Source organism: Hetaerina americana, unplaced genomic scaffold (assembly GCF_022747635.1).
Source record: "Hetaerina americana unplaced genomic scaffold, ioHetAmer1.1.p SCAF_31, whole genome shotgun sequence".
Taxonomy (NCBI): Eukaryota; Metazoa; Arthropoda; class Insecta; order Odonata; family Calopterygidae; genus Hetaerina; species Hetaerina americana.
The window spans coordinates 4,074,975-4,135,922 of NW_027286886.1; the positions used below are offsets into that span (position 1 = coordinate 4,074,975).

The 60,948-nt window shown below is 39.3% G+C and overlaps 1 protein-coding gene across 1 annotated transcript; it reads left to right on the top strand.

The window, feature by feature from the left end:
- The first annotated feature begins 18,863 nt into the window (after positions 1-18,863).
- Positions 18,864-57,708, top strand: LOC139691235 (myb-like protein X). The gene is made up of 2 exons (XM_071588980.1): positions 18,864-18,972; positions 51,479-57,708. The coding sequence occupies exon 2, from the start codon at positions 51,484-51,486 to the stop codon at positions 56,959-56,961; it is 5,478 nt and encodes a 1,825-aa protein (XP_071445081.1). The 5' UTR covers positions 18,864-18,972; positions 51,479-51,483; the 3' UTR covers positions 56,962-57,708.
- Positions 57,709-60,948: the final 3,240 nt, after the last annotated feature.

Consider the following 60,948-nt stretch of genomic DNA (forward strand, 5'->3'; position numbering starts at 1 on the left):
AAAGAGGATAGTCCATGCATTCTCTCTGATTTTTTTCAAAACATTTGAGGCCATTATTTGTAAGCATATTGACTTTTGAGTCAAAGATCAAATGAGTGGATTATAATATAGACTTAGATCGAACCAGACTCCTGCTACTTCATTGTGTTAAAAACTACCGGCATGTATAACCACTCTCCACTGCCCGTCAAAGCTGAGGATCTCATTCTCTGCTGCCAAATTCTCCACTGCTTTTGTCGTTTTGGAGGTGAGGAAGAATGTCCTGGCAGATGAGTAACTCAAATGTGCAGTACACTCAGTTCACTTCATGTAGGCTTAAAGTCCATGTTACTGAGACATTTTTCCAGTTGATTGATAATTACATACCATGAGGACACTGCTTAGCAATTTATAACTTGGTTATAGTTTTAGGGGAGGTGACCAACAGCTAAGTAATTAATAACTTAAAATACAAAGATACTACCTTGATCAAAACGTTCCCGGAATAACCACCGTGTGGCGCTCCCATCGTTCCGATTTGAGTTCTGTTTTTTTTGTTAAATTGGTACATCTGTTGTTGATATTCCCTTTAAATCTTAGTGTCATAACTTGACATTTGCAAAAGTTACGGTCGGTTTTCGGTATGTCCATCAGTGATTCCTGCGATTTTTCCATTACTTCCTCTCGGCTGCTAAAACGCGTTCCCCGTAATGGTTTTTTAACTCGATTGAACAGAAAGAAGTCACAGGGAGCCAAATCAGGTGAATTCGGTGGCTGTTGGATGGTATTTGTTGCATTTTTCGTCAAAAAATTACGAATAATGATAGCACTGTGCGACGGTGCGTTATCATGGTGCAAGATCGACGAGTTTTCTGCCTACATTTCTGGTCTCTTTCGGCGAATTGCTTCACGCAAACGTCTCATAACGCCCAAATAATACTCTTTGTTTACTGTCTGGCCTTCTGGCAAAAATTCATGATGCATTACACCGTTGTAATCCATGAAAACCGTCAGCATTGCCTTCTTTTTTGACTGAAAACGACGTGGTTTTTTTGGTCTCGGCTCATTTGGTGAACGCCATTCACTTGCCTGATGTCTGGATTGCGTGTCGTACTCATAAACCCACGTCTCGTCTCCAGTAATGATCCTTTTGATGAATGTGGGATCGGATTCAGCCTCGCAAATCATGTCTTTTGCGACGTCAACACGGTCTCTTTTTTGCATGAAATTGAGGTCTTTTGGCACCAACTTTGCTGCTACACGACGGAAACCCAAATCATTAACCACAATGTGTTGGGCGGATCCATAGGCAATGTTCAAGTCCTCCGCTATTTCTCTGATGGTTAATTTGCGGTTATTGACCAACATTTCTTTTACTTTATCAATTTTTTCACCGACTTTCGATGTCGATGGTCTGCCACTGCGTTCATCATCTTCGATTGACTCACGACCACTTCTGAACCGCTCGTGCCACTGGTAAACGACCGTTTTTTTAGAGAATCGTTGCCGAAACACTTTTCCAACATTTCCAACGTCCGTGCGCCACTAAATCCGTTTTTTACGCAAAATTTAATACAAGTTCGTTGTTGCAAATTTAAATCCATTTCTGAAATTGTAAAAAATCGCCAACACACACAGAGATAGATGTACTCTTGGCTACGTAACTTTTGCAAATGTCAAGTTATGACACTAAGATTTAAAGGGAATATCAACAACAGATGTACCAATTTAACAAAAAAAACAGAACTCAAATCGGAACGATGGGAGCGGCACACGGTGGTTATTCCGGGAACTTTTTGATCAAGGTAGTATGTGTACAATAGGTTAATAGAATTGGAATGAATATCTTGAATGACAAAATAATGCACATATTTGTCAGTTTTGATTCCTTTGCATATTGATGAAGTGTGCGTAGATGGTACAGTTAGTCTAATATCAGCATTTTAAACTAGGTATGAGAAATAGTGGTTATTATTCAGAAGATTTATGAATTTAATTATGGGATCAAGGATGCATTGAAGAAAAACTGAGAAATTTACTGACTAGCTTGATAAACTGTTGAAACTCCTGTCCAAACAGTATGGACCAATGTAGAGGAAAACCTACAAGACATAGCTCATTAACAGTGTAACACCATTGAAGCTGAACAAGAAATATCTATGCATATAATATTTATGTTTATAACTAGCTATGACTGTAATGTTTGTTATAAGTAATGTGACTGCATAATGATAACCTATAAATTCTGCAGTATTAACCTCAAATGTCTATGGTAAAAATGAAAAAAATCATATTCTACTCTGAGAAACACACCTAACAATCATGATTTTTCTGCAATTGTCCTGAGCATATGGTCACCATATTAGGAATTTTCTCATCTACACAGGTTTCACACAGTTAGTAAATAAACCCACTAGAGGAAGAAATGGGCTTGATGTTTTTCTTTTAAGGCCCAATAACGGAGATGTTACCACCGAGATTATACCCGGGCTGAGCGATCACTCCGCGTTATCAATGGAGCTAGAGTGGTCACCACCAAAACCAAAGAGAATCGCAAAAAAGTATGTGTGGCTTTATAAAAAGGGAAACGCGAATGGGTTCAAAACTATGTTGACTGAAAATTTTCCAAGGTGGGCAGGGCAAGGTTCGAATTTGAACCAAATATGGAATTCATTTAAAAGTATTTTACATGAGGGATTGGAGAACTTTGTCCCTAAAAAAATGATAAACCACAATAGTGACCCAGAATATTATAATGGATCAATACGAAGATTAAAAAGGAATGTAAGGATATCATATAAACGTAGGAATACAACCTCTCAAAACTTAATTAAATACAAAAAGTTGATTATGGATTTAAATTTTGAAAAACGTAACGCCCAAGAAAAGTTCTTAGTTAATATATTAGATAAGAAAAATACAAACAAATTCCACAAATATCTTAGAAGGAAAAAGGATAACCGGAAAGACATAGTCATGATTGTAAAGGAAGACGGAACTAGGATTTTAGATGATCTGGGAAAAGCGGAAGAACTAAATAAGTGATATTCTAGACCCTATAAGGAAAGTAATGAAAACAGTAAGGTGGACGGGCCCATTAACAAGGACAACAGGATGTTAACGAACTGCGCTTCGAACGATGCAGAGTATATAAATGTCACTGATATAGAAATCTCCAGACTAATACGCCATCAAAGAAAAAATAAATCAGTTGGGCCTGACAATGTATCCATCGATGCTTTAAAATTTGGAGCAGAGGCTATAGTTCTATACATTAGATCACTTTTCTATGCCACCGTTAACAACAGTAAATTACCTTCAGACTGGAAAAAAGCAAGTGTTATACCAATCTTTAAAGGAGGTGATAAAACGAAGGTTGAGAATTACAGACCTATAAGTCTGACCTCAGTAGTCTGTAAATTAGTCGAAAAAATAATAGTTAGATACATGCGCAACTATTGGGATAAAAATAACTGGTTGGTTAGGTACCAACATGGGTTTAGGGAAGGTTATTCCTGCGAAACACAATTACTAGGTCTATGCCAAGATATAACTGAGGTAATAGATGATGGAGGAGAAATAGACGCAGTGGTAATTGACTTTAAAAAAGCATTTGACACGGTCCCACATGATCTGTTACTAAATAAAGTACGACAGATGAACATTGACACAAGAGTTAAGTCCTGGTTAAAAGAGTTTCTCAGGGAGAGAACCCAAAGGGTCAGGGTAGGAGAAGAATATTCTCAAGAATCAACGGTGACGATGGGCGTCCCCCAAGGTAGTGTACTGGGCCCGATACTGTTCCTATCCTATATCAATGACATAGGTAAGGAAGCAGAATGTAACATTCGTCTCTTTGCAGATGACTGTATAATATATAGAAAAATAAAAGACAACAGGGATAGTGATATCTTACAGGATGATCTAAACAGAGTATCGGAATGGATTACTAATAATAAAATGGGTTTCAACACAAAAAAGTGTAAACTAATAATATTTAGTAGGAAAAGGAGAAGGGAAAATAGAGAATATAACTTGCTAGGTGAAAATCTAGTAAGAAGTGAGAAATGTAAATATTTAGGTGTCTATCTCACAGCTAACTTAGAATGGGGACATCATATAGATAAGGTGGCAGGTAAGGCTTTTAAAACTCTGCACTGGGTCATGAGGAACCTTAAGAGGAGCAACAAATCCACCAAAGAATTAGCATACACTTCAGTTGTAAGACCAATAATGGAGTATGCAACAACAATATGGGACCCTATGGTAAAGGTGCATATAAATAAGCTTGAGAAAGTACAGAGAAAGGCAGCTAGGTACACTCTAGGAAGACATAACAGGACAGATAGTGTGACAGAAATGTTAGAGTCACTAGGATGTACACCGCTCCGATTCAGAAGGAAGCTGAACAGGCTATGTGGGATGTTCAAGATAGTAAATAAAGAGAAGGGGTGGGAGGAGCTCTCAGAAAGAATAGACAAACCTAATTACATTGGGCGGAAGGACCATCAGTTCAAAATAAAACATAGAGGGCACAAAACAAACTTAAAAAAAACTCCGTCCTCAATCGTGGAATAAAAGAATGGAATGAGTTACCTGAGGATATCTTTAAGTCCTTCCCTTTTTCATTAAATAAATTTAAAACGAGGTGTATGCTCTCCTTAAAATTCCTTGTATGTTTTAATGTGTAATGAATGGATTAAGTGGTTTATGACTCGTAATCAAGAACATTACCACCAGGCTATCGCCTACTTGTAATGCTGGTTGTTAAATAAATAAATAAATCTACAGCAAACCCTTGTTAATCACAAACTCACAATAGAAACTGCATCAACCGCATATTTCAGGATAATTTAAATTGAATCAATGCCTCATAAATGAATGATCCATTAGAACATTTGCTCACCAAACATTTTCCTGCCAGAAATATTTTAATTACTAGTTTTCTCATATTTATGATATAAAGATTATACCGTTACCAATTTGTCATTCCCTCTTTTCTATAGCCCCTAGTCCAAACATTAATTCTACTATTTAGTAATGTTAACAGACAGTTTGGCACTTCTCTGTTAGAAATTCGTAACTGTCGATAAAAACAAGCGATTAATTTACAAACAAAAATAAGGGGTGAAACCTTTTTCAAAATTTGATTTCATGAATCTTAACATTCAACGTAACGTCATATTTGTACATCCTTTAGGTGTTTGTATTTTCAGTGTGGTTTGGATTCAAAATATGATAAAAAACTTGATTTTGTTTGCCAATGGCAAACAAATATCAACATTCTCCTAGTTTGCGAGATATTTTCCTTCAAGTTAGTCATTGAAGGAGATCCGATCGTCCCATATAACCCTCGCTTATCTAATAAATACCGTAATTTACGTTTCGGAATTCTTATGTCACCTTAGAATAACATGAGAATCCCGGATCCTAAATTAATCACCTCTACCCACTCCACCTTCCTCACGTGAGAGGACTGGAAGCCTCCGCCGGTGACTTCAATGCGCGACGGAATTATTGGATTAAATAGTTGCTTTATCACTTCACATCGAATGATTAACGCTCTTAACATGAATCGTGATCGATATCTCTTAAATGTCCCATATTTGGGAGTTTTTCTTCATTTCTACGCTCAATGATTTCGGATCAATGGGCAGAATATATATTTACCATGCTTTTTGTTATTTTGCCATAACTTCCATTAAATTTATACCATCTCCGTTCGACCCCAGACCGCATCCTTACTCGGGATCTAATTGACCTTTAGCGACCCCATGACCGGCGGAGTTAACGCGATTTTACCTCGAGCTGCCCCTTTAGTTCTTACATGTGCGTCGAGATATTGTGCCTTTATCTGGAGTTGGTGCCCGAAGGGTTGAACGCCGTTCTCGGGTGAACGCGCCCGTTCCGTGGAAGCGGCCACTGGGGAAGGCGCGTATTGTCTCTCTTTTCCTGGCAAAGCCGAACAGTGAGAACGCATGAAGTTAATTCACCCAGCTGAGTTCTGAAATATCTAATTTGTGGCTATATGTTTTTTAGGTAGAACTTAAAAATACTATATTGCTTTTTCCACTCAAGAAAATGGATTGAAACTCACGAGAGCTAGTGATTCACACCTCCACGATAACATAAGATTTGAATCTCAAGAATGGAGCTGATCATCTTATTGTCACGGGAATAAAGGGGACTAATAATGTCTGTCTGATCAATGCATAATGGTTCTCTTTTATCTTGTCTTTGACGAATTTGTGTTTTTTTCCAATAATTTCGTTAAAATTCCTATCGTAAACTTTTAGCTATCACTAAAAATAATCAAAATAAAAAATTAATTTTTATTTGTTATTTTTAATAATTTTCTACCTAGTTACTATCTAGAGTAATACATTTCTCCCAGTGTTTCTTGATCTTTCAAAATCCCGCATTTTAGAATTGAGCAGATTGTGTCCATAATCATTATTCCGGCTCATGTACTTTGTCATTTGTGTGGTCAAATCGGCGACCCCGCAACGGTTTTTTGAGTTCTGGGACTAAGAAGTCCATTAGGACGACATCGGGAGAAAGGGACAGAGGTGGCAAAATGTAAAACCCACATCACTCAGATTTCTCAACCGCATCTCTTGATGAGTCAGCAGGTGCATTGTCGGCAATAAACAAGATGCCTTTGGTGATCATACCGCGCCGTTTATTTTTCAGAGCATCACGCAGTTTATGTAGCAAGGTGCAGTAATAGGCACCAATGATGGCTCACCATTCTCCAAATAGTCTACAAAGATGACTTCATGACAATCCCAAAAACCAGAAACCTTAATCTTCCCTGCAGACTTCTGCAACTTAACCTTCTTGGGGGGGGGGGGGTGTCGCTGTGTTTTCACGCCTAGCTCATCACTTCGTTCTTTAGATCATATTCGTGAATCCAAGATTCATCCATTGATACCAGGCGACCAAAAGTATCCTTTTCGTCTTACTCCAAAACATTCAGCATCCCCGTCGACAGGTCGCCCCTTGTTCCCTTCTGAAAAGGAATCAGAAGACCTAGAACCCAGCGTGCTGACATGAGTCCAGCTTGAAAATTCCCTTTCCACCTAGCAAATATGTCATATGACAGATTATAATTTTCATAAACAGCCATCATTTCATCGTAGATTTCCCGGAAAGTGCAATATTTTAAACGAAGGAACTTTATGTCACTGCGGGCCTCTATCTTCTCCATACTGTGAGTTACTTCAATCCAAGGCTCCCTGAAACAAAACAAATCAACATCAATAGATAAAATTTACAAAAATATGTACATAATGATCAATTAATTTGCCATAAAACTTGTATCCAGATGTATCGCTATTGTCTTTATAATAATTCTTTAAAAACGATAGCCCCAGGTATGCCCTTTTGAGGTTTACTCCCACAAGAATCCGTAAAGCATTTGCTTATTACCTCCCAGGATAAAAGTACCTAAAACAGTTTTTGCACAGCTTCCTTCTCAACGACCACTAAACAACTGCTAGATTGATTACATTTGAAATGACGTTATCCAAAACATTGCTAGGGATTGGATTTTTATTTTACTGTAGAGGACAATAATGACGGTAAATAGTTGACAATAAGTGATAAAAGTAGTCCGAGATCTACGAAGGCGATTTGAAAAGTAATGTCTCCTATTTTTTTCATGAAAAATCAAATTTTTTCCCAACTTTGTGTGCATCGTGGGAATGGCTAATCATTTATCTATTTTTCTACATAGTTGCCTTGTCGGTCAATCACTTTTTGCATCCTTGTAAGCAGCTTTTCAATACCGGCGTCGTACCTTTCTCCCGCCGCGTCACGAAGCAAACTGACGACTGCTTCTTGCACTTCCTCGTCTGACTTTAATTTCTGTCCTCCAAGGTGTTTTTTGAGAGCGGGAAACAAGTGGTAGTCGCTGGGGGCAACATCCGGGCTTAAAGGAGGGTGGTCGATGATATCCCAGCCGAATTCATTGAGTAGAGTGGTTGTTTGATGTGACACGTGGACGTACATTGTCATGATGCAAACACACCCCTTTGGTGAGACACATTGGTGTAACTGAGGACCTCCGACACAATATTCTACACGGATAAGTAGCCATTCCCTTCATTAAGGCCTTCCTTTATCTCATGAAGGGTAATTCTCCGGTTATTGCGCACCATCTCGTCAATTGGAGCCACCGTTGATTACGGCAAACTCGGTCGCCCCGACCGCTGCTCATCGTGGGCGTTTTTCCGGCCATCAAAAAACTTCCTGCCCCACATCCGAACGTTTGTTTGTTGATTTCCATGCACTTTTCACCGTACTTTTACTCAAAATAGCGATGAATTTATATCGGAGAAGCAGTCGTCAGTTGGCTTCGTGACGCGGCGGGAGAAAGGTACGACGACGGTATTAAAAACCTACTTACAAGGATGCAAAACGTGATTGATCGTCAAGGCGGCTATGTAGAAAAATAGCTAAATGCTCAGCCTTTCTTTCGACGTACACAAAGTTGGGAATAAATTTGATTTTTCATGAAAAAAATAGAGGACCTTACTTTTCGAATCGCCCTCGTATATGTATTCCAGTTCCACATAAAGTACAGAATTTGAATAAAATTATAAAGAATTATCTGTCACTTCATCATTCCTGTGACAAAGCCTTCCTCGGCAGTATCGTATCGCAACTTTTCTTGAGGGCCCACAATGGATATATAAAAAAAAACAGAGTAGGTAATTATCATTACCTATGGTCAACACAAGGAATGACTTCTTCCACTTAAACAAACTCTGCACAATAAAAGGGAAAGTTCGAAAAAAAGAAAATTGGTAGGTATGCTGTTCAACTTTACAAATAGAATGGGAATCAGATCCAAATAAAGATATATTTGAGTGAATAATTGTCAGAATTTTCAGAAGAAAGAAAGATAAAGTCAAGAGTATCAAAGGATACTTTATTAGAATTTAGTAAAAAACCAGGAAACACGCCAGAGATATTCTAAAATAACCTGGAATTTTTAGCCAATACTTTCACTGTGCATTTAAAAATCTGGGAAAGAACAGCAATATAAAATTACTAAAAAATTGGGGAATATTATTCAAAGGCTAAGAGTAAACGGCAAAAACTAGAGCAGAACAGTTTACGTATCTCGGAAGTGTTATGGACCAACACGGTCAAAGTAGTAGGGACGTAAGGAGAAGAATTGCGCTAGGCAAAGAGGCTTTCACAAGGAGGAGGGAGTTGATGACAGGGAAGTTGAATAAGGATGTTAAGAATAGACTCGTAAAAACTCTGATATGGAGCGTAGCTATGCACGGCGCGGAAACGTGGTCATTGAAGCAGGAGGATAGACGTAGATTGGAGGATTTTGAAATATGGGTGTGGAGAAGGTGAAATGGACTAAGAAGAAAATAAATGAGGAAGTACTTGTTATGGTTGGCGAAGAGAGGGGTTTGTTGGGAGAAATACTATTGAGGCAGGACAAATGGATGAAGGGCGTATTGATCGGCAGTGGGATGTTGAAGACTGTAATAGGGGGGAGAATGTTAGGCAAACGAGGAAAGGACAGGAACAGGATAAGGATGTTGGACAGGATGAAGGGAGGAAGGAAGTACTCAGAGATGAAGAGGGAACTGATGTAAAGTAGGTTGCTGGATTGAGTTTTGTTTTGTTAGGAGTCACAAAATATTTATTTTGTAGTTGTGTCCATCCAAAAACCTACCTTAACCGTTAGATTAACTTATAATAAGAGTAAACGATGTATGTACTGGCGGTTAATTCAGAGAGAAGACACCTAAAGAAGTGGTCATAAACTTCAAAACTAAACTTCACATGTGACTTAGGGTGAAGCGGATAGCTGCCACGCTCTTGGTACATTTGATTGGCAGGTGTTTAGCGGTGTCTCTATAACGAGAGATGAGCTCCAGACATCATTTAATATTGCAACGCCACCGGCAATGGCACTTCAGGGTATCAGTTGATGACCAGTCGCGTTGAAAAGGCCGCATGGAAACTTTTGGTAATATTGTAAACAAAAACTGCACACTGACTGATTTCCCTTAGATCTCCCGAGAGTGGTATCACCATCTTTTGGCTTCAAAATTTTAGTTGCAGGCACACAAAGAGTCGTCTGGAATTTTTTCTTTACTTCTATATAACAAAATCTGATATTCTTAAAAACGATCTTAAAATGAAATCATATGCATAGTTGCCAAGCTTGCCCTTACAACCAATAAATAATTGAACTTCCCCAAGCAAAACAATTAACAAAAATTTGCCGTGCATCAAGAAGATAAAATTCATCAAATGTAATTGGTGGTTCAGGAATCTCTTTCTGACCAACTGCCAATCAGAAAGTTTTTCTAATCTTTTTCGGTTGAATGTTATTAATAGAATTGATAAATGATGAAAATAAAGTAATTGAGAGTTCAAGGAAAAATGATTCAGATTTTGATCTCAAATGCAACTTATAAGTTAAATATTAATTGGCAACGCATTCGCATTAAAAAATAATGCTAAACACTCTAGAGTGCACGTAATTCTACAAAAATATTCTGCGCCCTGACAGATGTTCACCTTCACTAGCGAATTAATATTTCAATAGAGCATATATTTGGCATTTAATAATTAGTCATAATTAAAGCCATTTACATCGAACATAACATCCATTCTAAGGGGATCATTCATAAATAATTGGGAATATTGTAATTTCATTTTTTAAATTTTCCAAGTTTTCCATTAAATGTCACTTTTCCCTCTCCTTAAAAACCACCATTATTTGTCACAAAAATGGCGAATCATAATAATCTTTCAGCAATTAAGGAATGTATTTCCTATAAATGCGTACTAATTTGAAGGAAATATGGCGTTTCAATCTTGGTGCCAAGCAGGTTCCATCTGCTGGGCTTATACAAGATAAATATTTGACGCGACGGATTTCGCCAGCCATGAAACATTTCAAACTTCGGCACATTCTTCATGTGTACAATACCCTCCAAACTGCAACATGAGGCATGTGGATGGGTAGCTAGGTGATCCGTCATTCCATGAATTATAATGGAATACAGAAAACACTCAGGTTAGACTTTACTTTGGGGTAGCTCTAATAGTTCAGCACATATCTTTATCATTACGAATGTTATGAAGAGAAAAAGAATCATATACGGTTATTTATATTCAATACGGTATATATAGTCAATACTTTCCACTTCTCCTCGTGATTTCTCCACCTTAATGGAGGTTTAAGGGCTTTTCCCTTAATTTTAATAAGAATTGATGAAGTAAGCATAAAATATGCATTAATTCCGAAAGCTAAAGTTGAGCAAAAAATATTTGTGGCTGTGCCGGATTTTCCAATTTCTTTTCATCATTTAAGTAATGATTCGACTTCATTTTAACAACTTAATGAATCGGCAGTTTTCCTTTGCATTTTATTCAATCAATTAGATAAAATATCTCCGTGCTGAGTTCAAAATTTTCAAAGCGCAGCCGAGATGCAGTTCAACAAAATACAACTAATACCTCTATAGATTTTTCATTTTTGTATTTATTTACTAACCATTTAATTGAATTATTCCAATTTTATTTAAACTGCACAGATATGTTGAGTGTTGCATGCTACTTTCGTAAAATTAGCAATAATTCCGCTACTTATTACCTTAGCTTGTCGTTAACGTACGAGTATATTCGTATATTCCCATTTGGTAGTTGGAAAGGCTGTCTCCGCAAATGGTCATTTGATTTTTAGGATATTTAAAGGATAATATCGATACTGAATCTCACATTTCGTTTATTATTTCCGATATAAATCTATTTAGTGTTTGAATTAAGAAAAAATCACGATTTTTTTATTGAGTTATGTGATGTTAAGTGGCTAGTCGTCTGCCACAACACTTCATTGGCACTTTTTCACCAGTGCTCATATCAGCTCATTTGCTTTTCTTGCTTTGGTGGTTAATTTTTAATTTAAGTAATATGGTAAGATATATTTTGCAATTTGAGGTTAGTTCTATTGTGTCCTAATTGTATTTTATGTTCACGTATTTTCCTTTTCTATACTTCTTCTACGTTTCACTCTACTTCCTACCTTTTAGGGTCTAACGTAAAACGTTTAACATGTACTTTCTACAAACCTAAATACTTCTGCCGTGTGGTTAACATACAAATGCATGGAAAACTCCGCACAATTCTGGAACCGCCAACAAAATCTATTAATGCTTCCCGCTAGTCCTCGGAAGAAGTCGAGAACCCCCAATTAAGACCCTCCACTCCACTCCAAACCAGAGGATCGCAGTTAGTCCGAGGCAAGTGTTGCCTAACACAGGCCATCGACCGCAATTTCGCGAGAAGTTCGGATCATGGAGTCGATGTTCCGTGCGGAATACAATATATCCTCTATCCCGCACTCACACGCGGTATTTTGTGCCAATGTGTGGTATCAGGCTCTTACTCGATAGATTTTGACCACTGCCAGTTCCATATCAGCCACCACTGAAATACTGCACTAGGTATACATCAATACAACCGAAATTCCACTTCTTCGTTCCCCCATTGACACCGAAGCTACCGCAAGCCACATTTTGGGTTTTCCTCTCCACTACGATTTCTTCTCTTAATCCCAAACTGAAAGAAAATGTGGGATTCATTGGATAAGAGAAGTAAATGGATCAGCCTCTCCCTCATACTGAAAACTTTGTCTCGCACCAGCACCTTCAACCCTTCCGATCCCTGCAAGTGATCCACCTTCACACGGGCAGTTTCAGCCGCGGCCACCCTCACCGAAGGCACAAACGGCGTTAGAAAGCAAAATTGAGCTGTTTCTTGGAGATTTTGGATGACAAAGGAAAGCTCCCGTAGAGCAAAAAATTTTCGAAAATTCCTTTCAAATAATATTTATAACGGAATCCCCATCCATATGATTCCACTTCGTAAATTAATTTTAGAGGAATCAATCTAAATCCTTGACCGCTCCTTCGGAAAAAAATATGGATGACACGTAAGTATAAGAATCAGAAAGCAAGATTTGCCATTCAATAAAATTATTTAATCAACATATTTTTTCCAGATAGTAACATTATGAAGTTTTGAAGCCTCTAATGAATAAAACGTGAGTGTACTGCCAAGTAAAGCTCGGCATCACGAACAGTGAATGAATCTATTAAGTGTGAGCGAGGGAACTCTTATCAGGAAGTCAAGGACATGAAAGAAAAAGAAAGCAAGGGCACGAAAGGAAAAGATGAAGTCGCTGTCCATCTTCTTGTTCCCATTTGCCACCATCCGTCTTCGGCCGTATTGCAAGTGGCAAGTTATCCTGTGTGTTATGCAACAATTTAATCTTAGATGTGTGCCGGTATATCGTACTTCCCGGGGGAGATGAACGTACATCGTAGGGCAGGTACCGGGGCTGAAAAACAAATTGCGTGCGTGGGGAAATATCCTGGCCCCCGATAGAGCGGAAAAGATGGACGGAAACCGTTCCAAATTGGTGGGGTCAAGTAATATTTAGCGAATGTACATCTTGTGCGTATGTACAAGTTGTGATGCGTGGACTTCTGTTCACTTTTTGTTTCGAAAGGTTTCATTTAGGTTACATCTATGGCGAATTCTATTTTAAATGCTGCATGCTTTCCTTCAGGCATTGCGAGTCAAGAGCGCTTCAAACTATTATTTTTTAAACATATTTTTTCCTTCAATACATTGCACGGCCTACTGAAGTGCGTAGAATGTGCGTGCTCGTTTATATGGTCCCTTACCAAGAATGTGAGCAAGACTATTTCTAGTGACGAAACCTCGCGGAAAACAAGTTAACGCGCCCATTCCACCAATGCGAAGCTGCCGAGGCATTCCAATTGACATCAGCGGCAATGTCGGTGGCCTGGATGCCGGCAATTGTTGGCGAGATCGTGGAGGTGCGACGGTGGCCGGCCTCACACTCTCTTAGTCTTGCCGGTGGTGATTGGATGAAGACTGAGACTCCACGTCTGGCCTAGCGACAGTAAAAGAGCTTACTTTTAATTCATTGAGCATTATCGCTATATTAGTATTTATTGTCATTTTAAAGTAATATAGCAAATTTAAATAGATCTAATACTCTGGGACGTTGAAATGTGTTGTGATAACTTGAATTGTTTTATGGTGTATAGAGAGCTAATTACTTAAATAAATATAGCTCTGATCCTTTCTGGGTTTTCCTAGTAATAGAATATTTATTTTTTCTTCGTAGTGACCATGTTATTCACGTAAAGAGAAAAAACCTGTGAATATCATGAGAATGGAAAACATTTCTAAAACATTTCGCCTTGGTTCCGCGACTTCGGATACAATTATGCCACTAAATTAAAAAAAAATTAAGCTAAACCTTTACTATTCCTCCACGTAAAATGCTTTCGACGATAGTTTCATTTATTAATTATAAAATAGGTTTTCTTCGATCCGAACCGATGCATATGGTAACGATAATCCGTAAATAAATAAATTAAATTAATGAAAGTGCCATTTCCTTGTTTCATTTATTAGAATTACACGTGCGTTGAAATTTTCTCGTTGCTGTTGATTCGCGTTCACTTATAATTTCATATTTTTTTCTTCAATTCCCAATTTTTTTCACATCATCTCTCTACATTCTGCTTTGCCAAAGGAGGAAATAATAAAACTTAAGACACGGCATTTATACTTTCAATTTCTCAAACTATATTGATTAAGATGAGTAATCACTAACTTTTAGTTTTTAATCGCGAACGTATTCCTCCTGCATAAATTCCTCTTCTCACAGGAATATTCCAGAAATATTGGTCCTTAGGTGAGTCAATTACGAAGTTCACAATCCTTTTGTTTCTCCTCTAAGTAATGCTTTTAAACAGTTGCTTAATTCAGACCGCCTGTCAAGTGGTAAACACCTATTTAATCGTATCTATAAATATATAGTGACAAGCTGACGGACTAATTGACACACATTCGTGGGCATATTTACTACTCGTGCAACAAGAGTCTTGACATCTTCACGGCGTGTTCTTCCAGTGAGAGTAAAGAGTACATCGAAATTCATTAAAAAGGGCCCCGAGAACAGACCAAGAAAATATTTGAATTTCAATGGATATATCTTAGAGAAAAACGAAAGTTTTCCGTTTTGAATTTTTTTCCTTCCATTAAAATGCAAAATAAGAGTGCCCCGCTTCACAAAGGTATTGAATAAAAATCCAGGTAAAAAGGAAAACCTTCATATTATCGTCATAGTTTTCATCACTAACTCGAGAAATCGAAGATATCCGTTACAATCGCCATTTAAATACTATTTATCGCCATTGTTTTACGTCATTATTTCTATAGATGGCCGCGGCGTTATAAGTGCCAGCGTGTTTGTCCGTGTTCAGGTGGTAAAGTCGAAAGTGGAACGAAATAGTGCCTTGATAAATGCGTTTGGTAACACTTTGCAAAATATTATTTCATTCATGAAATTTCCGAAATTTTTTATATTGGGACATTTTATATGTATGGAGCAGATAATAGCGTTTGAAAATATTCTTGATTTGAAAATAAAATTAAAACATTGGAAGATGAAGAGTATCTCAAATGACAATGTTCTGAAATTATCATCATCTCACGTTTAACTTACATGTTAGCTCTGGTATAATTTTTTACAAGGCACATCGTGCGACGATACTTACTCGTACTACATTTTAAGGTGAATATTTTACGGTAAATACGCATATGAAGGCGACAGAATAACGACGGAACGCCTTGTGTATTCCAATAAAAGTATTTGAATAGTAATAACCTCATTTATTTAATCATCACGATTTTCCACAAATAAGAGTCTGCACCGTAAGTAAAATACCCATAATTATCGTATTTCCGACTGATATAAAACGTGATTCCTCGCTTTTCAACAAGTTCATGTCTGCTCTATGGCTTTTTACTTAACTTTGTTTCGTGGGAATGGCATTTAATAGTTTAGCGAGATATCTATTTATGCATTTTTTTTAATATTCGAGTTTTTCTCAATATTGATTGGCATAGACAACTTGAGTTTCCCGGCTGTAAGATTATTATATTCCACTGGAAGTAGGTGAAATAAGTTGTACGTATTAACGCATTCAAAAGTATTTCCTCTGCTCTTGGGAATGAGTGTGCGTGCGTGTAGGTAGTGGAATAAGCCTTAATGGACGGGAGGGGCTGAAAAAGAATCTTAATATTGAACAAACGACAACGAGCCACTTACACGACCTCCTGAGATGATTATGAAAGATGAGCTACTATTAGTGGGAATAACATTCGAGCGAATGAGCATTAAAGTCTATTTTTCGTCCATTCAGGCGAATATCATGATAAGTCCATAGTGTGGGACTCGAATAAGGTTTATTAAAACGATAAAAAAGTGCAACGAAAGGCAGCCATATATTCACTCGGAAGGTACAGAAGCTCAGATAGCGTAACGGGTACGTTGGGTATTCTGAAATGGGAGAGTTCGCAAAGCAGAAGAGAGAGAAGTAGGTTAGGTGTGACGTGTGGAATATTTAAAAATGACGAAGAGTGGGAAGATTTAAGGAAGGAAATAGATAAGTCAAGTTTTAAGGGAAAAACGATCACAATTTAAAATAAAAATAAGAACACACAGAACAAATAGAAAAAAGTTTAAATTTTTAAATAGAAGTATTGTTGAATGGAACCAGCTGCCTGGAGAGTTATTTGGGTCCTTTCCATCAAACGTTAGGAGTTTTAAAAATATAGCAGTAGTATAGGGCAGCCACTGGATAAAGAACCGAGAGATAAACTTCGCAAAGCCTGTATGTGACATTAGTGTGCATGTGATGTGAACGGTGTGAGAAGTTGGACTGTGATAGTGAGTGATATTTGACGGTGAGTGATTTTAGACAATGTTGTTGATGTTGGACAAAACGTGAAATCAATTGTGATTCTAGGGATTTGTATGCCACCCGACAATGTCTATACAAGTATGCTCAGGTATTTGTAAGTCCGTACCGCACTTGGGTATAAGGACCGCTACATGTTTAAAAACATTGTACAAATTGACGTAATCGTCATTATCAATGCATATTTCCATTATCTCTAACTGACTTATGGTATGCCACCATTGTTGCCACCCACGTGTTTTATTGTAATATTAAACTTTCGTACAAGCGGTGTGTAATTCAAGTGCAATATAGAAAAGCATGGATCATTATGCATTAAAATTTACCTCATATTACAAGCATGTTAACAAAAATTTTTTTTATTTTGGTTATCCTGTTCCCCTATTTTAACGGAGGTAAGAAATCAAGTGGTCTTAGGTGCCTCCTTAATACTCTCATTGTCCTATTTGTAATGTCTCCTTTATGTAAACTTTCTTCCCTCATCTCGACCGTAGATCAACAGCTGGGGAACATCAAACCGATGTTGATATTACAGTTCACCGCTAAAAATATACTCACTTATTTGGCAACAGTCACGAGGTGTCACTATATTAAAATCGCCCCAAATTTATTTTAAAATTACCAAATGAAAAACTTAACAGCCGTTTTTGTTGCAAAATGAAAGACGTGCTTTACCAATACAATGATTTCAAAGCAGACCTAAAGGAATACGTCCAATTTGCTTCTCTAATCTGTCTCTGGTAAAAAGTGATAAACGAAAGAATGTTCTGCGGAAAAGTACGCCTACTTATTTACTACCATCATGTCTATTTGTACTATAATGCATTTGCAATTAGCAACCACATTATTCAAAGCCTCGATCCTTTTTTTCTTTCTAACAAAGGAAATCGTAAACAATAGCCATACTAGGTGTCTCAAAACCAATTTAAATTGAATAGTTACATTCTAATTTATTTACTTTCGCAATATTTAACGGTTAGATCACGGGTTTCGATGAAATGGGAATGTTTGGGACCTGATTGGGAATCGGAATAGGGAAGGATAGATGGTATCCCGCGCACAGGAATTATAAGAGGAATGTATGCATCATGTGTGTACCCTCCGGCACCTACAATTACGCTATTAAATTGTACACGCACACGGAAGGAGTGGTTCACTGGGAAAAATCGGTCAAAAAATTTTTTCCATCATAAATTAAAATGCGCTTTGCAACGTCGTTCAGCGATATATCACCATCGGAACTTCGCGACTAAAGCCCTCTGCATTTTAAAGTTCCTTTTCTACTTGATTTTAAGTCTGCAAAGCCTTTGTACGCTCCCTATGATATTCCATTCCGTCGGAATCTTAAAGCGCGCTCTTTATCCGCAGTCCACCTCCCTGAAGCGAAGGGTGAAACTCCCTAAGGAGCCCAATTCTCGTGAAAAGTGTCTCACACATTGTTACGTCAGTTGGGAGTTAAAAATAGTGGGCGCGTGTTTCGTTGATGACGCAAAGTGGCAGGGGAGTTCGTAAAAACAGACCACGGTAGTCAGGTCAGTAACAGAGCTGTCAGGCGATGAAAATATCGTTCGAAGCCCTCTTCAGGCATCGATGCAGTGTTTGCTCCAGAACTAATTGCTTAGGTGCGATATGACCTTAGCCCTTGGTGAACCCAAGAACAGACTCTCATTATTAAGTCGTAAAAAAATTACAATAGCATTACTTACGAGTGTCAGATTTTTTTTGAGTCTCTAATAAGCGATGTACCTGCGAGGTCATTACGATAGCTTTCAAAAGGAAGTAGATGAACATTGATTATTTCCATGCGCCCGCCTCATGGGAAATGGGATAAATGCCCTTTGGGTATAAAAAAAGTACGAGGGATAATAAATTGTTTTCCTTGGACAGAGAAGGTGGTGGGAGTTAGGGCGTACAAGGTGGGGAGGTTGGGGGAGAGACGAGATAGCGTATTCTTGGCCAAGTGGGATGCATCCCAAAACGTCACAATGGACGCTTCTTCTCGGGGAGCCTTCGGACGTCAGAGAATCGATCAGACTCCTTGGCGATAGACGCAGACTTTAGTCGCCTACGCCCCCGGTCCATGCGCATAGAGGAACTACCAACGGACATCAACGGCAGGAAATACGGAAAGCAACCAATAAAGGTGAGTTCCGTGTATTAAAAAGTGAGTGAATAATTTTTCCCAACAGTCACGGCGAAGACACGAAGAAAAATATATCTTTCCCATTCACATTCCCGCGCTAAAAACATAGTTATCCGTCATTCTATGTTCATTCTGTGCCCTAAGTATTAATAAGTCTTCAACTTTTTAAGAATTTTTTTAAGAAAAAAGCTATTTATTTGAGCCAGGACTCATTCATTGCAAAACTCGAGTCGAATAATACCAAGACTCCAATTGCGTGTATTTATTTACGTACTCCGCTACGATCACCGAGGAAAGGTTTTCGATGGGATAAAATTCCACGGGGGGTGCGGGACTTGGGGAAACCCCGCAACACGCGTCGTCGGAGGAAGGCATTTGTGGTCGACGCGAGGGAGGAGTTTGATGGGACTTCCGGCCGTTGCTCGACGGCCGGGTCGTCGGTTGGTGTGCCCGGCGAGCGCCTGCGGGCCGCGTCGTTGGGGAGGGAGGGTGAGGAAAGGGGGGCCTGGCCTCGCGAGGGCGCCAGTGCTCGCCGGCGGTTGGAGAGCGCGGTCCTTGGCGGGGTGCGCGTGCAGCTGTTAGGGACATTAACGTGTTGCTGTGGAGTGCAGGAGTGACGTGCCCTCATCCTCACGCTCTCCCGCAAGCCTCCATATGAGTGGGCGATGTTTTAGGTGGTAGCCACGAGAAAAGGAAAGAATAAGTATGTGCATGGGAAATGCGTTTCAATCGAATACTGTTTATCTCTTTTATTGTTATTGCCGCGAATTTTGCGATGGAAATACGACTCTTTTGCCCTATGTATTTCCGGTGGTTCATGTGTCGGTATCTTTCAGCTGTCTCACCGACGTAGAAGTGCTGCGGGGATAGAGCGATTAACTCAACTTCGGAAGTATTTGATCCTGCGATTGATACCCCATCAAGAGGTTTGATTTAGTGTTGAGCCTCCCTATTTGAAGAGGTCCCCAAAACAGGTTTTATACCCTTTGCGTGTGGTTTTGTGTCCTTTCTTAGTGGTTTGCGCGTACCGAGAGTTTTTATCTGCCCATTGTTCTGACAAAATGGACGAGATGGCAGTACATGACTCGAACTACGCCAAGCACTTATAAAGGGCCACTCACGTCTTCAACCATTCGTGGGGGACTCTCGCTGGTAGGCATTCCCGTCAGATGAATTGTTGAAAAATGACAAATGGAGGTGAGGTAATGTTTTAAGTTTGTCCAATCGCGTTCAGAGTACGCGGGGAATATTTGGAATCCGTTGGTGGAAGTATTAATTTTGGAATTAAATCAAATTCAATGAGGATATGCCAAAAAATTCTGGCGGAAAATATTTAACAGTTCAAGTGTAAACAGATGTATGAGTATTCTTAGGTGGGTGTCCCTTCAGCCCCGTTATGAGGAAAATTACTGCCACGGATAGAGCTAGACAGACGATTCCCCCTCGCCAATATCACGATCGTAGCGAAACCAAGATTGAAAAATTGAAGATTCATAATAGAAGCTCGAAGATTTATAATGGCCTTGCTTCTTCTTCTTCTATCGCTTTAATTAATGCTTATTAAAACAAATCAATACTTGTATTCAATTGTTTCTGGTTCAACTTTGTGGAATTTCATGTTCGTTAAATGAAGAACACAATGCATTTATCCGCTGTTCTTTATTTATTGAAATCAACAATTCCCTAAAAATAAAATAAAGTTTGAGGCGGGCATATCCTTATAGTGACGCCTTGCACGCAATGATTTACATATAATAGATGCCTCATTTTCCATATTCTTCCAACCAATCAACTAATCCCATTTATCTTAATGTTTTAAAAATTTTTAACCGTCCCATCGCTTAAACTTTGACGCACACAAAAAAATCGTTTTTGTCTTCTACTCATTTGGAGTGTAATGTCATTTTCATATCCGTCACAATCGTGAGCAGATTAAGATTTGCTAGCATCAAGCGCATGTGATCAATGAAACTGTTCAGTTTAAGGAAGACGCGTGACTTGAGAAAAAGTAAAGGAACGCGACGAAATCGATAGTTTCTATATCCATTAGGATACCTTGAAAGCCACGCAATGGTGTACGGCAGGGGGTACAATGACAAAGGAAAGATGGGTGCAATTAAAAAATAGGTTCAAAGAATTAGATTCAGAATGGTGACTTCCAAGTAGCTACCACCATGCATTGTTTATGGAAAAAATGAGTACTTGTATCTATTACTTGAGGCTCTAATTGCTTTAATCTTCATTATGATTGAGGGCCGGTGAGAAAATATATGGTGGGCTACGAATAATTTATTCGAATTGATGCACAAAACACCCGCGCTAATATATTTATAATTTTCATTTGACGGTAAATCTTTTTCCCTATAAATATTTCAAACCAGGTTTGCTTGTGATTACAGTAAACACTTTTATGGCCCATCGTAATCGTCACGTAGATTGGTCATTACTCCTTAAATCCTTTGGTCTCATATTTTGGCTCATACGTATTTCGAAAAACCAGGAAAACAACTTCATTAATTTTTGTTGAGTAAAATCACAACCAGCTTCATTTAGGAAGAAAAATTCACTCCATAATATAGTATGCCCTCCTGAATTTTATAATTTATTTGACTTTCCTTAAGCACAACACATTTTGTATTCAGCGTTTTCAAAGTTAGACTGTTTGATTTTATTATAAAATTCTTAGCTCTCAACAAGAGCTAAATTAATTTAAATTTTAGCTTACAAATAAAACCTAAGTAGGCATCGCTAAAAAATAGATAAATACACCCGATTGCGTAGACTTGAGCCGAATGCAAAGATCCTTTTGAAATTGTGGGAATATCACTGCAATACATAGTTATGCATTTTCTATAGCTTTCTTTAGGAATTTAATGCAGCCATTGCCAACTAAAAAGTTAAAAAAATTGAAAGGAAAGCACATGTAGGCACCTGTTATTAGTCCATTTGAAATAGCTCACAGGGAAACATGGAACTCTACTCTAGCCACAAGTGAAACCGTGCATCTGTTACAGATTGTCTTTACGCGCTTATTACTATCCTTTTACGGCAGTCGGCAAGTGCGACACAAAAAGTTTAATAGGCGCTTGAGTCTCATCCCAGTGCTGCAGGAATTGTGCTACCGCACTACACCAATGCCTGGTTAAAGATTTGAGCACGCACATCGCGGGCTGGTCGACGACCGCATTGCCCCCCGAGCGACCCGCCTCTGCCTGATGCCTTCTTTTAGGCGACCCGCTAAAAAATAACCCTTCCCTCCAAACATGACAAACGGAAATTCTTCTGCCTCCCCGGAACTGTTCTCTTATGAAGCAGTTACGCTTGTAGGATGCATATCCTCCGACTTGAGTGCCGACTCAAATTTCTTCGTGGACAGATATCCAATGAGATATGTAAAACCCTCATTAAAACCTCCTCATTAACGCACTTTTTGGGAGTTTCAGTCCTGACTTCTTGGCTTCATCCCGTTAACCTCGCCACACGCGACAGTTGGCAAATAAACCGAGACGTTCAACGACTCTCGCTATCGCCCGGGGGCGCGGGTGGGGGGGGGGGGCTCATGCGAACGAAGGGTGGGGGAGGGCGCGGAGTGGGGCGACAGTTCCCCCACTCCTCGCAAACCTGCCCTTCTGCCGCTTGATCCCGCTTCCTGTACGCAGGAAAAGGGAAAAGAGAATGCTTGAGAGCTGAACATTTTCCCAAACCTTATTTGTATAGCCGCTAAATACTATAAATAAATTACCTTGATGTGTACCTAAAATTGAAATTCAACAGCATATTCGTCGATACTCCTCTTGAAACAATGAATAAATAGAACTGCTCGTTCTGCGAGCATAAATCATTTTACCTGATACTAAGTTAGTTGCTCTTATATAATTTTTATGGTTTTTAATTGTCCGCTATGGAATTTTATTAACAAAAGTAATAGAACAGTCCATATACGCGTAATACGTGAATTATAACCATTTTCAGCGATAAAATTCCAGCCGAACTCTTCGGAGGAGAGGAGTGGGATTGGATGCCTAGCACGGAATATTCTAGTTAAATATACATACATTAAAAACCCTCAAAGCTGAGCTGACTTTACTCACCATCGAAGACGTCGAAAATACATTTCTCTCCGTAGCATATTGCATAAATACGGGGATTTAAAAATGATGGATTTTATGATTGGCCGGGTGAGAAAGCAGTTAAGCAAGTATGTCAGTTTTGTGATTCCGACTAAAAAAAACTCTTAATTGGAGTAAAATAAATACATATACCATAAGCTTAAAAAAATAATACAGAACATCAGTACACATGTAGACAATTGGATTTTATATGCATGAAGAACGAAAACCAAAAGTATGATTAATAATTTATGGTTAGATTTAAAATAATTCTCATTGTGTTTTAAAATGAATCAAAAAAGTTAATTAGTTCGTTTGAAGCCTTTTGAACTAAGTTAGGCACTATTAATGAACATATCAGACACACATTCATTTCTTTCCCTGTGATAAATTACTGTGCGAAGTGACAGTTGATCTTCCGATTTTTTGCGCAAATGTTGAGGTCTTGAAATGTATGGTGAAAATTATAAATGCGTTTACAAACACGTCAGATTACCTCCTCTAAAAGGCGGCCGTCGTGTCTAACTGATGGGACTCGGAATTAGATCTGTCACTCGTTCGCGCGTTTCTAGGGTGGGAGTTAAAATATAGTATCAAGGTACCCAATGAAATATGCATTTCCTTTAGGTCTTTTTAAACCTCTCTAAAACGTGTCCATACTAATTTTATTGATTGTAGAATCATCAATATGGAAATTGTGATACTCGCCAGAGGCATAGCGGTTTATTTAGAATGAATGAGAGAAGCAGACCGCGAAGTTTCCTAAATCGGAACCCAAATTATCAACTCGTGGTTAAATGGTAAGAGTCAATAACTCAATCGCGACGAATTTTTGATTAAAGAAAAGAAAAATCCAGCACTGCCAAAGAGGGAGGATGGAACACGTAAAAAGTAAGTATGCATCGCTCTGATTCGGGGATCGACATGGTAAAGTTCAATTCGAAAAAATTAAGCAGCCAATTTATCTGGCATACGTTTCATCAAACGAATATTGGGGAGAAGGTCGCATGAAAACGCAAAGAGGTACTTATGTTCTATTTCCCATTAGGAGGGCGTGACCGACTCACTGAATTCGCCTGACGTTTGGGCCCCGCCGCAGAAAGAGTCAATACAGGAATTAAACGCGAACTATTAAAAAAAGGATACGAATCTGATTGGAAGGAAAGTACCTCACTTTGTCTGAAAATTTTTGCATTGCGAAGACCCCTCGTTAAGCAAATATTTCATACAAGAACATACCTAATGGACAAACTATTGATAAAAAATTTGCAGTTTAATGATGGCATCGCAGAAATAAGTAGATAACGATCACAATTAGTGATTTTCACCGACTGTGGCTCTATTCGCAAAGGAATATATACACGAAGTATGTACAAAATGAACATGACTGACATTCATATTTGTCTAGACAGAAAATCGAGCACAATAGTGTAAATGCCTAGGCGCAACCCCAGTGAACTATCGTGAATAATTTAAGATCGAGCTCTTGAACCTATCCCGTGGCACTCTCAAATATTTTGGAGGTAGCATAATAGACAATTGCAGATCGCAAGCCGGCCTTTTTACGGGGTACGTAAGGATTTTTAAAAATAACTCGTTGATAAATGACACATATACTAGACGTATTCCAGTCGTCCATTGTTTAACAACAGGGTCCTCTTCGTGAAAACACGAATACTGAAGAAAAGTTTGCCCGAAATGCCTACCGAGAAGGTACGTACTCCGCTCTTAAAAAGTGAAGCTCGAATTTCCAGTCAAATGGGGGTGACTTCAGTTGAGCCCGGACGAAAAAAGGAATGAAGAGACCAATTAACAAAGCATTCTTGGCACGATGCAAAACCTGGCACATGGGATGAAGTCCTCAAAAATAGAGTTTGTGGGATGGGGAGGTTAGGAGGGGATGAGGGGTGAGAGAGGTCTGGCGAGTCTTAAATACACCGTCCGGTAATCTAAAAGTGCATTTAGGTCTGTCGACAAAAGTACTTCACAGGAACTCTGGTCACTTCTCCCGGAGTAAAGATCTCAGCGGAGGCCCACTGCCAAGAGGCCCTTGAGGGAACTCCTTAAATGCGGAATCGCCTCCTCCAGATGAACTTAACCCATTGTTTGTTTCAGTATTTCAGGTCAAATTGAAATGGACCCATAAAATGTAACATATGGGCCACTTCAGCTCCTTCCTATGGATTCTAAACGCCTTTTGGCATCCCTCAAAGCCAGCTGCGATCCCACTCCGAACCAAAGTGGAACGTGGTCCAATTTTTTTGCCATAATTTCAATAATCATCTACTTGCCTTAAAACGTATACATTATCAGTTTACAGGTTTCTCATTTTGAGTGGAATATATTACGAAGAGGAGAAGATTCGAAATTGGAGGACCGGGAAAAGTGTAGGTAAACCGTTGCTAATTGTAACACGCATATGGTAATTACATCTTTTATATACTGATAGTTTCGCTCCCTGCACAGTCAACCATCATAAAAACTCACGCATTAAACTGAGCATACTCTTAGACTTGCGCGACTCAAGCGTAGAGATCATCTCACGCAAAACTATTGCAGGGAATAAGCATTCGTAAAGGCCGTGTCACTGAGGTAAAGGAGGGTCTATTGAGTTGATTGCTAGTGGTGAACTCTTGGTCTATATTTTTAGTGACTCCTGAGATCTATTATGGCGACCTGCATTTTACATAACTTCAGCGATACTTAATGAACCCCGGAACCTTCACTGGACCCATTAGCAATGAACGGCAGCATTCTTGTATCAAATCTTGTGCCGAATCTATTAATTCAAGTTGAGTGAGTTCCTTTTCAATGAAAAACGTGTGCAATTTGGGAGAGGGTGGCGTTTAGTTAAGTTTTCTTTAATGAGATAAAATGCATTTGCTCCCTACCCTAATCCAAACATGCCACTAAAATGCTTACGCACTGCGGAATGACTCACGTACGTAAATCAATAAGTGTTTCTCTAATATGGATGATAAATATTGAGGGTTTAGTACGTACGTATCACTCAAAATTCGTCAATGTTTGTGACAAATGTGGGATAACTTAATAACTGCGCCTTCGGCTTGTCACTGTCACTACACTGCCCTGAAGACTGACTTACCCCGACAGAAATTTCCCTTATTAAAAGAAGTGAATATAGTTAATGCATTAATGAGTCCTTTTTTCAACCAAAAAACGATATTATTACTTCATAGTGTAAAAAATTAACTTTAAATACGGATGGCTTGTAAATGATTCGTCAAAATTATTGCCTAATACCATAGCCTTAAATATTATATCTCTTCATCCTCCTTCCCCCACATACGACGCCACATTGATTAATTACGCAATCTCTGCACGGGGATGCAAAAAAATTAATAATTTCCCCCTTAGGAATAATTGCATTCATTTTACATATTGCGCCGATAAAATTGCACTCAGATGAACAGAGCAGTCAGAGTACGGAGATATGGGATTAATTCACACAGACTTGAAAATGGAAAGAACTTCAAGAAGGCAATTCAAAAGTTTTTTATGGAGCACCGTCGCGAATTTCGAATGCCGATCAGCCATAGTTCAGTCGTTCCGATGGGAAATCGGTGTGTGATCTTTAACTTGAAAATGGCCCCGGAGACAAGAAATTCAAGTGACTCAAACCAAAGCTCAAGGTCTCAAGTTACCAAGTTAGGCGCATTCCATCTTTAAACCATCCTCAAAACTTACTTGACAGCTTGAAGTAAATATTAGCAGCTTCCATTTAAGCATTTGATCGACAGCCAGTTAATATATCTGTTGGGTTGAACTTTTGAGACGTAAATATCTGTTTGGATGATGCCTTTTACATAAATGACCCAGTCAGTGTCGCTGTTTCTCCGCAAAACTGAGCAATCTCGACCGAAAGCTGCAAGAACCAAAGTGACCAATCAGGAGCCTCCCAGATCATACATATATCATGGAAATGGAATTGGTGAGGGGTATAAAATTTCTTTCTCGGGGATGAAATGATGTCCTCTATCGCGTATACATTTTATCTTTCCTTACATCGGTTCGGAGTAGCTGAGAAAGGATGCCGGAAAAGAAAAAGGCAGCTGGAAGTGGTGGCCCATTTCTTCAGGTAGAGGAAAGGAACCGAAAATACCCAAGGCTTGCGAATTCTCGTCCAAAGGGTAGCTTGTCTGGGGAAATTCTTAATGACGAAAGTGTTTAAATATCATTAAGTTAGCCATGATTATAGTTTTTTACTATTCACTTTTGCTCTGGGGTTGCATGACCAATAATACATCTTAAATTCAAGGAAAGGGACTTGACTTGCCTGAATTACCGATATGACCTTAAGCAAATATCGTTACCCCTAACTTTGTTTCCTTTAAATTTATAAAATGTATACATGTGTTTTCACAACTACTCCACCGCAAGAGCACCTGCTAAAATATTCGCCGTCTCTTCGCACTTCTTTCTGCATTACAGATACTCCCTGTACCCTGCAGTGCCCTGTAATCCTGTAATGCATCCTTCCCATCCTCCTTACTCCCCGTTCCCTGACATGCGTACCCACGGCGAAACTTTTGACAATTGCTAAAAAGTATCTGTTATTTCCTCCTTCCCAGAAACAGCCACACCAATCCAATGAAGTGCCCTAGAATTGGCTTGCATCTGCCAATTGGAACCCTGTCGATCTCCTGGATTAATCCTTTCCTATCCCTTTGCCCACCTTTCTCTCCTGTTCTCTCAAAATCTAATTACCCATAAAATATGCCCCTCTCTTTAGCCTTACCCCCCGATGCCCCCTCTCCTTCCTATCTTCCCGTCAGTTACTTCTCGCACTCTGATAAAGGTGGCTGGAGCCAATACCAGTGAGTTCTTTTAATTTTCATTTATCTTTTTTTAAATACTTTTTATAACAGTATCTACATACAAGGTGTGATCAAAAAAAGAAAGGACTGATTTTACTTGACTTTACCTGACTTTAACTTGTTTATTTCGACGGATACAGCTTAATCAAACTTGTCGCCCTCAAAGTACATGCCCTGGCTGACGACACACCTTTGTCAACGTTTCTTTCAGCTTTCAAACCCTGCCTGGTAAGCCACCTTAGGGATCCTCTTCAGGTCCGCCGTACAATTAGTTTTAATGTTCGCAATAGAGTCGAATCGGCGCCCTTTCAAGGTTCATTTTAACTTTGGAAACAAAAAAAGTGTGATGTAGCCACGTCTGGAGAGTAGGGTGGTTGCGAGATCACGGAAGTTCCGGTTCTAGCGAAAAACTCTGTTCATCAGTCAGCACCCGCGGGACGAATTTTGATTTGACGCGCGTCATGCCCAAAATGTCTGTCAAAATTGTCTGACAGGATGCAAAACTAATTTTCACTTCCCCGGCTATCTCCCTAGCAGTTAAACGGCGATTTGCCCGCACCAAATAGTACACCACTCTGACATGGTTGGGGTCTGTCGAAGTGGAAGGCCGCCCCGTTCGCGAATCTTCATCTGTCGAGGTTCTGACCGATTTAAAACGACTGCACCACTCAAAACACTGGCTTCGACTCATAGGTTCAATAACAAAGGCTTGCTAAATCATTTCAAATGTCTCCGTAGCACTTTTACCAAGTTTGCAACAAAATTTCACGCACACACGCTGTTCCTCTAGCTCCTTAATTGCTGTCGTTGCACGCGGCGAAAAACAGGCCAAGACACGTACCGCTGCTGCTGCGTAACGACTCAACGTAAACAAATGAAACACCTCTCGTTTTAGTCGTCAGATATGTCGCTAGATGGCGCACTGTGTCTCAATTCGATCCGTTGAACGGTTTACGCAGAATAAAATCAGTCTGGTTCTTTCTTGATCACATGTATGCATATGCGTGCAAATTTTGGTGACATCAAAAAGGTGTAATCTCTTCGTGCCCATGCATGAACTCAGTGAGCAATTCTAGACGTTTACCTGATGATGACGTCCGTTGTATGTTATAATGTATAAGTGGAGAGTACATAGTGTCTTCATCATTTATTTCACAATGATGTCAATCACGTCTAACCCACAACCGGTTGCATTAATGAAATTGAGGTCATAGATCAAGCCTAAAGAGGTAAAATAGACTCGGCCAAAACTTTTAAGACGTGCGTCTAGCGACAAGTGTTATCAGAGTAACTAGGATAGAAGCCTAATCAGTTACCAATATCTCAAGCCGAACCTAAACAACTACAGGATACACGAGGATTGCTTTTTATATCGATTACACAGATTATTCCACCCTCCTCAGATAATATGAGAATTGACTCGCTCATTGAAATTGATATTAATTATTCTATTAGGCATTATGAATAAAACAAAACTAAGGTTAAACACCCATGAATAAAAAATTCATAAACTCACCAAAAGTAATAGCATGTGCGATGTCATATCGGTTTCATAGCCATTTTTTTCTTTTACGAATTCTTTGCGTAACAAAGTCGCAAATCCTTCAAACGATGTCGTTCAAGGAAAGTTAACTGACACTTCTGCCCCAAGCAACACCGTGGTAACGCCCCATGCATTCGGTTCCCCTGAACTGAGTTCCGATTTATTCTTGTGAAAAAAATTAAGCCCGGAGTTTTACTTGGAGGCATCTAAAAAATTTCATGGGGACAAAAGAATTCGAAAACAACCACTGAGCAAAAGGTTAAGCGAAACTCCAATGCGCTAGGTCATGGGTCTCAGGGGTGAGACCCGAAGGAAAGATCCCTCCCGCCCGCTTACACACTTATATTTAGCATTGTTCAGCCGCCACCACGCTAAGCTGGAAAACAACTGAGGAGCAGCGAGAAGCGGATCTTCACCCCGAGATGAAACGAAAACTCGTTGTAACTTCTACTTTCTCGTCGACGGAGATTTGTATTCGCGTTGGAAAACGATCACAGGGTTTAATATACATGACCAAGTAGATCTTTTTTCATTCATGATAGGTTACGGCTTGGCAAAATGCCTTCACGGGTATAATTTACAATGATATTTTTTCAAGATCAATTAGGAAAAAAGAACATATTGACGTGTGGCTTTTATTGAGTTTATTTGATCTTTAATGTAGATTGCGCTAAACATAAAAATAATTTTTGAACTCACGTTGAGACTTTGATTCGAAAATCAGGTCACAAAATATATCTTACAAAGCGCAACCTCTCACAGCACTACAAGTAACCTTAATTTGCAAAACTTCAGCAGAAATGAGCAAAAATATGTCATTACGCTTCCTAGGCATGCGCTACGCCTGACATTTTAGCATTAGATTTTTGCAGCATAATATAATATCCTATATACTTCAACAAGTTTAAGACTTGCTGCGCTAGTTCAATTTTTTCAAGTATCTAGTTAATGATTCAGACCCTTAAAATCAATTCTTTACGTGAGCCTTTGAACCCTGTCTGTCCTTCGGCATACCGGCGTTTGTAACATTGAAAACGTGATGGCAACATGAAAACGCAAAGTTTTTAACCTCTAGGTAATCCAACTATTCATTGGCTCAAGGACCGGTAATAATTATGATGATGATGTATAATAGTTTGACGGTTTTAGTTTTAAATGCTGTAATTGATCTTCCTTAAGTGCCTGAATGACTACCTGGAGAGGGTCTGAAAATTAGACGTTACAAAGACGCACCAACATTGCAGGATAGTCGTCACTCGACGTTTAGCCGTCATGTTAAGGATCGGGACGTCGGCTCATTTCTGCGTAAAAATATGAAATAATTTGGTTCTCTAGTTTTATTTTTTCCCGCCCTGAGCCCTCAGGGTCGTTAATACGTTATTCAGTTAAAAGGCTGCTGGTGTCTTGTCGTTTAAAACCAGGGCTGAAATGAAGTGATGTTGACTTAAGAGTCTACCTAGAGCTGAAAACTGCCCATTTTTTTAATTTTTGCAAACTTTCACACCTACCTGTCGTCAATTAATTGTGCTCTCAGATAGGCTGTGGAGAGACTTGATATGTGGAGAAAAAACTGTGGCTTGGAAACGATAAAAGCGCTATCCAATATAGGTAACCTCTACCACGATGTTGAAATTTTGGGCCACTTTAGGAATCTTAAGATAACACGTCATGTGTATTACATTCCTATTTTAAAAACTTTTAAACTTAAAATGGCAGCTTTTGGGCAAGTAGCATTTTGGGTCTCGAAAAATATGCTCGATCCATTCTATTGTTATGTATCCGATGTTCCACTTCAATTTTCTGTAACTTTTCATTTCAACGGAGCGGAAAATCCTCATCCAATCCCTCAACGCGCAAGTCGGGTTTCCTAAGACTGTGACTGAATCCACATTATATTTTTTTAAACGACAAATGAAAATCCCCCCATTGTCTATTTCCGTCGGCGATCCCCCAGAAACCGACCGCGTCACCTCTGATTCCTGGAGAGGCCTCTCCATACCGTGTCACCAACGCGGAAGTTTTTCCCAAGCATGGGAATTTATCACTGTAAACAACCCGTTACGGAAGGAGGGAGGACTCAAAATGACGGCGTGAGGAAAGGTTAGGGTTGACGCGGGCATATATCTTCAGTGCGTTTCAATCTGAGGGGCAAGAATGGTTTTGAAATACATTCATGAGGAAACTGGTTAGTGATGTTGCGACAGCTAGTCAGAAAGTGGTCTGAAAGTAGCTACAGAAAGACTTACCTCAAGACAAACCGGAGAACCTGTTGAATACATTAAGACTGTGGTTCCAAGCATGTAAATCATATACTCAAAATGTTTTCGCACCCTTAACAGCAAACAATTAAATTATATTAAGATTTATAAATTTATGATTTAATTATAAACACTTTAGATTGATTCCCTCCCCATTGACAAAGACTTTGAAGCAGTGGAAGAGTTTGTGCGCTCTTACCCAGACAAAAGGTAGCCAGCGAAGCGTTTGCTCCTCAGTGAGACGGCCGCAAAGTCGTCTGATACAAGTGGGGTGCCTATATGAGGGATGCTAAAAGTACTTACTAGTGAGGAGGGCAATGGGAAACCACTACATTTAACTGTCCCATCAGCACAATTTACCTATTCTAAATTTCTTTGAATTGTTAAATTGAAGTGTTAAAAATTCCGGTAGTGATTTAGATCAAAATGATCATAGCAGTTGGGTCATAAGAAGAAAAATTACACTAGGCAAACAAGCCTTCGCAAGGAGAAGGATATTAATGATAGGGGTGTGGAGTCAGGATGTGATGAAAAGACTCCTTAAAACTTCCATAAGGAGTGTGGTGTGGTACGGCGCGGAAACGTGGTCGTTTCAGCAACATGGTAGGCATACATTATAGGACTTTGAAATTTGGGTGTGGAGAAGGATGGAAAAGGTATCTGGACAGACAGAAAAGCAAACGAAGAAGTGCTGGGCATAATGGGGGAAAAGAAGTGATTGCTGGGAGAAATCCAAAGGAGATAGGAAACATGGATGCAGAGAATTTTGATTGGCAATGGGATGTTAAAGACTGTGATGGAGAGCAGAACATTCGGTAAATGAGGAATAGGTAGGAGTAGGATAGGCATTTTGGACGGAATAAAGGGAGGAATGAAGTATGCGGCATTGAGGGGCTTACTGTAGTGTCCCATTTCAGGTTGTGATTTGCTTGCTAGGAGAGGCTGTAATGCATTGCTTCAGAGTTCTATAGACTGTATTCATCCAAAACCTACCTTTAACGGTAGAACACCAAAAATAAAAATAGATTGGGTTAACCCAGACGCATTAGTTCAAGAACTATGACAGCTCCGGTTCGAGTCATCTTTGATGTTACGAACGAAAGTTATTTGAAGTTGGTAAATATCGGTTTAATATCTTGCAACGGTTAATGATACTCTCACCATCTAATCTAATTGACTAATCCTAGGAAAACGGCAGAGTGCATAGTCAAGAGGGAATTTGACCCGGCGACCATTGGGGGGCCTGAATAGTATTTTACGTGGAGCTCTGGCTTAACTCAATCGGTTAAAAACTAGAAGGGAACGATAAAATACTTGGGACTTTAACATTCTTTGTATTTGACCATCGACACCGCCTCGTACAACGTGCGTCACATTCCACATCAACACTGAGTTCCATTTATTCGTGGAAGGAATTGTTTCCGAAGAAACTTTCGAGGTATTTAGTAAGACGAAGTTCACGCATGGGGAGAAAATGTTTGCCAGTAACTTTGGGGACGGGGTCCAGTTAATCGGCGAGGAAAGCTTGAGCGCCGGTTGGATCGGCCCACCCGAAGCTCTCGACCGTGATGGACGAGTCGCTCGAAAGACTTACGGCCACCAGCATCCATTTACCGCGCCTTATATTTGCCCCGCGAGGAGTTGCGGCCCGGTCGTGCGTTTGAAGTATTTGCGTGTACGCGACAGGCGTGATTTCGTCGGAACATCGTTCATCTCCCGCCGGCCTCTCGCGAGGGGAGCGGCGATCCATCGCCCTTGGCCCGAGCCCGCGTTGACGGGGAAACCGTTGACAAAGCGCACAATGAGAGCATCCGACTCAGGCTGCCCAGGCTTCCGCCCCGGTAAGCTCTCGGAGGGGAGGCGATGCCACTGAGGGATGGAGGACTGAATCGAAACCATTGATGCGGCCGCATGGATACACCCGAAGTATATCGATCTGATATTGAATGATTCACAATAATCGATGCTGTACGAATCAAATATTGTATGTATTGCATCGAGTATCAATATGAAAGACCAATTTATTTCCCTGACCCTTCTGTCGCATTTATATTTGTCAAGAAGAGATAACATTTAAAACAGTTATCTATAGCTCATTTAGTTTTTAAAATACCTGATTAAGTTATATTATCAAAACATTATATGATTCAGCTTAAGAACACAATTAATATTAATAAAATACATGCATTGCATAGGGGATAGATTTTTCATGAAAGTGAAATATTTTTGGAAGCAAAGAATCATAATTTAATGAGTTGAAACTTTGTCTTGAAACATTTACGGAAATTTCCATACATATGGTGGCTTGGGCGTAAATTAAATGTACCCGAAACAGTGTCTGAATACCACGTATCTCCATTCAGTGAACCTAGGAACGACAAATTTTGCCGATTTGCCCAGTCAGACTGCTTTATGGCCTGACTGCGCAAGCATTGGAAGGGCTTGCACGTTAGATGAAGTATCCAGATGAAGCCATCGATATTGGGGAAACATCCGATACGACAATTCCTTAATGATCATCGAATGAATATTGTCGATGCGGTATCGTATCGATGCATATCGGCTTTCCCCCACCCCACCTTACGTGACGCGAGCATTCATCCGTCGCCAGCCTGCTTACCCTCCCCCTGCTTTCCGCTGCCTACCCTTCCCCCGCCCCCCCAAGAAGACGCCCGATCTAAAATTAATCTTCTCCGAAGAAGCGCCACGTCTCCGTGGGCGGGAAATCCTCTCCCCCTGCCCGCCCTCCGTCTCCACCATACCTCCACCACCCAACCGGGCCCTCCTCCAAGCCCTCAAGACAATGGCCGCGGCGAGGAACTGTCGGAATCCACTTCCATGGCTATTTCCGACGCCTGGTTTATAGGGTCCGAAAATAATGTCGAGCTTGCTCATTATTCTCGCGATTCGTAATGGATATCTGCAGGGACAACCCGTCAACTGCTCCCCCACTATTTTTCCTCCGCATGAGGAGGAAAATAACTTATATTTTAATTTTTTCATTCATGTCCGACGCATTTCTTGTCTTCATTCACATTTTATCCTCGCTCCGCGATGATATCAGCTGGAGAATGGAACGTTTAGTGAGGATGATGTGCTGGGGAAGGGCGCAAATTGCGAATATTTCACAGCAGAAATCATCAGAAACCCGAAAATAATCATTATATCGAATGACCTTTGATTCAAAATATCGAATGAACTTTTGTTGCAAATTTGTAGGCACCATGATATCAATAATCATAATTGAGGAAAGAGGAGGGAATTTGAATCAATAAAATGAAAGTGATACTGGGAATCTAAACACTTGAATGTGATAAAAGTGCACACTTAATTTATGGATAACGTAAAATTTAATTTACATTAGGCGATCATATCAAAATGGCTCATTTGCACGAAATGGAGTGGAATTTTATGACAGATATTACTCTGGGGCGTAGTAAAATACGGTAAAAATGAAGACAGCAGTCTTTATAGAAATCGCATTCATCATGAGTGCTCTTTAGATTTACGATATGAAATTGTAAAACCACTAATTTACAACGCAGTAAATATTGTACAGATTAGGTAGAAATTGAAGAGCCAAAGTTAATTATTTGATTGTTCAACAGTAGTTGCGATGCCATGGTTCTTCGTGTTCGGAAATAGACTTCATAAGTTCTCTAAAATAACTTTTTAATATAATATCGACCATTGTAAATCACATCCCATGAAATGTGGCCGAGGGCATTGTTGTAACAGAGTGATCGCAACTAAACGAGTCCGTATTTATACATGTAGCAGAGTTTTACAATGAATCTGGTGTGTCTCAAATGACGTAACTATTCAAGTAATATTTTATCCAAATGCTTACATTTGCAAAAATAGACTTACACAAATGACACTTTAGCCAGAATAATTAGACCAACTCGTCTCCGTCAATATCATTTCCTTGCGGTTTTCTGTACTTAATAATACATCTACGACCTATATCCGGTAATCAAGAATGTCTCGTTGCATTACCAAACCTGCATGAGTATCAAATATACAAGAGGAATGAGCAAATGAGAATGTATTTTCCCTCACAAATGGGAAAATAATCTCATTTACTCGAAGGCCAAATTGACGAAAACGACCGCAGTATTGGATGTCATGTTTTCTACAATTCTCAAGAGATCCGATTTGTCGGTAGCATTTAGGTCCAGCTGTAAACAAATTTCATTTTCTGAATCAATTTTTTTCTCTCGAGACACATTTTACTGGTATCCCCATCCTTAATAAGAACACAGTTTGTAACTATCCGCGCAGGATGAAAGAATTTTCTTTATTCCTCCGACCACATCTGCACACGTTTCTTTCAATTGAGAAGGAAATAAACACTTCCGTTTATTTGATTCCCACCACCCTTCATCGCACGATTCAAATATATATTTCAGTCAATTTATCCAAAAAAGGTATTGTAAAATTATATCAAACTCTACTAATATACATCTACATCTGTCAACTACCCCACAAACCGTTGTAATGACGCGGGGTAGTGGGTGTAAGGTCACCAGCCATACTACATCTATTCCAATACTTCTATAAAACACATGGAACCCCGTGATCTCTTGGCGGAGCAAGTGGAAGGGGGCGGCTAAACACACCATTCATGCAATAATCGTTACACAGATTACAATTGTTATCCGGTTAGTGACTACTCTTCTAACTACACTGAAAACACAATTAAGAAATCCCAGGAAAAAGGATGGGCTTGCATCTCACTCATGCAGGGCGCACAGTTCACAAATGAATTAGATATATAACTTCATTTGCACGACACACCACCACCCGGCTCAAAGGCGCGTGGCGTGGTGCGTTAGGACGGCAGCCATTAAGGGAGTTGAGGGGGAATGTAAGTTGTATGTTCCGAAATAAATCCGCCAATGGCCACCCCATTCCGTCTCATTGTGTCCCCCGTGGGTTTTGGTCGCGAATAGTGTGCGGAGAAAAAGAATACTTGAATCAATCCGTTCGGCAGCCTATTCCTCTTATTTTGTGACAGTTTTCTATCCTTTAAATGATGTAACCTTAAGGGAAAACTCCAGTCCTCAATGTCGTCAGTTAGCAAGCTCTTCGTGCTAAAACTATCTAAAACTTCAAAACATATGTTCCATTTCAGCCTTTTTGTTTTGAATACGACGAAAACCTAGTATTATTATGTTCATCTTCTTGACCTGAACTCTCTTTACTTGTAATTTTACTTTAACTTGCTCCCCATGCGTATTATTGGGAGGGGTGTCGCTCCCGTTACTTTCTCTACTGAAAAGTCTTAAGATAATTTCCTTATCATTTATTTCTCCCGAAGAAGATCTACACTCTGAACTAACAAATACGCTAAACTCTCGTAGTATGTTTGTTTATCTTACATGCTACCATCTGCGATGCCTCGTTCGTACCCGTGTAATGGACTCCCTAACGATTGAGAGGCTCCCAACACAATGAAAGGACAGGCCACAAGTTATTAAAATCCACTCCAACAACCAGACAAAAATTTCCCAATTTACTATTTAACCCTTCTTTCCGGTTTCAAAATATCTTAAGACCGTCAGCTCGAGGCACAATTGAATAAATGCTTAAATTTACGGGGACTTCAAACTGCGCCCCGACCCTCTTCACCTTCGAATTCAGGTTCTTGGAGAATGGAATCCAATAATCAGATTGAGTCTAGAGGAAAACATAAGGGAAAGATATGGATATGAAACGAATAGAAGCAAGTCTATTGGAATGGTTAGATGCGATGAACAAAATTATTTTGAAAACAAGGGAGAAACGGGAACGTTGACTGAATATGTCATGTTGACGGAATCTTGTTAAACAAATTTTAGGATCGAAATAAATAACAGCAAAATATACCGGGTAGACATTGACAGGAATCACAGCTTAGTAGTAATGAAGGTATGCATTCTTTAATTCATAAAACTGGATAAGCGATGAAACACCAATGGGATTTAGAAATATTGAAAGAAAACAACGCAAGGGTGGCATTCTAACGAGGGCTAGATAGAAGAGGGGAAAATCGTAGCAACTAATCCTCGAGAAAAGGTATATCACGAGATTTAAAGAATGGACTAATAGGAACCGTGAAAATCTCCTTGGCTGAAAGAAATCTGGTGGAAAGAAAACATTGGTCACAGGCAAAAAGTCTGAGCTCATCGGAAATTAAGGAGAAAAATTTAGGGAATGAGGAAGGGCAAAAATGCTACAAAATCTTAGGGAATTAAATCAGCCAAATGCAATAAAAGTCAGGGAAGAAGAAAGAGTCTGTGAGAAATATTGTATTTTTATGTGCAATATCTCTTCTGAAAAAACATGCGTGAACACATAAAAGCACAGGCCCATTCCGCTTGATCAATGTAAAAATGAAACTGGTGGATAATGGTAGGAGAGTTAAGGGTTGAGTGAAACTATATGGAGAGGGAAGGGGGAAGGTCGAAAGATGAATGGTGGGCGAGGGGGCGGAGGGTGAACGGTATTAATGATATTGACGGTGCGTTGGGACGCTGTTAATGTGCACATATGTGAATATATCTACATCTACATCTACTGAATACCCCGCAAGCCGCCGCAAGGGCGTGTGGCGGGGGGTGCTAGGACACCACCCATAATTTAGAAAAGAAAAAGAAAAAAAAAACCGCATGCAATAACCACAAAATCATATATAAAAAAAACATGGCATACATTCATGCATGAACACTTACACCCCACACACATGCAAACACTCTAACTACCAACTAACATACACATGCACCTGAAAGTATACCTAACATCTCTGTAGTGTTTAATTTTGTTCCGACTTGTAAATTCAACGTTTTTAATATTTCTAAAGTGACTTCGGTTTCTTGCTATTATGATTACTGATTGTTCGGGGAAAGAATGAGTATTTGTACCTATCTGTCTTGGAATCTATCTCCCTTAGTTTATCTTTGTGGTCTGATCTACCTAAGTAGTGTGGGGCCATTATAATTCCTTCAGTGTCAAATTTAAACTCATTTGTTCTGAACCTTTCTAAAAGTCTAAGCCTCGCTTGTTCTCTCCGCACTTCAAGTGGTTCCCAGCCTAAATCCCCTAAGAGACCTGTCACACTTGTGTTTTTATCATAACAATTTTTAACGAATCTAGCGGATTTTCTCTGGACTTTATCTAATTCTTTTTGCCAAATTTTCTCCCACGGATCCCAAATACTTGCGGCATATTCCAAATGAGGTCTAACCAGAGCAAAATAACACCTCTCTTTAACTTTCTCATTACATTTCCCCACCACCCGTTTTATGAAGCCAAGTTTCTTTAAAGCTGATCCGCATATTGTCCTGATATGTGCTCTCCATGAAAGGCGTGGTGTTAGAACAACCCCCAAATATTTAACTTGATTTGCCGTAGTCAATACTGAACCCTCTATTTTGTAGTTTATATCCTGTTCCTCGCTTCCTTTATTCCAAAATTTCAAAACTGCACATTTATCTATATTAAGTGTTAATCCCCATTTATTGCACCATTCCGAGATATTGTCTAAGTCTCTAGAGAGTAGCTCGCGATCTAGTTGGCTCCTTATTTCCCTGTATATCACCGTGTCGTCAGCAAATAACCTTAGATTGCTACTAACGTGTGTGCTTAAGTCATTTATGTATATTAAGAACAGAAGAGGCCCTATTACACTTCCCTGGGGGACGCCCGAAGTAACATCTCTCTCCGTTGAGCACAACCCATCTATGACTACTATTTGTTTGCGGTTTGACAAGAAGTCTCTAATCCAATTAATTATTTTCTCATTGATCCCATAGTATTTAAGTTTATGTAACAATTTATTGTGTGGGACTTTGTCGAAGGCTTTTTTGAAATCCAGGAATACTGCATCGACTTGGGTGTTGTTTTCTCCCGATCTAAGTACGATGGTCATCCGGAAAGTAGTACCCGTTCGTGAAATAAAGACACAAAAGTAAATATTAACAAACATAAAAAATTTTATTTGAAAGAGGATACTTTAAACTACTTCTCAACATAATCTCCAAGCAAATTAAGGCATTTGTCATAACGTGTGACAAGTTTCTGTATTCCTGCTGCATAGTCCTTCGCCGCCAGCTCATTGAGATACGCGAGGGACCCATCTTGCACAAATTTTTGCATAATGCAGATGGTGTTTAACAATTTCATGAACAATTGTTCGAGAAACATTGGGAAAATGCTCACAGATGTCATCAATTGTGACGCGCCGATCGTTCCTCACGAATTCGTCAACTGAGCTCACCAGTTGGTCTGTAATGACAGACGGTCTCCCCGAACGCTCATCGTCGTGTGTGTTCCCCCTCCCCATGTTGAAGTTGCGACACCACCGCCGAACAGACGACTCGTCCATTACATTGTCTCCATACACCTCCTTTAATTGGCGATGAATATCACATGGGCGAACGTTTCTTGCATTGAGGAATTTAATCACTGCCCTCACTTCACAACTGGCGGCGTTCTCAATTTTTTTAAACATTGTAAACAATCACAGAAACAACACAGGCAATGCTAGCGTCACGCAACTTGGCTCAGAGAAGGCAGACAAGCCACTGAAGCTATCTGACCTCGTCCAGCGGCTACTCGCGTCGTCAGCACTTCATGCGGCACGAACGGGTACTACTTTCCGGATGACCCTCGTATATCGTGAATGAAGAGACCAAGTTGTGTTTCGCAAGATCTGCTTTTCCTAAATCCGTGCTGGTTGTGGATTAGTATTTTCCTGCTATCAAGAAATTTCATAATGTTAGTGACAATAACGTGTTCCAATATTTTACAAGAGATCGATGTTAAAGAAATGGGTCGGTAATTGGTTGGTTTATCCCTATCGCCGCCTTTATAGATGGGAGTTATATGGGCTAGCTTCCAGTCGCGAGGCACTGAGCCTTCTTCTATCGATTTTAGAAAAACAATATGTAAAAATGGGGCAATGTCGTCAGCTAATTCCTTTAATATTCTAGCAGGTATTTCTTCAGGACCAGGTGCCTTGTGTGCTTTGATACTACGGAGCAGATGTACTATTCCCTGCTTGGTCAGTGTAAGATCGCTCATGTGTTCCCCGGGTGGGTGTGGAGGATCGTTTGGTGCTTTTGTGTTTTTGTTGTAGACGCTCTGGAAAAAATGGTTTAAAATATTTGCCTTTTTCACGCTATCTGTAATGATTTCTCCATTTTCCGTCTTCAAAGAGTGAACAGTGGGACGTTTACCCTGTATTTCCCTAACATAGGACCAGAATGACTTTGGATTTTCCTCAAGATATTCGCTTAGCATTTTAGATTTAAAAGAGTGTAGTGCTGTGCGCATAATACTTTTCGTCTTACTACGACATTCTTTTAGTAGCTGTTTGGTTGTATTCACATAAATTATATCGTCACTTTTTAAACTCTTTTTGAAATTTGATATATAAAAGTAATCGTCGTAATATATATATAAAAGTAATCGTCTCCAGGCCGAAATAGAAAATGGCAGATAAACGAAAGCATCCTTAAATAATTGCCCCGATGATTCATGGAGTGTGACAGGTCTGTGAGGGGAGAGGTCTCTTTTTCCAGGGCAAAGAGCTTAGCGAGAAGAGCGGAAATATATTTCAGTAAGGGAAATCGGATTTCGAAGTCGTATGCAAGCCGGAGAAACTTTTCTAAGAATCCAGCTGGTTGCTGAGAAGAGGTAAAAAGTTCAGACAACATTCAATGAAAGTAATTCATTTTATCTGCGTTTCACAACATTTAAGGACCCTCAGAAAATTGTAACAAGTTACAGCTACAGTCGTAAATGCAATATTTGCAAACGGCAGTGTTCAGGTTACGCAATTTGAGATCAGACGCTAAAATATGGAAAGAATTACTTCCTTTCCCTGGGAAAATAATGTATATTAATCATATAGAAAGAAGAATAAACGAGATTAAGATAAAGTTTACTTTGCATGGACTTAGGATAAACATGACGCGGTTTGCGGATTAAAAACACATAAGAAGACGACTTGGAAATAATATTGATGTATATAAGTACGGAAAAGGGAAAAAAACATACAACCTCTAGGGATAGATAAATTAAACTAAATGAATAGTCTTTATTTCCAGACTTAACTTTGTGAAAATTCAGATCATTGGAGAACTAAAACTTTGTATACTTTCGTAGCATTTTATCTGTGGATGATCGGTTTCATCGATGAAGCGATATCAGCAGGTACAATATGGTTCAGATACAGGGTATATATTCCCCTCCTCCACCACCGAAACACATTTTAGTATAATTTGATGTGAAAAATTTGTCCTCCAGCATTCCCGTCTACGAAGCAGAGAGTGACCGAGGAAGTCTTTAAAAAATGCAAGAGCAAAACTTCCCTTTCCCAACGAATTTATGACGCTACTGAAAATTTGAGCGGAACAAACTAATTTAAAATTCAACGGGCAATTTTTTTCAACAGACGAATGGTTTACCCATGGGTTCACCCCTTCCACCTTTCTTGGTGGAACTACACTTGAACGATTCCGAAAATGAGTTGTTTGACGACAGTTTAGTGAATACGAGTAACATTAACTGATTGCATAAGCACATGAACGATGTTTTTGCAGTTTTGACATGCACAGGGAGATAGACACCTTTTAAACAACTCGAATAGCCATTCAAAGATTTTTTTATTATGTCACCTCGGTGATGGATGAAACCGGTCGTCCGTAAGAAAAATATTTTGAAAATATGCAAAGTTTCAGCGTTTTAATAAATTAATAGTCTCCAGCCATAGCAAGTAGGATAATTTTAAAATAAAAGAAGGGGAGGCTGCACTTAAAAATTGTAAAAGTTTCACTATATAAGTAGCTTGAGGCATGAGGTCACTTGTTTTTGGTTTGGGCCGAGCCAATTTTTATTGCTAAGAGCAGTCTGCCCGTCAAGGTAGGTTATTCATGGAGCTAATACTCAAGCACTGTTATATTTCTTAGCCCCACCTAACACAACACTGAAAAGTACGCAAAAACCTTCATTATATTTAACAATTCTTCAACTTTACATACTTTCTGCCTCCCTTCATTTACTCCAACGTGCTTATTCATTTTCTGCTTCTATCTCGTCTACCCAACATTCTACCCTATGCCACAGTCACAGTCCAATGCCTCCTAAATATGACATCGTACTGCCAATCAAAATACCCTATATCCATTTTCCCCGCTTTCTTTAAACTTCTCCCCAGCAACCTTCTCTGGTCTACCAAATGCAAACCAAACCAAACTTCATCGCTCGGTTTTCTTTCCGCCCATTTCACCTTTTCCACGCTCCTACATCCATAACTCAGAAGCCACCAGTCTATACTTATTGTTAAAGCTTCTTTACCTAGCGCAACAATACTTTTAATGGTTTGATTAATTTTTTCTCGTTTATTCCTCATTGCTCCTCATCCCTCACCTCTCACACTGATCCTCTAATGCGCTCAGATATGTAATAATTGCAATAGGCCGAGCCACTATCATTAGAGTTGAACTCCTCAACTCATGTGCATCACGTTCATCCGAATCCAGATGCAATTCATTTATCCAGGGGACCACTTCTAAGGATGCTGAACCATGACCACCTCGATGCTCATCGAGGAGGAATGAGTATTCAAGTGGTCATGGCTGAACGGGCCATTTGGGAAAACCCGCGTTCAATTTTGCGCGCGCGCTATTCAGAGCGTCGAAGCACAAAGCGTGAGAGGGAGAGTTTATGAGAGGTGGGGGCGGCTTTTGGTAACGAGTGACATTCATCGTGCCGTGCCAGTGACTCAACTTTGCGAATTTCAGGCGGTTGAGTTGGTCGTCAGCCACTCTCCCTCCTGGGGCTCTCGCTAGCCAATCCGACGGGATGGACTGGCAGCGGAACTATATTTAACCCCAAAGCATGCACCCACCAACCCAGCATCTCGAGCCATTCCCTCGCAACCTGCATCTCAGGCCATATGCTCTTCCATTCAATGGACCATGTTTCCTCACGGCGAATTTAGAGACCCTCCCAGAAGAGTCTCTTCTCCACAACACCTCTCTCTGGCTTTTTCGTTCCGAGAACGGACGCAATGTGAATTTCTCCACGCCAACGTCCAGCATGGTTACACATATAAATTGAGAAAATAAAAATGATTTATAATAGTTGTAGTAAATTATGCCTAATGAATCAAATGCAGAAAAGAACAAGTGCCCTTTTTAAAATACCGTTCCCGCAGTTGAGCGCGCGAGCGTATGGGACCCAGCGCAGAGAGATTGTATTTATAGATTGCTACAATTCGTATTTTACCTTTTAAGGATTTATTTGGATAGGCACATACTATATAAGGTTTTTCAATTAAACAGAGTAAATAGATAAGCCAACTAAGGCTCTGGGTGATTGGAAAATTCCTCTCAATCATTACACAACCTAGGATGGAAGTCACTCAACTAGTTAGGATTATGAATAACTGATCGCAGCACTTTCCACTTGATAATGCTGACTTGATTATCAAATGGAAAAGTGCTACGATCAGATATTCATTATGTTCAACTTCCACCACATCACACCTGAAACTACTCAATTTGTCGTTAGGATTACATTTAAGACTCAGGAGGTTGGGTTTTTACGCGGAGGCTAGTGTATTTTCTACCCAACCCGGGAGCCTAGGTTCTATTCCTGGTGGTTGCACAATTTTTTAAAGTTATCCCGATGTGTGCTTAGGAGCCATCTGGAAAGCACATCTTGTACAGTACGCTGTCCTCCGGATGGGACATTAAATTTTATGACCCCTTGGCGTCTTTCGTTAACGAGTTGGCTAAGTCAGGTTTCTCTATACCCTTCCCCGATTTCCAGAACGCCATACCTCTACCATATTGCCCGCCTAAAAGCCATTGACGCAAACGACTTCAGCCGTAGTTCACCTCCCCTAACGACTGCAAGGAAACCTGGCACGAAAAACTAAATCGTGTGAGTCGAAGCTTCTGTGACCTTGAAAGGCGAGACCACTATGAATAGACAAGGAAAATAGGCTCTTTCAACTGTTTCCGCCACCTAAATTTCCTCAATGGCAGATGTCTTAATGCCCCTTACAGTTACCCCTGCCGTGACTTTCGGGGCAGCACCCTGCTTCCCGATCAGTCGTCAAGCGCTCTCCTCACCTTCGGGCCTGTTTCACCCGATCGCCCGGCGTCTACCCACTCCATTACCGACCGTCTTCATGTGCTAATGCGGCCGAGTGGTAAACATGTCATGCCTAAAGCGCCGTCAACATGCTGGCGCGAATTCAAATCTCCGTTCTTTGAAATCCCACCCACGCCAACCGCCAACTCTGTGCCAGTGAACGACATCGGACTTCACAAACATTCCCTTGTCACTCTTAATGTCCCGGAATGAATTATGACAAACATTTACAATGGCCTGCAGAGTTTTTAACCCGTTTACGTTTCCGCACTAAATTCAAATTCCTTTCCAATCCTACCGGAAAGTACTACAAACTAACGGAGAGGATATGTGGTGATAAATAAGCGCTTATCAGTTCCCAGTCTAAAAAAAAGTGTAGATTTTAAAACTCGCGGTACTTAGGAAAATTAAATAAACAATTCCCATCTTCACCCCTATTTCAACTCGCCAGAGTTACCATGACTCGTGGAGGTTGGACTGACGCTTATTTAAGCAGATGCGAGAAAACATCATACGATATGGTCATGCTTAACAGACAAATGACCTCGACTATGCCCGGGATTTCACCGATTTTCTGAAGAATCATTTCTTGGAAGAATGTACAATGGCACGGAAGGAAGGAATTCAAGTAGTTCACTGAACCCTGAAACCACCCTCACACTGAAATTTATGTGAATAGTAGCTTCCGTCAATAGGCTGTGGATTCTAGGACTTGAGGATCTACATTTTTTATACCGCTCAGTCTCTCTACGCACTTCTCATGTATAAATACTGACCATCACAAGAAAATTGAATTGGAAGGCTAATTTTCATAGGGAAAGGTAGAGGTCAACTTTTACCAAGCCTGAAGACGTGCGAGATTTACTCATTTAACGCCAAGAATTAACGACCATAGCATTTCAACCTAAATCAACTTCTCCCCATACCATACCTCACAGACTGAAACAGACCATATTTCATCAAGAAAGCGACATTTTATCACACAACTCCCCATCCAATTTTTTCCTCACTTGATATTTTTATTCCAGAGAGTTACCATCGTGTCCTAATTATAACATCACATTTTATATGATAGTGGATAATTCTCGAATGCCAGGAATGTTACTACTAAGAACCTACGTCAGTGTACTCGTATATAGTCAAGTTAAAGCAGAGAGTACAATGGAAGATCTACGATTAGCGTATGATTAACACACACACTGTAGAGTCTAATGACCACAGCATATGATCAGGGAGTGGTATACAATTGTTAAATTTCTCAAAGAGGGCGCGAAACAAAAAGGTTTGGTCTCGACATTGTGAAATAAATAAACTTATTTACATCTCCTTGACTGAGACAAATATTCCTTACAAGAGTCCGAACTTCGATCATCTTTCCATTACAATTATTTTCATAGATTGAATTTCCACTCAAATATGAAGTCACATACTCCTAGCATAAATATTTCTGGCAGAATAAAGGTCATATTTAATATCACGGACCTATTGAGAGTGATATTCCAAAAAAAACCATCAGTAACTTCAAAAACCATACTTTTACGTCTCAGGGATATAAGGTTATCGGGAAAATAATGAGCATAATGATTACCAGCCATCATGTTCTCATTTATCGCACACGTAAGCGCATTAGTTAACATTACATTGTAACCAAAGTTGGATTAAGTTCATTATTCCTCATAATTTCTGGGTGAAATTACGTGGCTAAGCGAGATGCATGGAAATATGCAGAAAATAGGACGTGAAACGAATTTAAATCATATTTATCCATTGTTGCAGAATTGACTTCCTACGCCCTACCACCAAAATGAATCCCCATACACGTAAAGCGGTTTGATTAGAGAGACGTGCGACATTCAGGTTGATAGTGTTGAAGAGGAGTGTTAAATCAAACATAATATGCAGCCCACAAAACAACCAAATCCTTTACGCAGTTGTATGAAAAACTATACCCTGTTAAAAATTCTTTGCTGACATCTTATCGTCATTCAATAAAATGATCAGTTAAAATTCACTATTTAAATTAGTGGTTACATAGAATTCAAGTAGTTTCAGAACGGCAAACGTGAAGTCAGTGATGTCAAATAATCTTAATATAAGATTCATACCTGACACCTACTACTAAAAGAATACACCTAACCCTACCAATCAATTTGGAAACTCAGCGGTCCTCGGCGGTATGCAGATGGTTGGACATTGGAGGTTGGGCGGGGGGAAACTGTCCCCCTGTGCCTACTTCACAACGTACATCTCTGAAACTTTCTATGAGAGCTTCTATTTACCTTTATATTTACCACGATTACTAGGGATATCCCAAAAATATGGAGAATATATCCGGGGAAAAAATTATTTCAGATCAAATTACAATTTACTAAAATTCTTCAAAATAGCACCCTTGTACATCGACACACCGATGCCAATACCTCTGTCGTACGCTTCCTAAAAGGCGTCGACGGGAGCCTCGTTCAAGCACCTCGTCACTGTCTCTTTGACGTATTCAGCATTAAGTTAACCAGCCTTTCAAGCTCCTTTTTATTCTTTGGAACGAAAGAAGTGATACATCCAGGGCTGCAGTTCAATTTCACAGCGGCCCAAGAGATCACGCGAGATTTGTCATGCGAGCAGCCTTCTGATTTCCCGACAGCACCTTGGGGACCATCTTGGCACACACCTATCTAATGGCTAAATCTTCCGCCAGGATGCGAAATACAACAGTGGTTTTCGGAATACTATACTCTCCTGTTAACATTCTGACCCTCAGGTGTCGATCGGAATTGACGAACGTCCAGGGCGCTCCACGTCATCAACCTCCTCTCTAACTTCCCAAAACATCTTGCGCCAGCGGAAAACATTTCTTGGGACGTTGCTTCACCTCCGTAAGCATCCTTAACCATGGACTTGGTCTCCGAACCCGATTTACGGAGCTTAACACAAAATTTTATCGCGTATCGTTGCTCCATGGGACTGTATGGAGCAACTGTATGGGACTGTATGCATCGTGTATCCGTGATGCGACCATAGAATACGAGTCCAGTCTAGCAGCGATCCTCACGCTGTAACGGCCCATAGATAACTGACGCGGGTCGCGTTGCTTTCCCAAGACTCTCCACTACCTTTCCTGCTGCAAATAGTTCCACTCCAGCCGTCCTTGTTGGCAGGAAGATCTCATTCTCATTATTTTTGGGGCAGACTGTATTTAACTATAAAAAAGGAAAAATACTGCTATGTAAAAACTCGATGCTTTTATGTGAATTGCGGCGACTCGCAAATTAAATGAATGCCTCCGGCGGCACGAAAGCGATCGCTTTGGTGTCCTTTTCCTAAACCCATGAGTAATTTCTCATCTCTTCCGAAATTTATTAAATCCGCAATCTGGGTGTGTGATCACTTTTTATTTTCCTCTAAAAATTGTTGTAGAAGAATTGTAATTTAAATTTTTCTGAATATCCGGCCATTGGTCACGCGAAAGCAAATTTTAATTCGTGCGTTACCTGAATAGCTAATGAACTGCATTTCGATTGTACACTAGTTCACATTGGAATTGCATGAAACAAATGGAATCATTCTCTCGACTTTTTACGCGATTGATGGTTTGACATTAGATGATGTCTATTTTGGTGGAATAAATGTGGTTCGTCTTTTTTCAATAATTCTCTCCGCTGCTACAGACCAGTGCACTGCTATTCTCACTACACGAGATTTTTGCGAAAGGGTTCTTTAGTGCTTAGGTAGTTTCTTGCATCAATGATGACTCAGTATAGAAGCAAGAATCAGGCTGCGGAAATTGGGTAAGATGAAAAATTAACACGTGTAGTATCAAGTTAAGCCTGCGAAACGATTGAGAAATGAGCACGAGTAGAAAAATGGCAAATACAGCTTAATTTACTGGACAACACGTTTTAATCGCGACGGCTAAGTCGAGGGATGGAACATTACAGATGCGAGAGTCCGTGGGGCGAAAGTCAGCTTAAAAATCGGTTTAGCGAATTAAGTGACCAGGGTCAGTGGTGCCCGGTCGCTGCGTCGTGCCCCCTAAGGGAGGCGCGGATTTTTGTCAAGGGATGCACAACAAAAAATTATTAATGACTGTTGAAAACCAAAATCGTACAACTTCTTATTTTTCATCATGAAATTTGAATTTCAAAGAATCGCGTAATGGTTGGCACTAAATTAGAGATTTTTCTTCCAGCGATTTCTCTTTCGATTCGATAAATTAAAAGATGGTTAATGATGGTGTCAACAAAAAGCGTTTGCGGACATTTTCCCCTAATGATTAAGTGGAAAGTCTCCAATGTTTCGAGGGATCAAACGAAGACTTTACGAGACGACTCCAAAGCGACTTTAGCATCGTCGCGGGGGATAAAGATGCGGAACGAGGTTCCTCCCAGAAGGTACGCAACTGACGTTCAGTGATGCGGATAATAGACCTTAAAGCTATGTGTCTTTTTAAAGCAGATCCGTCCAGGCGGTGCTCCTGGAGTATTTTTGCGCCGACGTGCTCCCCCTTCGTGACCGAGCACCGAGTACATTAAGGGGATCGGATTGGCGCATTGGTTACCGTGGCGGCTCCCCACCCTCCTAGAATCTGGGTACAAATACAGGCCACGTTGTAATGTGTCATGACGACCCTCGTAGTCAAACGAAGAGCTCGTTGGGGCCAATGCTTATTTCGGACGTGGAACCAAGGACCCATTGCACAAGGGCACCAAAGCAAAAAAAACCCGACCAAAGTTAATAAAAAATAAATTTAACGCACAGAATCAGAAAAGGTTTGCAAATATTACATAGGGCAGATATTCTATGAAGTGTACTCTCTTACTTGGGTCAAAACATTACGCGACAAGGTGTAAAATACGAGTCAATATTTCTGAATCTTGGTGCATATTTGGCTGTCCCAATTTTCCCGTGAAAAGCAAGCACATACATTTTATTTCAGGACATTGTTATCTGGTAATTTACCTTTTTCATTTTTGGCGAGAAACTCAATCTTTTTTTTACATAAAATACCACTTTTCACAGTTACTGTAATGACTATATTCGCTCGAATAAAATCGTTTAAATATGGCACTGGTCTCATACGAAAAGTATGTATTAATGGCCACTATCGCTTTATCTCCACTTGACTCCATGTCGGTTTCTTTTTCGAGTGACAAAGAGAAGCATATGGAACATATTCAGTCGGAAAATCTTTCTCCTACTTACTCCTGTGATCTTAACTTTCATGTTCCAATGAATTTGCACTGGCCTTTTCATCCCTACCGCCTCGGCGTTTGCCGCGAGTTAACTACGGATTTCCCAAAAATACAATGAAACTTATTGCAAATATTGCTTTATTTATCAGAAAATTTGTCCTATAAAGAATTCATTCATCACTCATGCATGTTAATGGGTTGCCTAATTTGCAAAAAAATATCGACTACCACAAAAATCCGTCACAATGAATATCTGTGAATGACGACAACGGGGTCTTAAAGTTGTGAGAGTGAAGTAGATGCAAAAGAAAGGCACCAAAGGGTTGTACAATTGCATCTCTCCGCCAGACTTATGGCCTGCAACGTCTTCCATCCCACAGACTCATGGTTCAGGTTGTGCCTACTCTGAGGAGGGTCGGAATAAAAGTGACCCCAAGGCAATGGGTAACAGGGACGAGGAATAATTCCTGCCATGAAATGGCGTAAGACGGTCATTCCTTCCTGGGTTTTGACACCATACGCAGTAATTCTTCCAATACTCTTTTCCCAATCCTTAGCGCATCTCCTCACAGCCTTCATCGCTTGCATTGGACCACTCTAGTCGCTGACCGCTTATTTTTATGAATAACCCCGCCGCAGTGCGCTCATGATTGTCGCACTCCCAATTATCATGTCAAAATTTGATTGAGAAGATTCACCAGGTTTCGCTTGTTATGAGTGCATCTTCACAAAAGATTTTCTGTTAGAATACCCGCAGAAGCGTGCGCTGTGTTGTGCTACATCGAAGGAGAACTCTTTCTGTGAGAAAATCTGAATTACCGTGTGTTGCGGCAAAAAGGAGATTTTTCTTTGAGATTACTGCTAATGACAACGTTCTACTCTACGTGAAGGGAGATTTAATTGCCTTCGTAGTTTTTTAGGAATTCAGGTAACATATCACGTTTTCATTTATTTTTGGGCAAATGAGTTCTTGAGTTCATTCGCATATTCTTAATATAATCCAACTAGAGTTGGCATAAGCCAAATGACAATTAACTTAGCAAATACTGCCTCTTCATCGCTTAATTATACGTTCGGCATTGCATAAACTATTAATTCGAAACACTGAAACTGCAAGAGAAGTAATATTTTCTATTGAACAGGTCTTAGATTAATTTTAGGCATTGAACAAGGATAGATAATAGAATATTAGGCGTGAGCACCATGGCAAAAAGCTTTTGATGACGGTAATTGTGGTTGAGATTCAATGTTTTCATAAATAATAGAAACATAAGGCGATAGAGTTGATTCCAAGCAAAAAATTTGGCATTCAATTTATTATATGCCTCTAGATAATTAAAAATATTTTCACAAATAATAATTTTAAAATTATGCAAAATACTTAGAAGCCCAACTAAAAATATTTCTCATATTTTTATAGGAAACATGGGGAAGAAGAAAAACAGAAGCAAAAATAAAAACCTCAGCAGAAAGCAACAACTAGACTCTGGGGAGGTTCAAGAAACCAGCAGCAATGTAATGGAAGAAAACAATCAAGCGGAGGATTATGATGTCTTAAAGGTGGAATACCCCACCCATGGACAAGTGAATATTGTGCAGTGTGGAGAAAGCTACAAAGGTGCCAGCATGGTGGAAAATTTAAATCCCAACACAAATACTCGGTCTGTAGATATTCCTTCCAATGAAATGATTAACAAAGGTGAACCATCAGAAGGCAATAATTCTTCAACAATTGAATGCTTAGATCAGGATCATAAACCCATAACTGGTCAACAACCAGTCTCAATTTCTTCGGAAGAAAATGGTGGTGATGAAAAATCAGGTACCAATGAAGAGCTTTCACATCCCATTGTCGAGGAAAACAAAACCTCTATGGAAAATTTCAGGGAAATCAAAATAGAACCACTAAAAAGCAATTCTGGTGATATTTCAAGTTCATCAATGAAAATCGATGATGAGAACATGGTTTTACCAACATTAAATGACCAAGTTCCAGATGTAGTGAATCTCTGCCCAATTGATGACAGCAAACTAAGTCTTGGCGATGAAAAACTTCTCAGGACTTCAGAGAGAGTTACCCAAAGTCCTCAGTCAACAGTAAATAATGAACTTCCTGATGGTATTCTGGAGATGGCAAAGGCCAACTGCTCTGCTCCAGATGTTCTTAACATTAGAGAAGATAAAGAAATAGAGAGGGTGATGGAACTAATAGAAAGTGGCACAGAGTCCTTTGTAAAAGAGCCAAGACTTAACAATGACACTAATTCCAATAAATCAGCAATGGGTGCACAAGAGATACCAAAGCCTGATGGTACACAGCAAGAGCGTAGTAAAGATGGAGACACTGTTGCAGAATGCCAAGAAATTGATACACAAATGGCATCATCTGAAAAAGCAACCGAATGTGTAGATAACATAGGCACAGCATTGGTTGAGGCACTAGGAGAACAAAAGATGGCCAGCAGTAAGGAAACAAAAGCTGAAAATCAACCACAGAAGACAAATAGTGATTTAATAGAAACTACATGCAGCAATGAGAAAACTGAAACAACAGAAAGGTATGTTGGCAAAGATTCTAAAACAGAAAAACACCAAAGGAAGGACAACAAAGTTTTAACAAAAGCTGAAGTTCAACAACAGAAGACAACTAGTGATTTAATAGAAGCTACTCAAAGTAATGAGAAAACTGAAACATTAGATAGGTATGTTGGCAAAGATTCTAAAACAGAAAAACACCAAAAGAAGGGCAACAAAGGTTCAACAAAAGCTGGAGTTCAACATCAGAGGACAACTAGTGATTTAATAGAAACTACTCAAAGTAATGAGAAAACTGAAACAATAGAAAGGAATGTTGGCAAAGATTCTAAAACAGAAAAACACCAAAAGAAGGGCAACAAAGGTTTAACAAATGCTGAAGTTCAACAACAGAAGACAAATAGTGGTGTAATAGAAACTACTTGCACTAATGAGAAAACTGAAACAATAGAAAGGAATGTTGGCAAAGATTCTAAAACAGAAAAACACCAAAAGAAGGGCAACAAAGGTTCAACAAAAGCTGGAGTTCAACATCAGAGGACAACTAGTGATTTAATAGAAACTACTCAAAGTAATGAGAAAACTGAAACAATAGAAAGGAATGTTTGTGGCAATTCTAAAACTGAAAAACACCATAAGAAGAACAACAAGGATTCAACAGCAACAATCAGCTGCAATCAAAGAGAGGCAGCAATTGATGGGAAAGCTAAAATATATACTGAAGTAGAAAACCAAGACACAAAAGACAGTAGTGATTTAACTTTAGCAATAAGCAGTACTGGAAAAGCTGAAGCAATTGATGGTCTGGCTAAAATATATTCTGAAGCAGAAAAACAAGAAAAGAAAGGTAAGAGTGATTTAATGCCAACAAGGAGCAGTAGTACAACAGCTGAACCAATTGATTATAATTATAAAGCAGAAAACCAAGAAAAGATGGAGGTTTCAATGAACAGTAATGTGAACACTGGAGCAACTGTTGGGCTAATTAAAAAAGATTCTGAGGCAGAAAGCTACCAAATTAAGGAAAATAGTAAATTATTGTTAACCAGGAGCAGCAGTGAGAAATCTGAAGCAATTGACACTCAGGGTGTACACAATTATGCATTAGGAAAATTAGAAAATAAGGATATTAGTGCATCAATGGGAACAAAGAACAGTAATGAGGAAGCTGGAACAACTGATGGGCCCAGAAAATCTGATTCTGAAGCAAAAAAACAAGAAAAGAAGGATAATAGTGATGCAACATCAAAAAGGGGCAGAATTGAAAAAGCTGAACCAATTGATACACGGAGTTTACAAAACTCTAACTTAGAAAACCAGCAGAATAAGGATGCTAATGAACCAGTAGTACCAATGAGCAGTAGTGAGCCAGCTGAAACTAATAATGGGCTGGTTAAAACAGACATTGCCACTGAAAACCAGAAAAATAAGGATAATAGTGATTTAATACTAAAAAGGTGCAGTAACGAGAAAGCTGAACCAATGGACAGTAAGATTATTCATAATTCTGAGGCAGAAATCCAAGATGAGAAGGGTAAAAGTGATTTAGAGTTAATGATAAATAGTAATGAGATACCTGAAACAACTGATGGTTGGGTTAAAATAGATTCTGAAGCAGAAAACCACCAAAATATGAATAATAGTGATTTTAAGTTACTAAGAACCAGTAATGAGATTGATAAAGAAGTTGACATGCAGGGTGTACAAAATTCTGAATTAAAAAATCAAGAAAAGGATAAGAGTGATTTAGAGTTAGCAAGGAATAGTAATGAGAAAGCTGGAACAACTGATGGGGAAGTCAAAAGCAACTCTAAAGAAGAAAGCCAAGAAAAGAAGGATGATAATTATTTAATATTACAAAAGAGCAGTAATGAGAAAACTGAACTAATTGACAGGAAGGCTAATCATAATTTTAAAGCAGAAAATCAAGAAAAGAAGGAGAAGAATGATCTGGAATTAACAATGAAGAGTAGTGAGCAAGTTGGAACAATTGATGTTCAGGTTAAAACAGGTAATGAATCAGGAAACCAAGGAAAGAAGGTTAATAGTGATTTAAAGCTAGCATTGCCCATTCAAAAGAAAGATGAAGCAACTGGCATGAAGGGAGTAAAAAATTCTGAATTAAAAAACCAAGAAATGAAGAATGGCAATGATTCAATGTTGACAAGGAGTGGTAATAAGAAAGATGAAATAACTGATAAGCAGTTTCAAATAGATTCCACTGTGGAAACCCACAAAAAGAAGGATAATAGTGAATTCAAGGAAACAATGAGAGGTGATGAGAAAACTGAAGTAATTGAAAGACCACTTGGAGAAGTTTCTGGCCTAGATTCCACGATGAAGCCTTCAGCGCCACATGTGGTGCAATTGAGTACAAAAGTTAGTGATAAAAATGACACAAATCTGAAAGGCAAGAAGAAAAAAGAGAAACAAATGAAAGTTTCTTCTCCTAAAGATACTGCTGAGAAGGGACCTGTATCTGGTTTTACAAGTACTCTCCAAAATGTTAACCAGGCAGAGGAAAAAAATAGTACTGGGCCAGCAACAATGGGAGCAAATTTACCCTTGGAAGCTTTGATGAAGCCAACAGTTCAGAATGAAAGACATGTGAACCCTAGTGAAATAAACATGAGCCTGCAAGATAAAGTGAGCAATGCATCTATTAGTCCTGGTTTAAGTACAGTTGGTAATGTAAATGAAGGAGCCAAGACACAATGTCATCGGTGTGAAGAGAAGAAAGAACTGGGGTCTGATACTCAATTAGTTGAAACTCAGATACTCAACTCAAGTAAAGTTGAAACTGATTTGGGAACTGGTGAAAAGAGTCCCAAGGATGACTTATCCAATGTTGTTGCCACAAAGAAGAAGCCAGACAAAGGTAAAAGAAAAGGTGCATTGAGAAAAGATGAAGGAAAGTCCTGTGCTGGTACACATGCTCCAGAATGTGAACAGACAACTGAATCAGTAAAAAATGGTGATGCTGGTGTAATTAAAAAGGAGAGTGAAAGTGGAACAGCTTGTGAAGGTGGACCAGGGACCCTTTTTGCCAAAGATGATGATGAAGCATTCCAGGCTAGAGCCATTTTCATGGCTAACACATGCCATGTGTGTAAGTCAATCCATGGGGGTGCAACGAGGTTAAAGTCATGTAGTGCTTGTCGATTGATAGCATATTGCTGCAAGGAGCATCAGAGGACGCATTGGAAAGAGCACAAAGCTCTTTGCCAGCTGGTGCAAAAGAAAATCAAGAAGAGTGGCTTGCAAGATTTATATGGAGAGGCATATAAAATCACCGATGCAGAGGAATGGAGAAAGTTCAGGTGTTACCAAATTGTTGATGTAGAGCAACATATGGGAAGACCTCTTGAGCCCTTTGAGAGGGAGATGTTCCTCTACCCAAGAGTGTGCATTGTTTGCCGTAAAAGTGACCCTGAGAAACTGAAAGTCTGCAAGGAATGCCACTTCATTAACTTTTGCACTAGTGAACATTTACCAATCTCACATAAGATTTGGTGTAAAGATCTAAAACTGTTATTGCAGCTAAATCAATATCAATCCCAGTATGGTTTGATAAGGCCAAATATTCCTAATCTTCATTTAGAACATACAAAACCTTTTCCAAAATCAATGAAAGATTTGTTTTCTATTTCTTTGAGAGGTTATCAAAATGCAGCTCATTTTAATTTGTTTGAGGCAGCATTATCTGACATTGCAACTTGTCCATTGACTATATGTTATGCTCTGAATTTATTGTATGGTGAAAATCGAACAGATATTTGCAAAAAAATGACAGTCCATTTAGTAGGAGCAGAAAATCAATTTGAGGTAGAACCTTTAAGCAAGTGGGATTCATTTCTGCTTAATGTCTTGCCTGATATAACTGAACTTCATATAGTCTTTATAGGCCCAGAGCTTTCACCTACAATGACTGATGAAGTGTCAGGTGATAATTATCAAAAACTAGAGATCAAAACTATAAACAGCTCCAAGAAACTGACTGCAGAATTTTATTATGGTCAGTTATATCATGACTATAGTAATTCGTCATCTTTCAAACAACCAGATATAATTTGTGCATTTAACTGTGGTATATACCGTGTCACTGGATTCAATAATCAAGACACATGGGGTCCCACAATTAAAAGCATGGTCAAGGACATTAACATTCCTGTTTTACTAACGGCCTATACAGAAGTAGAAGCCCCCAAGGATGTGGCTAGATTTAGACAACAATGTGATACAAAAGAATTAATAACCCCCATGAAAAATCCATTTGCAAGCATGAGGCCAAATTTAAATTTTGTCAGCGATGATGAAACTCCACTAATCTATAAAAATCAGTTTCTCTCAGTTGTAAAAGGAAATTAATAGTTTTAGACAAAAATAACAATGACTCAGTCATGCTTATTGAATAAGAAACCAAAATATATTTACTCCATACGCTCAACCAGTATCTAACATTTCATTTGGCCATTTCAAAGACTTTTACTAATTGAATGACAATGATAACTTGATCTAAATTTAAGTTTGCAACAATTTACTACTCCACTAAAAGGGAAAACTATTTTATGTCCTGTTTACATTGACAGCTGGATTTCAAATACCATCCTCTATAGGTAAAAATCTATTGGTTGAAATTATGTCTACCATTGGATACAAACTGCAGAAGAAGAATAACTGATATTAAAGGTAAAACATTGTGCTGTATATCAATCTGCAAGTTATTGTAAAATCTTAGTGTTCTGGTTATGGATAACCCAAAAATGTCAATAAATGTATCATGTCCTTAGCCAAAATGTGTCATTTTCACTTGTATCTATTTAATGGGAAATAGTTTAGAATGGCTTGCCATCAAAATGTAATTTGCCGTACGCGGCAAAGTATATTTTGTCATAAGTGACAAATTACCCTTGGCCACATAAGGCAAAACTAACTGAAAATTTAGGTAAGGGAGGAATGCAGCAAAAGCATTTGTCAGTAAGCAATTGTGACCAGAACATAAGTAAATTACTCTCTTGGTGAGGGTGAAAGAAAGAGAAAAAACACTTTGCACTTCCACACACTTTTAATACAACACGACCATGGTTTCGATGCTGCACATCATCATCAGGTACCAGATGATGCGCAGGAACCAGCGCACCTGATGATGATGCGCGGCATCGAAACCATGGTCGTGTTATATTAAAAGTGTGTGGAAGTACAAAGTGTTTTTTTCTCTTTCTTTCACCCTCACCATGAAAGAATTCCACAAAGTTAAGCCTGAAACTGTTAGCTTTAAATTACTCTCTTGTATGAACTTCATTCTCTGAGAGGACTCTTAGTAAAGTGACTATGACATTCATATGTACCTTGAATTAACCATTCTTCCACCATTGCCTGTACAGACAATTGGTGAAACACTCATTCATCTTGAAAATATGCAAAGTAATATTTTAAAATCATCCACAGAAAGGACTGATTACGGTGACAAAAATGTACAGTTTTTCTTGCTTAGACATCCATATTTATTCATATTTTTTTGTTATCATACTCCGCAGTGGCAAAAATTCAAGCTTGCAAAAGAAATGCAATGGCAGTTTAGAGAGTTTGCAGAAGGGATAGAAGGAAAGAGGATGCTTTTGTCAGGACATGTCGGGACAAAAGCAGAAAGATTGTGAGTATGGGTGGATGAATGTTGAAGCTAGCAAATATGTGCCACCCACCCCATAACTCTAAAGTAACTGTCATGGAGCTTCTGAAACAGGCTTAGTTATATTTAAGGAATAAAATTTTAAAATTATCCTCAATAAAATCCTAATTGGACTTAGGCAGCCTTTTAACCAGCCACAATAAAATCCCACCTTACAGTTGCTGAATTATATATTTTAAATCAATTTTCTGTATGACATCAGACATGAGCTACAGGAAAGAACTAAGTGCCGCATCATAAACGTAACCTAGAAAGCATGATAAGGTAGCCACAAATATTCAGACAAGTGGTTTAATTTTTAATCATGAGTACATGCGTGAATTATTATTTTTGTGAAACAAAGATTTAACATCCTGTTTAAGTTTTACCTGGATTATTAAACCCATCTTCACCTACAATATTCTGCAGAAAACTTCCATTTTGATTTTTCATCAGTTTTTATTTCACTCCAAAGATAAGTAAATTCTTGTGGGCTAGTAAAGTGACAATTAAATTGGCTAGAGGTTCTCCCTGTATTGCTGTCTGAATGTGTGTAGCATTTTGTTTCCCTACTCTAAGGATCTTTGTCTTTACGTTCTCAATGCCATATTTTACTAGTGACTCAATGTTGTTTAATAATGATAATAATATTTATTATTCGTTAAAAAAATAAAGTTAAATGAACCTCTGGTTTCCATTTCCACCAGCATTTCCTTGAGTTTTCTTTCATCCTTTGCCAAAACTACTACATGCATCATCCACAAATTGAATCATCCTTACCCCAGTTCTCTTTCTACCCACAAACAATACTTCCATCACTCTCACACTTCATTGAATCATTTTGGAATGTACAAGTTGATCAGTTGGCTTTGACAGATTACAGACCTGCCTCACTCCTTTCTTCATTGATAAATAATTCAACTTTAAAGTTCTCCGGATTTCCCTCCTGCCTTTCAATCCTATCACAGGCTCCAGATTGAGCTTCTCTCTTTAAAATCTACACCCACCACCCCAATTATTTCCAGCAGTTGCAGCCATTTTAAATTGTTTAAGTCTTTTTCAATATCTACATAAGCATTGAAGTATACTCTCCTTTTGAGAGTGGATCCTCATGGTAAGAAGCTAGTACACTAGCCACCGTGGCCATCAAGTCCTCCTCATAATTTCTAATCTAGTGTGAGGCTCAGTACAAGTAGTGCCTCTTGGGTTCCTTTTCTTCATCTAAATAAAAAAATGAAGTCAGCACTTTCAATGAATGCAACATTAAAAGCTTCTAGAGTGGACTTCTTAGACTGCTTAAGCATTTCAAATCTCTGAGATATGTGTGCAATATACCTGTCTCATCAATTTCATATATCAGTTTATAAATTGCATTTCTTATTCCATCTACATGTGTCTTAATGAATTCTGCAGGCAGTCTGTCAATTCCAGGAGTCTCCATCTCTTGGTTTATTGAGTGCTTTGTTAAATTCACCTCTCATTATATTATTCCCTTCTTTATCACTCTTCACTGCTTGCTCTAATATGGATCCCAAATCTTCAGACCCTGTATATAATTTTTCAAGACATTTCTTCCATTCTGATGCTATCTTCTGTTAAAGAATAAAGTGCCCTCTTCATTCATAAATTCATTTCACCTCATTTTCTCATTTCCAAAAAAGTGCTCACTGGCAGACAGTAAGGCTATCCAATAAAGGTAGTAAGTAGACATTAATATAGTTGGCATAGGTGCAGTATGTACTGCAACCAAGTTGCTCACTATAAAGAAAAAAGGGGTCACGCTCAAGTTAAATTACATGATCAGGGGTAGTTTCAAATGTTTGGCCAGGCTCATTGAGTGCAGTTGGGTTTTGAATTACTGTTATATAAGCATACAAGGTAATATAGACACAAGTTCTAAGGTCAATCAACATTTTTCTCAGGACTAGGACAAGATATGGTTAAGCTTAAAATACATAGGCACCTTTTATGAATACAAGACATATGTATGTGGCTGTATTGCATAACATAGAGGGTTTATATAGCTGCCAGCAGAGTGAGAAGCATTTCCAATACTTAAAATGGTATCATTTAGTGTACAAGAACAGCATGCCATGTGTTATCTCCACTTGCATAGTTTAACACCTATTCAAATTCACTATCAATTGAGTGGAGCATGCAGCAATAGTACGAGGGTCATCCGGAAAGTAGTACCCGTTCGTGCCGCATGAAGTGCTGACGACGCGAGTAGCCGCTGGACGAGGTCAGATAGATTCAGTGGCTTGTCTGCCTTCTCTGAGCCAAGTTGCGTGACGCTAGCATTGCCTGTGTTGTTTCTGTGATTGTTTACAATGTTTAAAAAAATTGAGAACGCCGCCAGTTGTGAAGTGAGGGCAGTGATTAAATTCCTCAATGCAAGAAACGTTCGCCCATGTGATATTCATCGCCAATTAAAGGAGGTGTATGGAGACAATGTAATGGACGAGTCGTCTGTTCGGCGGTGGTGTCGCAACTTCAACATGGGGAGGGGGAACACACACGACGATGAGCGTTCGGGGAGACCGTCTGTCATTACAGACCAACTGGTGAGCTCAGTTGACGAATTCGTGAGGAACGATCGGCGCGTCACAATTGATGACATCTGTGAGCATTTTCCCAATGTTTCTCGAACAATTGTTCATGAAATTGTTAAACACCATCTGCATTAT

Coding starts and splice junctions, on each gene's coding strand:
- LOC139691235 (XM_071588980.1), top strand. CDS start 51,484: ATGGGGAAGAAGAAAAACAGAAGCAAAAATAAAAACCTCAGCAGAAAG.